This window comes from Pinus tabuliformis, chromosome Q (assembly GCF_031772625.1).
Source record: "Pinus tabuliformis cultivar Carrire ecotype Pingquan chromosome Q, CPIR1, whole genome shotgun sequence".
NCBI lineage: Eukaryota > Viridiplantae > Streptophyta > Pinopsida > Pinales > Pinaceae > Pinus > Pinus tabuliformis.
The window spans coordinates 42,093,936-42,166,024 of record NC_142296.1 but is presented as its reverse complement, the minus strand read 5'-3'; positions in this window follow the sequence as shown (position 1 = coordinate 42,166,024).

Sequence of the window (72,089 nt, the reverse complement as noted above, 5' to 3'; positions counted from 1 at the left end):
CCAGTAATATTCCCAACAATTGGTATCAGAGGAGGTCCTCTAGAAGAAGCTTGATTACTAGAAGGAAGATCTCTCAAAATGAGAAATCACGAAGGAATGGGATCTATTAGAACACCAATTTTCAACTGAGATAACTTAGTATATTGGAAGACAATAACTAGAGCCTATCTTTAGTCACTTAGAGCTAAGGTTTGGGCAATTATGGAAAGAGGATACCAATATCCAGCAACAGTCTCCATGGATCCAGCAGAAAGGAAATCATATGAAATCAATGCCAAAGCCGTCAATTCTCTATTGGGAAGTCTATCAGAATCAAAATTCATCAAAGTCATGCAGTTCAACACAGCCAAGGAAATATGGGACAAAATCATTCAGAACTATGAAGGAGACTCCCAGGTAAAATGTGCTAAACTCCAAACTCTTAGAATCCGGTATGAAACTCTCAAGATTCATAGTGACGAAAGTATTGCTAATTATTTCTTACGAGTAGATGAGATTGTAAATCATATGAGCAATATAGGTGAATAAATAAAGGAGGGCACATTAGTTGAGAAAATTTTGAGATCTTTGTCTTCTAAATTTGAGTCAAAAGTATCTGCCATTGAAGAAAAGCAAGATCTACAATCTGTTACTATTTTTCAACTTCATGGAATTTTAACTGCCTTTGAAATGAGGAAAGGAGGTCCATCAGAAATCAGAGAAGTCGCTTTCAAAGCCTCTACAAAAGGAAAAAAAAAAGGAAGATCTCAAAGAATTAGGATACATATTAGAAGAAGATGAGGTAAACTTTGTGAAGAAACTTCAGCGGGGTTCTGGAAGATTCAGAGGTAAGATTCCCTTCAAATGTTTTTCTTGTGGAAGAGTTGGTCATTATGTTGTTAAATTCCCTCATGACAAAGGAAAGATTTCTGCAGAAGGTAATATAAGAAGTTACTATACTCATGAAGATAGTGATGGCCTGTCTAATAGTGATGAAGATGATCAAGATGTTAAACTACTCATGGCATATGAAAATGATACCTTAGAAAAGGAAGATATCCTTAAAGAAATCACTCAACTCAAAATTTGTTTGGTAGAAAAGGATACAGTCATAGACACAGTGACACATCAACTCACTGAAAAATACAATCACAATGAAAAATTAGAGTGTGAAGTAGTAAGTCTAAGAAAAGAACTTGAGAAGACAAAAACTCTAAATCTTAGATTTGCTAAAGGATCGGAGGAAGGTGAATATATCTCACAAGATGAGGCAAGGAACTCTAATTCAAAATTTGAAATGCTCAACAAGGAGATAAGAGGTCAACCCCATCAACAACCAAGGAAAGAAAGACTTCAAAGAAAATCATTTCCTCCTAACTATGGAAGGGATAATTGGTTCTTTCCTCTGATGAATAATGTTGAATGTTTTATATGTCATAATTTTGGACATGTTGTAGCCAGATGCAGAAGTAGAATGGTTCAAGCTAATAACCGCCACACAAAAAGATCATCAGTTTCTAGGTACTTTAAGGGATATTATTTTTCTTGCAATATGTTTGGCCACAAATCTATTGATTGCAATAGAAGGAATATGAAACATATAAGATGTTATGCTTGTAACAAGTTTGGGCATATAGCAAAGGAATGCAGGAGCAAATTTCGGCCACCATACCAAAAGGAGCAAACATCATCACAATCCAAGGTATTGAAGAAGAAGGAATTGTTGTCAGAAAGATGTGGCATACCTCAGTATACAGACATAACATGCCCAAGAGAGCTAAAAGTGTGAAACTTCAGTATTCCAATTCTCATACGCAGTTATTATGAAGACAAGTCACGTGTATACACAAGTTAAAAGTTGCACAATCGCGTATATGTTGTTTTGATGAAGAAGTAGTGGGACAGACTCAGGAAAAGAGGTCTGATATGGTTCAATCAATTGTCAATTATCTTTTCTATTTTCTATTCTGATTGATTATGATTACAGTCTGTTGATAATATGTAGAAGTGCTTTTGGCCCTCATAAGTGGTTAATAACTTGATGAATAACTATCTGATGATGATGCCTTGATGATTCTTACTGACAAATGCAATGATTAGATCTGACAGTGAACAGTTGGCACAGGTTTAGGGGGAGAATGTGCTTCTAATAATGCATTGTTGGCATTATAATAGAAGACCTTGGTACGTGATGATACTTATACTTCTTGATTCACATAGCTGTTTTGATTCAGATAACTCTTTTGATGATGGACATATACAGGTTGTTGATCTTGATGCTGCTGACAGATGCTTATGGTACATATCATATATGGTGTATGATAGTTGTTGATGACTATCATGGTCTTTGTTATGAAACCAGCTCAAGAAAAGATAGAAAAGATAAATCCACGCCTTAGAATTCAGCCTCTTCGAGGGGGCAACCTCCTTTACATTACATAAATGAACAATTCTTGGATGATACAAATGACAAAACCTCCTTTCTATATATAGGAGTCTAAGGAGTCACAATATAATCCAGCCGACCTAACAATAATAATATAAAGCCACAAAAATAACAATAGAGGGATTCTAAGGGGCACAGAAATAACAATATGGGGGTAATAGGGGCACAACAATATAAATAAGGGGTATAACTACAATAGTAATGGGGTAATCACTAGTATTATATGGACCCAACATGCCCCTCTCCTTCAAAAAAGTGTTGTCCTCAACGCTTGAGCAGTTCTGGATACTTCTGCATAAAATTCTCATCCTCCCATGTGGAATCTTCAGCGGATAAGTTCTTCCACTTGATAAGATACTCTGAAATTGATCAATTTCGTAGCTATCGAGTTCTTGTTTCTGTGACTGCTTCCGGTTCCAATATAATTTTTCCTTCCTCGTCAAGTTCTGGCAATATTGTTTGAACTGGGAGCTTGTCGGCTATAACCTTCTTTAAACATGAAACATGGAAAACTGGGTGCAATCGAGAAGCTGCAGGAAGCTCCAATTTGTATGCCATAGTACCAATCTTTTCCAACACCTTGTACGGACCATAATACTTTGGTGATAATTTATTATCCTTCTTAGCTTGCTTTAGGGACATTTGCTTATATGGTTGTAGCCGTAGGAATACCCAATCACCTACATCAAAACTTCTTTCACTGCGATGTTGATCTGCCTGTTGTTTCATTCTATTTTGTGCCAACACGAGGTTATCCTTTAAGAGTTGGAGGACTTGTTGATGTTCGATGTGATGTTCCACTGCCTGAACCTTAGAATTTTCTCTTAAATATGATGTGATTGATGGTGGTTGGTACCCATAAAGTGCCATAAATGGGGTCATTTTTGTTGTTGTATGGAAGGAAGTGTTATACCACCATTCAGCCAGAGGCAACCATTTGACCCATTGTGTCTGTTTATCAGATACAAAGCAACGAAGATATCCTTCCAAACATTTGTTTACTATCTCAGTTTGCCCATCAGATTGAGGATGATAAGATGAGCTATGAGCTAACTGAGTACCAAGACAAGAAAATAATTATGTCCAAAAATTTCCAGTGAAAATGGGATCTCTGTCACTTACAATAATCTTTGGGTTTCCATGTAGCTTTTGAATTGTTTCCATAAATGCAGTAGAAACTGTACTGGCTTTAAATGGATGTGATAATGCACAAAAGTGTGCATACTTGGTAAGTCTGTCAACTACCACCATGATGACACTCTTTCCCTCAGACTTGGGTAAACCTGTGATAAAATCCATTGAAACCTCCTCCCAACGTTGGCTTGGAATGGATAAAGGTTGTAATAGACCCGGTGTCTTAATTGTTTCAACTTTATTTTGTTGGCAAACCAAACATTCCGCCACAAACTTTTGAATATCTGATTTAAGGCCATCCCAAAAAAATTCCTTCTTAACCCTGTGGTAAGTTTTTAAAAATCCTGAGTGCCCTCCTAAGGGAGAAGTGTGCAATTCCATAAGAATCTTTTGTTTTAGCTGGGAATTCTTACAGAGGTATAAGCGATCTTTGTACCATAACGAATCATTTTTCCAGCTAAATGTATCAGAAGTACTGGAATCTTGTTGTAGCTTTTGAATAAGTGCCCACACTTCTTCGTCATTCTTCCATTCCTCCTTTGCTTCGTTTATCCAATCTGGTTGGATAATAGAAATGGCACACAACAATGCTTCCATATCCTCATCCTTTCTTGAGAGTGCATCTGCCACCACATTTTGCTTCCCTTTTTTGTAGATGATTTCAAAGTCATAACCCAACATCTTTGTGACCCACTTTTGTTGCTCTTCAGAGGATAATCTTTGTTCTAAAAAGTATTTAAGGCTATCATGATCTGTTTTTACCTTGAAGTGTCTTCCCATTAGGTAGGGTCGCCATTTCTTAAGTGCATGGAGTATTGCCAACATTTCCTTCTCATAAATAGCTTTGCTTAAAAACTTTCCCTTGATTGGACGACTTTCAAAAGCAATGGGTCTTTCATCTTGCATTAAAACAGCACCAATTCCATTTCCTGAAGCATCACATTCCACAATAAAGGTTTTTGTGAAGTCTGGTGTAGCTAAGACCGGTGCTTGGCACATTGCCTCTTTAAGATGTTTAAAGGCCTTTGTTGCTTCCGGAGTCCATGAAAATGAATCTTTCTTCAATAATGTTGTTAGAGGTGCTGCTATTCTCCCATAATTCTTAACAAACTTGCGATAATACCCTGTCAACCCAAGAAATCCTCGCAGATGCTTTATGGATGTGGGAATTTTCCATTCCTTAATGGCTTTAATTTTGCTAGGGTCTACCTTAACTCCTTCATGAGATACAATATGACCCAAATATTCCACCTCCTGGACTCCAAAGAAACATTTGGATCTTTTTGCATATAATTGTTTCTCCTCCAATAGTTGTAGCACCTTGTCAACATGTTCAACATGATCCTTCCAAGACTTGCTGTAGATTAGTATATCATCAAAAAATACTAACACAAATTTTCTAAGGAATGGTTTGAAAATTGAATTCATCAAACCTTGAAATGTTGAAGGTGCATTGGTAAGGCCAAAAGGCATGACCAAAAATTCATAATGACCCTCATGAGTTCTAAATTCCTTTTTCGGAATGTCTTCAATCTTCATTCTGATTTGATGATATCCCGAACGAAGATCCAACTTGGTGAAGTAAATTGATCCATGCAATTCATCCAGTAATTCATCAATGACAGGAATGGGGAACTTATCTTTAATAGTGAGCTTGTTGAGCTCCCTATAATCTGGACACATGCGCCATGATCCATCCTTCTTGTGCACCAATACTACTGGAGCTGAGAAAGAACTTTGACTCGGTTGAATTATACCAGCCTCTAGCATTTCTGCAACCATACGTTCAATTTCACTTTTTTGGACATATGGATATCTGTACGGCCTGATGTTTGGAGGAACACTTCCTGGAATCAGATGAATAGCATGATCATGATCACGCATAGGTGGGAGACCTTTGGGAGTCTCAAATACCTTGGAATGATTGTCCAGGACTTTTTGGAGATCTGGAGAAATAGATGATTCCAATGTGGAAACATCTAGCGAACATAATTGTGCAATTACACCTCTTTGCTCCTTTTTTAGAAGCTTTGTCATGCCATTAGAGCTGATTATCTTTCCTGGTTTCCCTGCAATACCCCTTAATTCAACTTCCTTTCCTTCCACAGAAAATTTCATGAAAAGTTCTTGAAAATTAAAAGCTATTGTACCCAAGGATTGTAGCCATTGGACTCCTAGTACAACATCAGCACCTCCCATTGGAATGGAAAGCATTGGGCTAGTCAATACATATTCTCCCATGGATAGCTTGATATTATGGCACTTTCCAGAACAATTTATTGTTCCTCCATTTGCAATCATCACTTGACACTCTGGTGCTGGATATAGGAAGCAATTCAATTCTTTTGCTACCCTACAATGAATAAAATTGTGGGTGCTTCCTGAATCAATCAACACTATTACCTTTTTCTTCTTGATTTTTCCTTCTATCTTGATGGTTTGAGGAGTGGTAATTCCCGCCAATGCATTACAAGATATGGTTGGATTTATTTGTTCTTCATCTAGGCTTTGTTCCTGGAATATATCCTCTTCTTTTGACCTTTCTTGCTCCTTTTCTTCTTCCTCTTCACAATCTATGTAGAATAATTTCTTCTCAGCACACTTATGACCTTTTGTGTATTTGTTATCACAATTGTAACAAAGCCCTTTTGCTCTTTTTTCTTCCAATTGTTGTGGTGTCAACCTTGTAGGTTGTGGAAGACTATGGGCAACAACACTTCCGTCTTTATAGTTGTGAATGGTATGCTTCCTAGTTGCCATAATTTTGCTTTCCATTTTTCTTGCTAACCTGAATGCCTTCTCTAATGAATCAGGTTCCCAAAGGCGCACATCATGTTGGATATTATCCTTTAAAGACCCTATGAACACATCAATCCTATGCTCCTCTGGAATATCTTTTACCCTTATGTTCAATTTTTGGAACTCCTCAATGTGCTCCATTATTGAACCCTTTTGTTTGAGACTTATCAATTGGCTAAAAAAAGTGTTGCTTTTTGTATCCTCATAATGTGCTATCAATTCTTCCGTAAAAATTGCCCAAGTGATAAATTGTTTACGAGAACAAAGCCATTGATACCATACAAACTGATTTGGTTCCAAATATAAAGTTGCCATACGTACCTTTTGTGTGTTTTGCACATTATTGAGATCGAAGAATTGCTCCATCTGTAATATCCATGTGGCGGGATCCTTGCCATCAAACTTCCTCATATCGATTTTTGGAACATGGTGAGTCTTCGATCCAACATTAGCGTCTATGGTATCATGATTAACATTTCTTTTGTTCTCATCATGAGTTTCCTTTACTACCTTTTCACCATTAGTGACACTTTCTTGTAGCAACTTCTTCAATTCTTCCATATCTGTCTTCAAATCTATCTTCAAATCTGCCATGTCTCTCTTCAAATCTGTCTTCGAATCATCCATCTTAGCTTCCATGCCCTTTATCTTAGATTCCACGCCACTTATCTTAGCTTCTGTTAGCTTTTGTGAGCTTGACATTTGTTGCACTTGTTCTTGTAATTTTGATATATCATGTAGCATTTCTTCTTCTTCTTCATGAGTCATGCTAGATCTTTCAGGTTCCTTACTAGTTTTTTGCATTTTCTTTCCTCGGGGCATCAGTTACCGATAATAATGCTTTACTATGCCCTTTGAATTCCGTTAAACCAAGCTTACACAAAAATTTAAAAAAAAAACTACACACTTTTTTTCACTTTATAGAAGCTTGATATTGAATCTGATTTATCTCTGTAATTTCGAATCTTCCAGTTCTGAAATTGCTACCTGCAGTAGCCTTCTGTGTCCTCTTTCCAATGCCACAAGTCTGAGCCAAATTGGATTCTCCAAGGAAGAGTTATGTGAAATCTCCCACAGTGACTTGCTTTTAGACTGGTTCAGTAGAGCAAACTTGTACGACATGCCACGAGTCACTGTTTCAACCTTTGAATCTGAAACACACATACAAGAAACTACAGTCCGTCCTCTTTCTGTACCTTTTTACAAAATTTCAATCTGATCCTCAGAGAGAGAGTTATGACGATTTTCCCTAGGTCAACTGTTTTGAATGTAATTCAGGAGTCTGCAAAAAGGCCAACTTCCTCATATCATATCTCCGAAACTATCACGCGAAAAGCTCTGAAATTAGGACCCGAGGTTCAGCGCCAATTCTTCTCAAATGGGTTTTTTTTTCGACTTCTGAAACGTCACAGAAAAAAAGTTATAGCGAAAATTCCACGATGACCTGTTTGGAGAAGCGAAACCCTAGAAACCAAAGCTCTGATACCAAATGTTATGAAACCAGCTCAAGAAAAGATAAATCCACGCCTTAGAATTCAGCCTCTTCGAGGGGGCAACCTCCTTTACATTACATAAATGAACAATTCTTGGATGATACAAATGACAAAACCTCCTTTCTATATATAGGAGTCTAAGGAGTCACAATATAATCCAGCCGACCTAACAATAATAATATAAAGCCACAAAAATAACAATAGAGGGATTCTAAGGGGCACAGAAATAACAATATGGGGGTAATAGGGGCACAACAATATAAATAAGGGGTATAACTACAATAGTAATGGGGTAATCACTAGTATTATAGGGACCCAACAGTCTTTTTTAGATCTTTTGTCCTTGTTATAATTGTCATGTATATCATTTGATGTAAAGGTCATGTAAATACCTATGATGTAATTTGTAACCCCACTATGCATGGGAAGGATGATGTAATAATTGCAAATTTCCAGTCATGTATGAACATTTGGTATATCCCCACTTGGTTGGGTGATTGATGTATGTATGTTCCATTGGTGATAGGCAGGTCATACTCACATAGTTGAGTTATTGAGTCATGTTATTCTGCAAACTTTGCATGTGCTCAGGGGGACCATGGACAACATAGTGCATCTCTAAGGGGGAGAATATCTTGGTCTGCCCTTTTCCCTTGATGTCAAAGGGGGAGAGTATCTTGGTGTTATTTGATATATCTAACAGGTTCTACAGCTTGTCGTAATAAACACCAATATGGTTGCCATCAAGTCCAAAGGGGGAGATTGTTGGCATTATGATACAAGAGTTGTCCTTGATGTCAACTCACATATATGATGAATGATGGCAGTTCACGGTGCAACAGGTTAACAACAAAGGATTACAGATCAGACTCTAGAGATTGAAGAAAGAGAATGGTTTAATAAGTATACATTGGTTCACCTTGTCCAAATAGCATATACATGCGGGTTCACAGAACAAAAGGAGCGTATACATATGCATGCACTTTCATAGAAGTAAAAGTGCGTATAGGATGGAAAATTAAGGATAATGAGTACCAGGGGTTCCTACCATGGTATTGACCCATGGTAATGAGCGTGGCAAAGAATATTGATACCATCAAAGAATACCAGAAGCATAACTATGGTTTTGGTCTGAGATATTGACAAAGGATCTAAGTATATAAGGAGGAGAAGATCAAAGGGCTAAGTGTGCAAGTGAAGGGATTTTCCGTGAATACTTCTATCTGAAGTATATTTTATGTTGTAAGGGCTATGGTAATGACATGATCTGAAATGTCACGTGCACCTTTCGATACAATGTTGGATCAGGATCATGAAACCTGAAATGACTTATCATTGTATGATCTGATAATGGATGGGCTATATCTGAATGCTAACGCATGTTTTATTATGTAAATGCCATGATCTCAGTATGACTGAAGTCTGGAATAGATGTGAAGTTTTAAGTTAGTATTTGCATATATATACGCTGGTTCGCCTTGGTGAAGGTGCGTATACATGTTAGTTCGGCACTTCGAAGTAGCGTATACATTATGAAATATGATGTTTGAAGTTGCAGTTGGTTCTGGTTGTTGATGTGGAGTTATGGGTTTTGTTCTGTGTTCTGGTGACAGTGTTCTAAACGTTCAGATTGATTGATTGTGATTTGCTTCAGTGTTGATGGGTTTTCAGTGATTGGTTATATTGCAGTGGTGATTGATTTTGAGCTTCAATGTTGTTGATGGGTCCAATCTGCAAAATTTATGAAATGTGGTTCCTAGAGGAAGAGAGAAGGTCGTAGCCTTCTATAAGCCGATGCCTACATACTAGTAAACATATCAGCCAGTACAAGAGCTAGGGGGTTAGAGCTCCCTTCCAATAGCATCTAGAGAATGAGTGAAGGTTGGAGCCTTTTGTAGGTCGGCGCCTACGTACTAGTAAACATATCGGCTAGTACAAGAGCCAAGGGATTGTAGCTCCCTTCTAGTAGAAGCTAGAAAAAGAGAGAAGGTTGTAGCCTTCTGCAGGTGGGTGCCTACATACTGGTATGAGTCTGCGCCAGTACAATATTGTAAATAGGTTTTTCTTATATTAAAAGAAGACAGAGACGACATCAGTAGGTGGTTTTTCTCCCGCATTGGGTTTCCACCTTAAATCTTGGTGTTCATGTGTGTTGCTTACGTGTGATGGTTTATTCTGTTATTACTGCACAAGGTTACTGTTTAAATGGTTAATAAAGTATTAATGCACTGATTAAAGATCAACATATGAAGAATTAACTGAATCATAAGTTCACTAGATATACGTTGGTTTCCTTAAGAACAGTTGTGTGCACACGCAAGTTCCCTTCACTGAAGTAGCGTATATAAATCTTATTGTGAAATGAAAAATTTATTGATTTGATAATACTGATTCCCCCCCCCCTGAGTATTATTCCCAACAATGTATGCAAAGAAAAAACACATGGGAGAATGTTGGGTATGTGTTATGTTCTTTGTATGACTACCTCCATGTGTTGTATGTTGTGCTAGGTGCAAGTAGGGGGGATGCTTCAAGGGTAGTACGCTCGAAAAAAAAAATGGAAATTTTTTTGCATTTGTTTTTGGTGGTTTTATACACACTTTTTTTGGTTTATTGGTGTTATGTCACATGGTGGTTTAGCCCATGGTTTTGTAATTTCAATTAAGGAATTATGATTGTATTCTAATGTAAGGTAAATGGATTGGCGTTATATGGATTTCATGATAGGTATATATATGTATGTGTGTGCGTGTGTGTGTGTGGATGGTATTTTAATACCATAAAGAAGAACATTTAAAAAAAAATGTTTTCCTGGTTTGGGTTTTCATAGTAAAATATCTATGTTAATGTTTTTGTCCCATTGCATATTTTATCTCTTATTAAGAATTTATTTGCAACAATTAATTGTACAAGGATAAAACCTACACTGCAATAATTTGGTAATGTTCTACATGAGTTACTAGTTATTTTTTATCATTCATAGGCCTCAGTCTTCAAGTGCTTTCCTAGTTGTTAAGAACCTTAATATTTCCTTGAACTAATTTGGTACCACCTCAACTTGAAATAAATGTGCATTAGGTAGATCATTGTCTATGCTACCTCCATTTCTTTTGATTCTAGCGTAGCTAAGTGATTAGCTCCCACATTATGCTTATCAAGCTTAACCACCACTTCAAATTAATTATTGAAATAAGAGAAAACATCCACAAAATCATCAGGCATCTTTCCCCAACACCACAACATTTACTTTTTGCATTAACATTTTAGAATGGTCAATGAAGAATTTAGATGTATTACCTAAAATACAACGTATAAACGTTTATAACACATACAACATTGCAAGGTCCTCTCTTTATATATTTGTGTAGTTTTTAAATGCATTGGAAAATTTTATACTAGGAAAGGAAATAGGATGATTAATATTACCCAACTCTTGGTTACAAAAGAACCACACCAATTGTTATAACACCAAGTGCAATTATTGAAGCACATATGTGCACATGAAACAATTTTGTCCAATTAGGAAACACTAGAATAGGTGTAGTGACCAACTTCTCCTTTAGCAAATTGAATGCTCCTTGGAACTTTCAACTTCATATCAATTTCACATTGCATTTCAAGATTCTCTAATGGTGTTGTAATGGCACATAATTCTTGATAAACCTGTGATAGTAACCTATGTTTCCAAGTGTTGTGTGTGGGCCCTTTATGGATATAGTGGGAGGCATGTCCATGATGACAACTATATTTGTTTGATCTAGTAACAATGCATACTTGTCAACATGTCACAACAAAATTTAAAAGTGGGTGGAAAAAATACACTCATTGATATTCAAATAAATGTGCAATTGTTTGCAATTGTTAAACATGATCCTTGACACTTCTATGTGGTTCTTCAATAGGCTAAATACATTCCAGTAATATAAATGAGCCTCAAAGAGTTTATGTATGAATCCTTTAAATGCAATAATTTCAATTATTTATAATCTGGTGGGCCACTCATTTGAAAAAGTTGTTTCTATTTGTCCTCTTCTACAATCCTAACCTGATGGCATCCCAGAAATCCATCAATGAATGAGTATGCCTATCTTTCTCCTATACTCTCCAAGACTTCATCGATGAATGGTGTGGGGAAGGTATCATGTATGCACCTTTCATTAAAAGATATAATATTAACACAATCATAATCTCCCCCATCTTCTCATTTTGAATTACCATGGGATTGATTCATTTTGACTATTCTATTAGAAAAAATATACCTACACTCAACAATCTATCCAAATCGTGTTTTTTTTCTTATTATTTTGTATTCAATTACTATGGTCACTTCTTCATAATATTAGCATTGGGTTTGAATTGTACTTTAATTTCTCCTATGTATCTTGAAATCCCCTCCATCTCCTCAAAACCCTTATGGAACAAATCTTCATATTAACTCAACAAATTGGGTAATAATCTCTTGATACAAAGTCTAACGATTACCATATTTAGTTCATTGTCTATACTAATGTCCCATTTTTTGACCTTCATATGCCATTTGTAATAAGGAGTGTTGTTTTAGGCTATTTTCCATTAGCTTCTCTTTCTCCCAAATGTTTCTTAATTCACCTTCTTTTGTTGGTTCTTCTCCCACCATCTTCCAGTAGTACATGGTTCCCATCAAATTCTCAAGCTTCTTGTGACATGCACAAAAAAATAATAATCATTGACTTATTGTTTTGACTTATCATGTAAGATGGAATGATTAATTTCCCTTGAAATATCAAATACTATAGGGTGTTCTGAAGCGAATCTAAATTTCATGTTGAATTAATTCTACATTTATTCCTCGTATTTTTTTTATCTCTTTGTTTCCTTTTGCATATACTATCTTCTAGGCACCACATTTAATGTATAAATGAATAGATGGGTCCACTCATATGTTAGGGAAATATTTTTATTCCATCTAATTTAGGAAACTAGATGTGGTCCTGATCTGGAATTGATCCAAGACAATTAATTAAGGTATTACAGACTCATGTGCATGGATGTGCGTATGTTATTTTATGCAACGGATTGATAGGATTGCGAAATACACAGGCACTGAAGCAGTTAGAGAAAACATAATAGACAAATATGTAAACACAACAAGTTTAATAAGGAGTTCACCCAATACTCATGGGCTACGTCTCCCGGTCTAGCCTTCAGTGGTGGCCTCTCTATTATGTTTTCAAAGCAGACTTTTACAACAGTGAGCTCAATTTGAGTCTCACACAGCAAACATAAATCAACAAGACTGTACTTGGATTCCCCAAGTCTCTGGAGTACACAGACTCTCCTCACTAAAACTCGACCTCTATTGGTCACAGTAGTATGAGCCCAATCTGAGACTCATACATGACAGGCATATACAGAGGTGTTTGCTTGAACCTCTCAAGCCTTCGCTGGAGTACACAGACTCTCTGACTCTCTCTGGCTCTGTCTGGCTCGATGCTACCTTTGCTTCTACAGGTTAGCTCGGCTTCTTCTCTCTGCTCTTAGCTTTCCACTTCTAACTTACTTGCTTCTCCTCTGTCAGCTTCGTGGCTTTAAAGCCAATCTGTTCTCTGATTGTTCGTTTCCACTTCCCGGCTTTCCAGTTTCCCTGCCTCTGTCTTTCTAAATCCCTCTGTTCTGTGTAATCATCATTGTATAACGCCTCACAGGGAGGTGGCCACCTATTTCGTAACAAACTGAGTGTCAGTTCTCTTGGACGTCTTTGAAATGACAGTTTTTAATGTTAACTCCAAGAATGCCCGTGAAACATGATCTTCTGCCAATGCATCATCCATGTCGGACTTCAAATCTCATACAACTCTACTTGTTTACCTCGTCAAATCTGGTCATCCATCAGAACGCGTCTCCACCATTGATCTGGAGCCTCCAGATCCTATGGTCATCGTTCATATTGGGCGAGTAAGTAACATGACGTTCACTCGTCTGATGTGAGCGGTTTTCTCTCTCTTCCACCAGACGTGTGGCACCCATTGTGTGGCATCGGGCGGGACTCGGTTGAAACCGCTTACCACTCGAAGCCCTTCCGATATTCGGTCGGTTTTTTGGGACCTCGCTTCTGACAGAATCGGTGCGATATCCGTTGCATTTTATTACTTTTCGGGTCCGGGCGCTTGGGGATTTTCCTTCTTTGAGGGGTTTTCCCGGCGATATGTGATTAGTGACATGTTGCTAATTGCATATCAGAAACTGCCCCCGTTTCTTGTATTGACCTCCGGTTTTACCAATTTGCGCCAGCACGCATTACCATGGGCCGACGGTCTACGTGCTTGATCGAGGGTCCTCGTTCCTCCGCGCTGATCACAAATTGCAACCGACACTAGGATATCTCTGATAGCTTTTATCTTTATAAGACTTTGAAACTTTGGCATGATTTTTAAAGAGTTCATGAAAACTTAGAGAGTGTTCTAAGATCCAATTCGGATCAGGTCCTTAGTTTCTTATGTTCCATTATATATGTTTAATAATTCCAAGTTCTAAGATGGTTAACATCTTAATAACATACTTTTTACCACTTACACATGTTTATATATTGTTTATGTGCATATCCCACTTGTGTATAGGGGTTCCTTTCATGAATACATATATTGCTAACAATCATAGTTCTTCCAGTATGTATTCCTCCATCGTGTATAGAAGTCCAATGACTATCCCCATTCCCTAAAATCTTGAAGGCTCACACAACTTTGTCCCTATACGACATACATGATTCTTCACATAAGCACATCTCGTATTAAACATATCGTAGCCTCATGTCTACTACCTACCCAAAGCATCTTCTAAATATTTATCATTTGAAAATGTAGTGTACTTAACCCCAAAACTTCAATGGATTCACATAAAATGTAGTGAATAAACCAAGAATACAAGAGAAAAGAGAGATAAACCCTATGGAATATCTCTTTGATAATAGAAATAGAGAGTTACGTTCACTTTCCTCTTCAAGGGAAAACTCACAAGAGTAATACTCCAAATATAATAAAAATTATTGAAAAAACATTACATAATCTTCTACTTAATATATATAGCTATCCATGTTGATCTTAACTACCTATGGGCCCACTTATAATGAGAGTTGACCAACCAATTTGGGCCTCATTAATAAAGAGGACCCTTTTGAAATGATAGATTATTAACTAAATATTTAATGGGACTTATTCAATGAAGGTGGCCTCATATATTTATAAAGTATCTAAATAAAGGTGTTAGGGTAGGACCATAACATGCCCTCACCCTTTGAAAGTAGCAATGTCCTTAAGGTTTAAGGTGTAGAAATTGTTGTAGAATGATTGTCAATTTCCATGGGGCATATTATAGTTGCATATTTCCAACTAATTAATACTTTCTTAACCATGTTCTAGTACATTTGACACTCTTTGATACAGAATGTTGCTTCTAGCTGGAGCCAAATGGGGTTTCTTAATCAAGTCCTAGTATTTTGATCTACACTTCATAAATTGATCCCACAACCTTCTTCAAACAAGACACGTGAAAGACTAGATAAATATTGGAGTGGGTTAGAAAGGCCAACTTTGTGGTGATCTAACCAATGCATTGTATGATCTAATAGGGACCATAGAACTCAGGATCCAGCTTCTATGGAACTTTATATTTGTGTGATGTCTGATTAGAAGGCTACAAGTAAAGGAACACTTGATCCCCTTTAGTAAGAGAATGTTCAAATCTATGTTGATCAACTTATTCTTTGATTGAATTTTGTGTCATAACTAACTTGTCCATGAGGATTTGGATAATGGATTATTTACTGTGAAGTGTTGTATCTATTACATAAACCTTAGATGTGCTTGGTACAAAAAATTCCTCTTTCAGTGGTTTTTTTCCATAAATTACTTCATATGGTGTCATTTTGGTAACTCTATGATAAGTGGTATTGTATTACTATTTAGTGAGGGTAAGCCATTATACCCCTTGGTGTGGATTTTTAGAAGCAAAGATATCAAATAGGTTTCTAGATACTTGTTGACTGCTTCTAATTTTCCATCAATTTGAGGATGATATGTAGTGCTCATATTTAGGGGTGTATGTTATCTTAAATAACTCCTCCAAAAAATTCTTGGTGAATATATGGTCTTGATCTGAGACAATGGAAGTGGACATACCATGTAGCTTAAATATATTATTGTAAGTTTTAAACCTTTATAGTAAGAAATGAATGCATAGATTATTTATAAATAGAAGAGTAAACAATTCAAATCACACATAATACTCGAGGATTTACCTTGGAAACCCTTAACTAGGAAAACCAACAAAATGTTAAGAGTCACACTTCTAATCTTTATCATCAATACACTTCATCATTTACAATACAATGGATAGGATACTACAACATCCAAAACCATAATCAATTGACCTATATTAGATAAAAACCATAATTCCTTAATTAGAATTAGAAAATCATGGGCTAAATAATTTGTATGCTACAAAACCAAAAAAAAAAAGTAAAAACCGTGTGCCAAAAACCACTAAAAATATACACAAAAACCACCATTTTATTTTATCTTACTTTTTTTTTTAGGTTTGGGTGGGGCAAGAAGTGGACTCCCTATGCTGCACCCAACACATACAAATCATGTGTGGGACTAGTTGTGCAAAGAATATAATACATACCCAACGTTTATCCATGAAGGCCAGAGGAATTGAGGGAATTAAAGGATCAACTAGGGCACAAAAATGAGTGGATTTTCAAAAAGGTTTAACCACCACCATGATGATTGATTTGTTTCTCGCTTGTGTAAGTCCCACAATAAAATCCATTGAGATGTATATTGATATTTGTGTTGTGATTAGTAGAGGTTACAATTCCCATCTTCGCCAATTATCCCTTGTTTATTTAGAAAGCATCACATGATGCTATGAAATATTGATTATATGTTTTCATTCCTTCTAAAAGATTGAATACATTTATTTCATAGGTTTTATGAAATATAGAGGGACCTACTGCTAATGCTGAATGTATCTCCTCTAACACCCATCGTTTTAGGATTGAATATTTTTCCAAAACAATGCACCCTTTATACCACAATGTATCTTGTTGAAATTTATAACTTTTAGGTGGGTTGGAATTTATTTTAAGCCATTAGAAGAGATGCCTTCACCAACTATTTTATAACCATTCCCTAGGGCCTTCCCTGAGCCATGTTAGGCTTGTTAATGATATGAAAGGAATGGCCTATCCACCTCAAATCTTCTTAATAAAGCATCAACCACAATATTCTCTTTACCCTTCTTATATATAGTCTCATAATCATACCCCAACATCTTGGTGACCCATTTATGTTGGTCGATAACCATTGTTCGAGAAAGTATCTTGAAATATGATGGTCACTCTGGATCCAAAAAGGTATCCGTTCTAGATATTACTGCAAAGTCTCTATTGTATGAAGGATAGCCATCATTTTCTTCGCATATGTGGATTTTCCTAAATTTTGGTGACACAATTGCTTACTAGTGCATGCCAAGTGTGTTATTCTTACATCAATATTGTTGTTAAATGTCTTCCTAAATCATCACATTCCAAGACATAAGTATTATTGAAGTTACATATAGCTAATACTAGAGTAGTGCACATGGATTAAAGTAGTGAATGCTTGTCATGCTTCCTTACTTCATAAAAACACATTCTTTTTTAAGGATTGAAGTTAAGGGAGAAGCAAATTTTCCACAAATTTTCACAAATATTGTCTAGTAGCCTACAAGTCCCAAGAATCCCCTCAAACTCTTCAATTTTTTTGGGATAAGGCTAGTGTTGCATGGCCTCCACTTTATTAGGATCAACTTCTACTCCCTTTTTACCTACAATGTGATCCAAATAATCAACTTGAGGATCCCAAAAATCACATTTGGAGTGATTCATTAATAATTAGTTTCCTCTCAGGAGTTGTAAGGACTTATCATTATGATTTATGTGTGATTCCCATGTTTTGTTGTAGATCAAGATATCATTGAAGAAGAGTAGCACAAGATATCATTGAAGAAGAGTAGCACAAACTTGCATGGGGAGGGTTTGAAAATATTGTTCAAGAGGCTCTAGAAGGAGGGTGGAGAATTACGAAGAATAAAAGGCATCACTAGAAATTCAGAGTGACCTTTGTGTTTTCTAAAATTTGTCTTAGGGAACTATGCCTCTTTAATCTTGATTTCTTGGTATCCTGAACATAGATCAAGCTTAGTAAAAAAAAAATCTCCATGAAGTTCATCTATGATATAATCAATAACTAGGATGGTAAAATTCTCCTTGATCATCCACTTATTCAAAGCCATGAAATGAAGACCACATGCACTAAGTTCCTTCCTTCTTTAACAACATGACTACAGATGATGCATTGTATTGGGAAATATGACCTCCACCTCCAACATTTACTAAATGATTTTTTCTATTTCATTATTTTGTGCAAAAATTATGTTTATAAGGACATGCATTTAGTTTTTAGCTTCATAGAATCAAGAGAATGCAATGGTCACACTCTCCTTGAGTAGGGGGTAAAACCATTGGTGTTCAAAGACCTGATGATTTTGTCTAGGACTAGCTACAAATCTAGGTGGATTTCTTGCTTCAGACTATTTATAAATTATATGACATTAAATTGGGGACTAATGGTAGAGTGTTCTTTCTTTAATTACTTCTCCATATGATGAGAGTTGACTATTTCAAGGGAGCCTGCTTGAAGCCCTTAAAGGGAGTGTACATGGTTGTCTTTAGTGAAACTCGTGATTTGAGAGTTGTGCATTGGGTGTAGAAAACATTGGGTTTCTTTTGACACTTTCTTGTGAATGTAACTATAAATACCACTTCCATCAATTAGGCCTACAAGGTTTTGATGCTCAAGGTAGCTCATGAGTTTCAAGTTTTGTGGAGTTGAAATGCCTAATAATGCATGAAGAGAGATTAAGGGTTCTTTGTGAGGAAAATGAGGTTTAGTATCTTCTTAAGTTTTGGTATTGGTGTATTCAACCTATAACTTGGGTGTCTCTTTGGTAGGTATCGGGTATTAAGTCCTCATATCAATTTGGAACATTTTTAGCTCTTTACACGAATGATCTTGAGCATATTTTTCATCACAATTATAGTAAAGTCTAGATATTTGGCAGTATGTCATTTCTATATGATAAAACCTTTGTACTTTCAAGGGATGAGTAGGAGTTATGCTTGGAAAATTACCCTGCAAAGGATGAGCATAGGAAATGAATGTTAATTTCTTTTGTTTATGTATTGTTTACCATCTCTACTTTTAGGGCCCTCTCAATTGCTTCTAACCATGTAGTAGGATGTTTCATTCTAACTTGTACCCTAATCTCCTCATTAAGGCCATTAATGAAACATTATTTATATAATAATGTATTAAGTTTTTTGTATAGATTCATAATTTATCAAATGCTACCCTAGAGTTGGTGATTGAGTCTATTTGGTGCAACTTGGTAAGCTTATCCAAATATTGAGTCTCTCTCAAAACATGCATGGAGAGCTTAAAAAAATTGAATTGAGGCAATTCAGCCTAGATAGGTTTTATGTTGTTCCCACCATTGCTATCATCTTGAATCTAAATACAAATACCCCCACGATAAGGTACATCGTGTCATCAGTAATGACCAAAAGTAATGTTTCCTTTGGGTTGCCCAGCCTGATGGGTAAGAACCATCAAACTTGTTCAAGTCCACCTTAAGAGAACAATTATGTATGTTATTTTCTATTGCTTTGTAGACTTGAATAGTGTTGTGGGTGGCTACATGGTCCCAAGCTAGAAGTTTCCTCTTAACATAGCTTAATGTACCATGTAGTCTAGTGTTGTTCATTCAGTATGACTTGAGCTAGCATACTTGACAACTTATCAATCAACATTGTTTCAAAGCTAGTTAAGATTTGTTTATTTTATTATTACCACTTCTCATCCAAGTTTTATAATTTCTCATCTAGTTTGTTCATCAAATATGAAGTAGAGTAGGTGGCAATATTGTTTTGGGAGGTGGTATGAGGTGGCTTATAGGTATCCACCATGGGTGAGCTTACTAACAAAGGTTGTTGAGTCTTAAGGAAAAGGGGGTGTTAGGTGCTATAACTCTATAATATATGTATTGGGTCCAACAGTAGTACTTAACCCAATATCTTAGGGCACTAAATAAAGAGGCTTAATCATGCCCTTAAGTGTATTGCTTGACTACCTAGGTACTAGAGCGTGATCTCCCCAAGTGGTATTCTCAATGTACTATAGAAACTAAACAACCAATTATTTTATCTAAATTAAGTCTCAAGTATACCTAGGGTACTTCCCATAATTCCAAATGCACATGGAAGTGAGATTCCACTTACAAGTATTGTCCGATGTGGTACTACTCAAAGGGGTATCTATAGGGATTACAAGGGTTTTCAACAATGTGATTCCACTTGTATTTCCTACATTTTTTCTTCCTTGACTATACTTTTACCTACCAAGCAACATACCACTATGTTACTTAAAGAACATGTCTCTCAAAAAAATTAGGATCTTGCTAACCCAAGAAAAAATATCTTAAAACCATTGAAAAATAACTTACTTATTCAAGGTAGGGTTTGAGGTTGATAATGTAATATGATCACAACATTTATTATCCTTCTCAAATTGGCTATTATGATATCGATTATAAAATTGTAAAGCTTCTTTGAATTTAGCACTAGTTTAAATGAAACATGTACACTCTAATAAAAGATATACAATCTACAAAATCCACATCTATTGATGAGTTTAAATCAACAATATCTCCACTTCCATGACTCTATTTTGGATTTTATTTTTTTTAATTGGCTATATTTTGAAATAATTTCATATCTCGGGATGGATTTCCAAATTCTATACAAAAAGTTTCAAAAATAAATTTTAATGCTATAGATATGTTTTTTCTATAAAAAATCAGCAAAAAAAAAAAAAAAAACCTCTAATTTATGCCCAAAAGTTCTCCCACTTTGTGCTCAATAAAGGGTGATGATACCACATGTAGTGTATTTAATCCCAAAACTTCAAAGTACTCACATAAAGTATAGTGAAAAACCCAATAATACATGAGAAAATAGAGATAAACCCTAAGAAATATATCTTTGATAATAAAAATAGAGAGTTATGTTCACATGCCTCTTCAAGGGTGAAACCTCCAAGAAAAATGCTCCAAACCCAATAACAATTTTGAAAAAACATTGCAAACATTTTATTCAATATATATCTATGCAAATAAAATCTTAACTACCTATTGACCAACTTATAGTCAGAGTCGACCAACTAATTTGGGCCTTATTAATAAAGGCGATTTTTTTAATGAGTGATTATTAATTAAAAATTTAATGGGCCTTCTTAAATGAAGGCGACCTCATACATTAGTAAAATATATAAATAAGGGGGTCAAGGTAGCACCATAATAGAACAAATGCTCATTTAGCTCAATTCACCAATTGTAATTGGATTAATGTAGTCTTCCTTCCTTGTAGTGATGTTACAATTTTTTTCCAAGATTGAGCTTTGTACATCTTCATTCATGAGTTTTGTGTATTTTTCTCCTAATGTGGGGTATAGAAGAGAAATTATTGTGAGATTCCCTTACCGAAATGGCATCTTCTTATGCTTAAATTTAAAAAAAAAAAAACATCATTTTCAAATGCTTAGTCTATACCCAACAAGGATGGGTTGGGGTTCTTTTCATCCATAATCTTGATTACTTCAAAATAAACCATATTGTTCACCCCAACTATATCTACCTCCACATCTTCCACTCTTCCAATAAGGGGAATCTTATACTAATTAGCTAAACTCAACTATGTGGGTGACCAAACTAATATTGGCTTCCCCATTCATGTAACACCCTCCTCCCACATTTACCCAAGTTAACCGGCCTGCTAGGGTAAACATGTGAGAGGATACTATGATGTGATTAGACTCCCCATGTACAGTTAAGGAAGTGGAACCAACAAAACCAAACCAATCTCACCTTCCAAAAATGCTAAAGAACATGTATAGTTATGGAAGTGGAACCAACAAAACCAAACCAAACTCACCTTCCCCAAATGCTAAAGAACCTTCAGGAGAAAACCAATCATTCCAGGTGACCAACCCTTGAGACAACTTGACATTTCATTGATCTAGACCAAAAAACCACTCCCATGACTAGCCATGCATGTGACTGAGGCCTTCCATTCACTCCCATAGTAAGGCATGCCAGTGACTGTGGACTTTTTCAGCTAGTTCTGAGCCAACGACCCCAAATTTTGTGCCACTTTTTCAGGGCCAAGACTCATACCACTTTCCAAAACTTCATGAAACTTTTGGAAACGATAAATAACAATGGAATAAAGCTACTAATGCAAGAACTTGATCAATGACTTGACTGGACCCCTACTAGCCATCACAGACATTTCATCAAACATGTCACAAATATGCAATTTATAGGTCATAACAACAAATCTGAGCATATGGGTCTCATACTTATCTGTGATTCATAAAGAAGCATTCCTTCCTTATCAAAATAGTTGAATTATCATCTATTAGGTCATATATTCATTGTACATCCATTTACAAATCAAAACATGATGAGATCCATACATAAGTTTGTCATAAAACACACCCATAACCAACATATAACCAACAAAAATAAAAAGGTTATAACAACCACAAATTCCACATATAAGCCAATACATTTACACATCATATACCAAGGAGAAGAAGCTATTATTAATGAATGCAAAATACAACCAGTTATGGGACTTCCACAAACCACCCGACCATAGATTGGTTGAACCAAATATTTTTTCAGTCAATCACCCCCATGCCATATTCCAAGCATGAATGTGGGACTCACAACAAAACCAACCAGGGCTTCCTGGGGCAAACTACCTCAATCCTCATCAATAGAACTAGGATTTACCACAATCCCCACAGGATCATTAGGCCCTAAACAAGCATGGATGCCACTGGATTTCTCTACCTACACCATGAGGAATTTGTCTATCTCAACCTGTCGACTTTACCTTGTATCTCGCCATTACTGGTCAAGGGATTCCTAGGCCTACAAGGTCACCACCCTCTAAGCTTTACCGCATATCTCACCATTACCGATCAAGGGATTCCTAGGCCCAATCAAGGGTACTCACTATTGAGCTTTACTGTATATCCTGTCAATACCGGTCAACCGATTCCAAGGCTCAACCTAAGTTTTCACATTCATGCTTTACTGTGTATCCCATCCCGGGATTCCTAGGCCTTTTGAATCATCCTGAGACCACCCCACTCAGCTTTGAATCCATCTGGCAATACAATTCAACCAAATACAAGACAACCCATCACAACATGGTTATTCGAAAATGGCAAGGCAATGCTAAAGAACATTGTCACACTTGGAAACCCATGCCAATGACAACAACAAACCCAAGAACACACATGCATGTACTATGTCTGTTACATCTAGCAAGGAAATCACACATGAAAATCAATACCTACAAGTAATCTCGTTGTAGCTGCTTGATTTTGCTCTTCCTTGCATGATCTTTGCTTCCCTTTGCCTTCTTTTTCCTTCCTTTGCTTTCCTTGATCCAATGTTAGAGTACTCCATGAGTGTGAGAGAGAGATAATAGAGAGAGAGCTCCAAAACTGAACTGACAAAAAGCTCTCAACTGATCAGAGCTACAACCAACAAGACTGTTGAAAGCAAAACATACTACCCATGTAAATTTATAACTCAGCTCGATGCAATATTTACAATGATCAACCTATTGAAAAGCAAACCAACATGACAACATAACAACATGACAACCATAATTACATGACACCCGTACCACTTATTGGAGTTTTATAACACAACTCACGGAGGTATTTACATCCATGTACATATATACATATACAAAAACATCACACTAAATCATATACCAAAAACATTCGCTCAACCAATGAATAGAGAAGGATACATAACTCACATCTGATCCGCAATCTCCCATGTAGCTTCATCGGACCCAAAGTGCTTCCATTGCACTTTAACTTGCTCGATTGCTTAGTTCTGAAGCATGAGCGTATTATACATGGAGGCTCTGGCTAGAATTATCCATCTGGCTCCACCTGCAATACAGATCAGTTAATCACATGATCATCATCTTTAACATACTTCTTAAGCAATGACACATGGAAAACAACATGGACTTTCACTATCGAAAGCATTGCAAATTGATAGTCTACTAGTCCAATCCTTTGAAGGATCTTGAAAGGTCCACAAAATCGAGGTGTCATCTTGGCACATGATCCAATCCTCAACGAGCTCTTCTTCAGCTTGATGTACAAGTACACATGTTCCCCAACATGAAACTCCTTAAACAACTTCTTCTAATATGCATAATTTTTCTGCATGTCATGTATTGCCTTTAGATTCTTCTTGATTACCTACATTTCCTATTCCATCTCTACCAACATGTCTGGTCCTATCAACACCCTATTCACTGGATCACTCCAACTGATGGGAGTATTACAACTTCACCCATATAGTGCCTCAAACAAACTCATCCTTAGTGACTCATGATACCCATTGTTATAAGCAAACTCAACCAACGGAAGGTACTCCTCCCATCTCCTCCGTTGATGCATCACATACATCCTCAACATGTACTCCAATATCTTGTTGATCCTCTTTGTCTATCCATCTATCTGTAGATGATAAGTTGTGTTGAATACCAACTCAATCCCCAAACATGCAAACAACTCCTTCCAAAACTTGGAAGTGAACTTAACATCCCTAACTGACACAATCTTCCTTGGAACTCCATGCAGCCTCACTACATCTATAATGAATACCTATGCCACATCACTAGCTGAATACGTAGATTTCACTAGAATGAAGTGCACTACCTTTGTCAACCTGTCCATAAAACCATGATGGAATCATGTTGTCTAGATCTCCTCGAAAAACCTATGATGAAGTCCATGGAAATGACGTCCCACTTCCACTCTGGAATTGGAATCGACTGTAGTAGACCACCTGAGTGCTTACACCCCGCCTTCACCTACTGATAGTCCAAACATCTAGCCACAAACTATGCCACTTCCTTCTTCAGATTCGACCAATGATAAAATGTTTTCACTATTGTCAATGTCTTCTAGTCTTGGGTGACCCAAATACAGTTTTTCATGAAACTGTTGCAAGATGACCTTCTTGAGCTCACTGTCATTCGACACATATATCATGTCCCTAAATCTGATCAAACCATCTATTGTAAGATGATAGTCCACATCCTGACCACCTGTACCCTTTTGTCACCTGTGCATAAGCTCCATGTACTTGCCATCCTATTGTCCCGACTGTAAGATCTGATGTTATAAGTTTGTCTCCTAAGAACTCATAGCTGCTATGTGATTCACCTATACCCTCCTGCTAAGATAAAATGCAACCATGTTCTCCTTACCCTTGATGTACCTAATCTCAAAGTCGAACTCGCTAATCATGTCTAACCATCTAGCTTGTTTGGAATTCATATTCAGTTGGTGAAATAGATACGTCAATCCACTGTGATCACTCATAAATACAAACCTCCTGCCAAGAAGATAGTGTCTCCACATCTTCAATGCATGGATGATCGTTGCTAACTCAAGATCATGTGTCAAATAATTCTTCTCATGCTCATTGACTTTCCGTGACTCATAGCATACTACCTGTCCTTCTGCATAAGAAATCCACCACATCCTCTCTTGAAAGCATATGTACACACCACAAACTCTTTGTCTGGATCTACAATATTTAACACTAAAGCATTTGTCAACAACTGCTTCAATTGCTCAAAACTTGTTGCACATTCTTCTGTCCATTCAAATTTCTTACCTTGCCTCTACAATGACGTAATAGGATATGTAATGCGAGAGAAGTTCCTGATGAACCTCCTATAATAACCTGCTAGCCCCATAAATGATCTTACCTCATCCACATTTCTAGGAGCTTCCCACTCCATGATAACCCTTATCTTCTCTGGATCCACTAATATGCCTTCCTTGGAAACATGTCCCAAGTTATGTACCAATGTCTGAAATAAAATGCATTTATTGAGCTTAGAATACAAATGATGCTCTCTCAGTAATCTCAAAATTGTTGCTAAGTGCTCGACATTCTCTTCCTCACTTTTAGAATATATCAAGATGTCATCAATGAATACAATAACAAACTTGTCTAGATAAGGGTGCAATACATTATTCATAAAGCACATAAAAGTAGTTGGAGCATTTGTCAAACCAAATGGGACTACAAAAAACTCATAATTCCCATACCTGGTCTGGAAAGTTATCTTGTAAATTTCCTCTTCCTTGATGTGTACCTAATTATATCCATATCTCAGATCAATATTTGAGAACATTGTTGCTCCCTTCAACTAATTGAACAAATCATCTATCCTTGACAACGGATACATGTTCTTGATGGTCACTTTGTTAAATTGTATGTAATCAATGCATAGCCTGAGAGTACCATCCTTCTTCTCCAAAAACAACATTAGTGTACCCCATGTTGATACACTTGGCACAATGTATCTCTTGTCAAGCATTTCCTTCAACTATAACTTTAACTCTACTAACTCTATTGTGCTCATCCTATATGGTACGTTCAATGTTGGTGTTTCCCTTGGTACCAAATCAATTGAAAAGTCCATTTCTATGTGAGGTAAAAACTATGAAATCTCTACTGGAAACACATCCTGAAACTGCTGCAAGATCGAGTACCTGCTCAATACCTATGCATCCTCAACATCCTTGCCTTTATCACTAGAAATATGCACTGCAAATAACACGCACCCTTTTCTACGACTACACTTTTCCTTCATAGCTATCACCATTCTAACAGATGTTTCCTTCTTCTTACCCTACAAGACTCTCTATTCTCCATTGTCATCCAAACACTCAATGGCCATGTCATAACAGACCACTTTGGTCCTATGAAGATACAACCAGTCCATACATAAAATCATACTATATGATCCCAATGGAAATACATTCAAATGTGTTGAGGTAGGTATACCATTCAACTCGAATGCACAAGCTCTTACCTAGTGATGAACTCTTTTATTTGTACATGTAGCCAACCTGCACTAACCAGGATTATGCATGCACTTCTTTATTCAAACCACACTTATCCACCAGGTTAGGACTAACATAACTATAATTATATCCAAGGTCAATCAAAATAAAAACAACTCGACCACGAAGCTTACCTTCCATCTCAATAATGGATGCATGATGATCTGCTTTCTTGTTATCCAATGTTGCATGGATACGAGGAATGCTCTACCCAACATCCCCAATTGTATGTGCCTCCTATGCATTGTAGATGTAAGACCTACCACCCTGATATTGCAGACAATCTCTCTTGAGATGCTCCTTGCCACATATCCAACATTGCAATGTTCCTATACCATCACCTCTATTCTGTTGGGTTGTGTTATATTCTTCCAATGTAGTTAACAGGGGGTTTGAGGGGCACTCGTAACCCCACTTTATGGGGTCCAGGGTAGCGCCCCAGAAAATCTTGGTTTTGGACCCTATGTTAGGTTGGGCGGACCTACCTATGGTTTTGTGCATGATTTTCACACATGTTTTTTTGGACACGATGGTTTTTCGGTCCATCATATTAGACGCGATGGTTCTCGGTCCATGGTATTGGATGCTTCAGCATGTATAAATATGTATTGTAACATTGAAAGGAATATAATGAAAAATAAATCTGGTAGTCCCGGTTTTGGGATCCAGGAAAAATCTCTGTGTATATGTGTTTTATGTGTTATGCTCTCGCATTGTTTATTTTCTGTGTTTTTGAATTCGTATGCAGGTAATTTCTGTATGGGGTTAAAACCTACATTTGGTATCAGAGTTGTTTTGGCTTCAAGGGGACGCCTTTGTTGCTAAGGGGTTTCGCTCGGGCCTGTGGTAGACCACATTCAGTGGGAGATCTGTGAGATCGATTCTGGTGGTGAAAGAAGATGGCAAGCAGTGGAAAGATAGAGATCGAGAAATTTAATGGTCGGAGTTTTGAGTTGTGGAAACTCAATATGGAGGATCTGTTGGTGGATAAAGATCAATGGATCGCGATAGATCCGGGTACTAAACCAACGGGAGTGTCCGATGAAGAATGGAAGAAGTTGGATCGGAAGGCAAAGAGCACAATACGATTGTGTGTCTCAGATTGAATATTGCTGAATGTATCAGGGGAAGCTACAACAAAGGCTTTGTGGGACAAGTTAGGGACTTTGTACCAATCTAAGTCTCTGGTGAATAAATTGTTCCTGCAGAAAAAGCTGCATAACCTAAGGATGAAAGATGGAGACTCGGTGACAAAGCATCTGAATGCATTTAATATTGTGGGAAGTCAGTTAGCATCTGTTGATATTAAAATTTTAGATGAAGATAAGTGCATCAATTTGTTGTGTTCTCTACCAGATTCGTGGGATAGTCTGGTTATTGCAATAGGTAGCAATGCAACTGCCTTGCAGTTTGATGAAATAGTCTCAGCCTTGCTGATGGAGGAGATGAGACGGAAAAATATGGAGAGCCAAAATGGTGATGCCTTGTCTATACGAGGGCAGACCCAGAACAGAAAGAAAAATAAGTCATCAAGTGGGAGATCTAAATCTAAAGGGAGATCTAAATCTCCAGGAAAACCTGTAAAGGTGGTGCGCTGGAAATGTGTAAAGGAAGGGAACTACAAAAGGGACTATAAATCTAAAGCTCCTGACAAAGGAAAGGGATCTGATGAGGCTCCTTCTACAGAGGCGAAAACCACCTCAGATAAAGGTGGGGATGTGTACTTGGCTTCTTCAAGTACACATGTAGATCATGAGGCATGGTTGATTGACTCAGGTGCATCCTTTCACTTCACTCCCCATAGAGAGTGGTTTTGTGAGTATGAGAAATATGATGGTGGTGATGTCTTCTTGGGGGATGACAGGAAGGCTAGAATCATTGGTCGTAGAAAAGTAAAGTTGAAGCTGCAAGGTGGAAGGGTTAGAACACTTCCGAGTGCTCTACATATTCCTGCATTAGCCAAAAATCTGATTTCTGTTAGTAAGTTGGATGATGCAGGTGTAAAAACAGTGTTCGATAAGGATACTTGCAAGATGGTTCGGGGATCACTAGTATTGATGCGTGGTGTTTGGATTGGAACTCTGTACAAGCTGCAAGGTAGCATTGTTGTTGATGGGTGCAACAGTTCCGTGGTTCCTGAAAGTGGAGCAGAAAATCTAGTAGTCTCTGGAGAAAAGACCATATTGTGGCATCAAAGACTTGGACATATTGGAGAGAAGGGCCTTCAAATACTTCATGGTAAAGGTATGGTAGAAGGTATGAGTAATAGCTCTCTGGATTTTGATTTCTGTGAAAATTGTGTATACGGGAAGCAGAATCGGGTGAGTTCCCCTCTAGTGGTAAGAGGGTGAAACATATATTAGAGCTTGTGCACAGTGATGTGTTTGGACCTGTGAAGGTTCCATCACTGGGTAAGTATGTGTACTATGTATCATTTATAGATGACTTCTCAAGGAATACATGGATATATTTCCTTAAGAAGAAACCTAAAGTCTTTGATAGGTTTAAAGAATTTAAGGCTCTAGTGGAAAACCAGACAAAGAAGAAGATAAAGGTGCTGAGGACAGATAATGTGGAGAGTTTTTCAGTAAGGAATTTGAAGAATTCTGTAAGAAGTGTGGTATAGCACGGTAAAAGACTATTCCATATACACCTCAGCAAAATGGAGTTGTAGAAAGAATGAACAAGACGTTGATGGAAAGGCCAAGAAGCATGCTCAGTGGTGCCGAGTTAGGACAGGAATTCTGGGCAGAGGCGGTGGATACTGCATGTTACCTGGTCAATAGGTCACCTTCATCACCGTTGGAGGATAAGACTCCACAAGAGGTATGGACTGGTAAAAAACCCTCTCTTTCACATCTGAGGGTATTTGGATGTGATGCATATGTACATGTTCCAAAGGAAAAACGAACCAAGTTGGATAGTAAATCTAAAAAGTGCATCTTTATTGGGTATAAGGATGGTTTAAAGGGTTATAAGCTTTGGAACCCGGTTACACGGAAGGTTGTGTACAACTGAGATGTGGTGTTCAAAGAAGTAAAAGATGTTATTAAAAATGAAGTCCAACCAAAGGAACCTGAGAAGACAGAGTTTGAGCTTAAGGAGAAAGAATCGGACTCTACAGCAGAGGAGGAATTAGAAGATGAAGAGCCACAAACTCCGAGTGTGAGAAGATCAGTTCTAGAAAGAAGGCAGCTTGAAAGGTATATTCCATCTACTTTCTGTTCAAATTTTGCTTTGTCTATTACTGATGATGATCCCAGAACTGTGAAGGAAGAAGTAGATTCAGAGGATGGAAAACTCTGGAAAGAGGCCATGGTTGATGAAATGGCATCTTTGTACAAAAATGAGGCTTGGGATCTGGTGGAGTTGCCGGCTGGAAGGAAACCCATTGGCAGCAAATGGGTGTTCAAAAAGAAGACAAATGCACAAGGAAAAGTGGAGAAATACAAAGCTCGGTTGGTAGCAAAAGGTTATTCCCAAGTGCCGGGAATTGATTTTGGTGATATTTTTTCTCTTGTTGCCAAGGTAACTTCTATTAGATTACTTTTATCTGTTGTCGCCGCATTTGATTTTGAGGTAGAACAGATGGATGTGAAGACAGCATTTCTTCACGGGGATCTGGAAGAGGAAATCTACATGAAGCAACCTGAAGGCTTTGCAGTGAAGGGTAAGAAAGAACTGGTATGCAAGTTAAAGAAGTCTCTGTATGGGTTAAAACAGTCACCAAGGATGTGGTATCAGAAATTTGATACGTTTATACAGGGACTTGGCTTCACTAGAAGAAAAGCAGATCACTGTGTGTATTTTAAATTAATTGGTGACCGTGTTACTTATCTGGTCTTGTATGTGGATGATATGTTGCTGGTTGGAAATGACAAAGAAATTATCCGAGATTTGAAGACCCAATTGATGAGCCCCAAAAATGGACAAATATTTGGGCTCATTCAACCTCCTAATTTGGCTTAGTCCACCATTCTCATTTTTTTATTGCATGTTTTGATTATTTTTATGTTAATAGAGTGAATTTGGTTAGTCATTATGCCAACAAGTCTAATGGGTGCTTTGTGTAGCCTTTTTGGTCAACTTGGAGACAAATTTGAAGGTCTTAATGAGCACTTGGCAGCCAAATTCGTGGGATAACAAGCTAGAGGATTTGTAGGAAGGTGTCCCCCTCATTTATGGGCCCTTACCTCGAATTCTCCACCATCAGCTCGGAGTTCAAGGGCCACCGAATCAATCAGCTCAAGGGCAGCCAAGCAAGTCAAGTTGGACTGCTGTTAACTACAAGTCTTGGGCAGCCAAGTCCCTAACTTTTAGGAGGACTGTTGGGTCCTCAAATTGTATAAATAAGAAGGCTTGGGGCCTCATTTGGGTTAGCTAGTTAGTAGTCATTTTGTAGCTAGTAGTTAGTCATTCTTGGGATTAGCTAGTTAGTCATTTCGGTTAGCCAATTAGTCTTTTCTTTGTAAGCCAGTTTTGGCATGATATCAGACTTTTGATTATGAATAAAGGCAGCGGATTTTGATCTAATTCTGAGTTTCTAAGATAGCAATAGATCTCCTCGGTGTTGTAATGTTGTGTGCATTTCGTTTCAGCCCTTTGAGTTTTTACTTTCACATGCAATTTGAATTACAGGTTGTTACTTTAGTCTTTTTCATGAGTTTAGATAGGATTTGCTTATGGTGAATTGGTTTCCAGTTGCTTAGGTTAGCAGAGGATAGATATAATCTATTGGAGCTCCAGCAAAAAGGTTGTTAAGGCTCACTGCCATCTCATTTGGGATTAGGGTGCAGTCCATAACTAACCACCAAAAATACGCATTTCTCCACTTGATGATTGCTGCAACACAGTCACGGTTATGTTAGATGCTTCCATGTAATTCACACTTGCACCACACTCCTTTACCACAGCTTCATGCACATTCTTCTTCACGTTTTGGATTGTTGTTCATTTAATTCATAAGCACAGGTAGTCTAGGTTAATGCATTTTCGGTTTGGTGACAGTCACAAGCATTTGTTTCATTTACACTGCTTTCCCTCGTTCCATTACCTTCTCCTCCATCTTGATCACGCATGCAAACACATCTTTGACCTCTACTCCGCTCTGTCATCTCCCAAAGTCCTCCACTCCTCACGTAACTTCATTCTCTAGCCCTTTCTTTGACATAGCCCTCTATCTTCCAACCTACTTCCTACACTCATTCCCCATCCTATTCCTCCACTTCTGAGCCATCACCAGACTTATTCCTACCTTACACATCTCCCCCTACCATTCCATCACTCCTCCATCACTTCAAACACTCACGGTAGGTCATCCTGTAGCAGTTTGTAGACATCCTGTAGAAACCTCTGCGTATCCTGTAGGATCCCCTGCAGACATCCTGTAGGAGGCCACTCACTCGGTTGCTGAGCTTCTGAATGTGAGGAACCTCTGTGGATGGATGCTAAGGATCCCTAGGGACCTCTCCTAGCCTCCCCAACCTGTCCCACGCTTTCCTTCCTTCTCCATCCCATCTGCACAACCAAACCCTAGTTAGCACAAAATCACAATCATTCCATACACTTAAAGGAAAAATACAAAAACATGTCTTTTATGATGCAAGTAGCTTAGATCCATGCATTTTCACTTATTAGAGGTAATGACAACATTGGTAGAAGTTGCATTCACATTCTTTGCATTATAGAGGTTAGAGTAGTCAAATTAGGGTTTCCTAGGTTTACATGCTTTGATTTGCTTTCAGTTCATTTTGTCAAGTAGAGTAGCTTTCCTTTGAGAATAGCTTTCGTCCATCAATTAGCAAGCTTCTTCTGAGAGCCTATAGAAGTTGGCTTGAGCCCTAGCGGACTTGTGCCAGCTGACCAAGTGACAGCTGCGACAAGAGCTAGTACTTGTGCATATAGCACCGTCGCTTCCAAGTTTGTACGAACTACCGGGTTGATAAAATTAAGAGACAGGAAGCCCCAGGAGTTGTAGCATTATTGCTACAATACTGGAGCTCACCACCAATTATTCTCCAAATTCAACATGAAAGATCTTGGTGCTGCAAACTATATTTTGGGCATGGAAATTAAAAGAGATCAGGCAAAGAGGAAGCTTTGGTTAAACCAGAGGAAGTATGTCAAGACAATAATGCAGAGGTTTAATATGCAGGATAGTAAACCGGTGAAGGTTCCTATTCTTGTAGGTGTGAGGTTATCTGCTGAACAGTGTCCCAAGACACAAGAAGAGGAAGAGGACATGTTTCGTGTTCCATATGCAAGTGCAGTCGGTAGCCTGATGTATGCAATGGTCTGTACTAGACCAGACATTTCACATGCAGTGGGAGTATTGAGCAGGTTTATGTCAAAACTAGGAAAGGAGCATTGGACAGCAGTGAAGCAGGTTTTCAGGTATTTGCATGGCGCTAGTGATTATGGTTTGTGCTACCAACGAAAACCAGGATTGGACAAAGTGTTGGATATTCGTGGCTTTGTTGATGCAGACTGGGCTGGAGATCTGGATCAGAGAATATCTACAAGTGGGTATGTGTTTAACCTATTTGGAGGTGTAGTTAGTTGGATGAATAAGAAACAATCTGTAGTGGCACTATCAACTACAGAGGCAGAATACATGGCAGCCACTCATGCAAGCAAGGAAGCAGTTTGGTTGCAGAGATTTTGTTCAAGTATGGGGTTAGTACAGGAAGCTATAAGGATAGATTGTGACAGCCAAAGTGAAATTTTCTTGGCAAAGAACCCGCATATCATTCAAAGACAAAGCACATTGATGTTCAGTATCACTTTGTGAGGGATATGATAGAAGACAAAAAGGTGTTGCTGGTAAAGGTGGACACTTTGAAGAATACAGCAAATGCATTGACAAAATATGTGAGCTCTGAGAAGTTCTCTTGGTTTAGAGAGACAATGGGTATTTCAAGGCTGGGAAAATGACTAAGCTCTCTTGTGGCCCCTTGTGGAAAGAAAACAACAAGTGGGAGAATGTTGGGTTGTGTTATATTCTTTCCATGTAGTTAACAGGGGGTTTGAGGGGCACCTGTAACCCCACTTTATGGGGTCTGGGGTAGCACCCAGGAAAATTTTGGTTTTGGACCCTATGTTAGGTTGGGTGGACCCACCTATGGTTTTGTGCATGATTTTGGCACATGTTTTTTTGGACGTGATGGTTTTTCGGTCCATGGTATTGGACACGATGGTTCTCGGTCCATGGTATTGGATTCTTCGGCATGTATAAATATGTATTATAACATTGAAAGGAATATAATAAAAAATAAATCTGGTAGTCTCGGTTTTGGGATCCAGGGGAAAATCTCTGTGTATATGTGTTTTATGTGTTATGCTCTCGCATTGTTTATTTTCTGTTTTTTTGAATTCGTATGCAGGTAATTTATGTACAGGGTTAAAACCTACATATTCTGCTTCCCTCCAGGCTGTGACCCATGTACCCGTCTAACTACGTTAAAATTCTTATTAGGTGCAACCTTTTCTTTCTCACCTGCATCCTAAGGCCTTTTTCTTTTCAACTTCCATTTACCTTTAGCTTTGTCTTTCCCTTTCCAACCTTCCTAAGATTATGTCTTACACTTTGACTGCTCATAACAATGCTTCAATTTCCCAATGACTTCTTCAAGTGACCAAGGCTCATCATACTCAATCCGATCTCTAAATGCTAATGGAAATCCACTGAAAAATATCTGAACTTTGGCCTTCTCATCCTTAAGATATGGTACATACCTCAATAACTCCATAAACTAGGTCGTATACTCCTCATTTTTCTTCGATCCCATATTTAGCTCATTAAACTCCTTGGATTTTTTGGCGTAGTACCTCTCTGACAAGTACTTCTTCCTGAAAAGTCTCTTGAATTGATGCCAAATCAACTCTTTTGTCCTGATGTCTCTAACTCACTTTACATCTTTCCACCAGATGTTTGCTTTCCCTTTGAGGCTAAAGATAAATATTCTAGCCTTCATATTCTTTGTGTATTCATGCAACTCAAATAATTTCTTCATTCAAAGTAGCCATGCCTCGACATCCTCTACCTTATTCAAATCCACATCAAAGGTAGGTGGCTTTGCTTTCTTGAAATCATCTGGGAAATATCCCTTGTCACTCCTCCTGTAAGGATGATAATGATGACGATCATAGTGTTTGTCATAACCAGGACTAGAATAGAACATGTGTCCATCACCTCCCTTATCTAGAGTATCCAAGATCCTACCATATTTGATCATGTCATCTCTATCTAACCTATGCCCACCATGAGATCTACTACCATATGCCCCATTAGTTTTGTCCTCCTACCCATGGTTGATCTGAAGCGGTCCCTATCTCTGCAATTCTGACAAACTTTGAAGAATTACTACATTGAATTTTGTTTGTTTCTCATGTGCCGACATGATTTTTTCATTATCTTCCTTGCAACTCCTTATTTATGCCTTCAAACTTCTCAATGTGTCTGCTAAGTCAGAATAATGCCCACCACCATGTTGTTCATCTGAACCATAGGCAGAATCTCGTGAACTGTAGTCTACCATCTTGAGTAATCTTTGATCTCTTTCCTGCAAGTATACCATGTCATAATCAACATACCTTAGTATATTTCATGGGAGGATATATCATCTTCAAGATCAACCAGATTAGCACAATACATGTATAATCATGATCACATCAATACATAAACATCATTTCAACCATCAGCCAGTTACCATGCATGACCATACCAATCACATACCATGATCTCATGCACGACAATTATAACCATGTCAATGTATGTATAACAACATATAAGCACTAACATGAATAAACAATGCATAACCAACATATACTCATGACAAACACATTCAGTAACAACACCATCAACTTTCACATGGTGACACAAAATGCAACCATGACCACCACCATGCATACACAACAAGGACATAAACCACAAGCATAAGGAACACATACCCAACTGACATGTAGGCATGACCAACACACATTGCCCATCCAGTCTAAGGGGTGAACCATGCTCTAATACCACTCTGTAATGCCTTCCTCCAACATTTGCCCAAGTTAGTCGACTGGGGTAAACATGTGATGAGAGGCTACTATGATGTGATTCAACTCCCCATGTACAATTAAGGAAGTGGAACTCATAAAAGCAAACCAATTTGACCTTCCACACATGCTAAATAAACTTCAAGAGCCAACCAACCCTTCCAGGTGACCAACCCTTGAGACAACTTGACATTTCATTGATCTGGACCCCTAACCTCTCCCATGAAAATCCATGCATGCGACTGAAACCTTCTAGTTTCTCCCACAACAAGGCATGCAAACAACTGTGGAATTTTTCAGCTAGTTATGACCCAGTGACCCTGGATTTTGTGCCACTTTTTCAGGGCCAAGACTTAGACCACTCCCCATAACTTCATGAAAATTTCATAAATAATAAATAACAATAGAATAAGGCTACTAACACAAGCACTTGATCAATGACTTGACTGGACCCCTACTAGCTGTTAGGTTCCAATAATAATAGGGATCATAATTTTGAATTGACTATGTTAAGTCTTGTAATATTGTACATACCTTTAATTTCTGCAAAATATTTTCCCACATTAAAATTAAAAAATGTAAAGAGGGTATGTCCTAAAAGAATAATCAAAGGACAAAAGGAAAGAAAAGATCAAAAACGTAAATGAACCCCAAAAAAAGAGATAAAAATGGATCATGAAAGTGTGAAAATTCAAATGCCACTACCTTTTACTTTACTTTACAAAATAAGATTGTGTGCAGCTTGTCAAAAATACCACAATCCATGATGGTCAAATAGTTTAATCTTAACTCATTCATGCTTTAAATTTCATGTTGATAGATAGATAATAAAGATCTAGCCAAACTAATTAATCTTGGCAGATCATTAATCAGGTAGAGAATAATAAGGAGCTCATCAGTTTAATCTAAGCCCTTGGAAGTTATAAGGTTAGAATTAGATAGTTTACTTATCAAAAGAAAAAGGAATAAAGGGTTAGCAAGCTCAAATGCACCCAATAAATGAAGAGAAAATGCTAGGATAAATAAAGGGTAGGTAGAAGATGTTTTGGAATGCACAAGATTGCTAGCTCAAATGCACATTCATCATGCTTAAATATTATGTTTCATTGTGCAGGAGGAACTATCAAAGGAAAGAGGACATTCACAAAAATTGTGTATTACTTTGGGTATTTACCCTAAAAGGTTCTATATGATTTTAGGCCTAAATACTACAACTTATTTACTAATTTCCCCTCATTATCCCTTCATTACTCATAAAAACCCTTTCTCTTCATTTTGGCTTTTTATCCCTTTGTTTCACACATTTCCCTACACCTTACCCTTCAAAAAATCATTCCCCCTTCCCAAAACCCCTTTCCCTAGTGTGAAACACATTTCCATCACAAATAATACTTTCCCCCCATATTAATTTCCCTTTTCCCCTTAAAAACCCACAAAAAACCCTTTATCCTAAGTTTTTCCTAAAGTCCCGCTTTATAAATCCCCCACGTTATAATTTCCCGACACCCTTTTTTAACCCACCAAGCCTTGGTGCAGTTAAAAAAACCCCGCCATATAACCCATGGTCCCACTTTTATTAAACCCACTGCTTATATTTAAATCCCGTCATTATTTTGTTAATTAATTACAATTTTTTGTAATTAAACCCAGGGCCCGCCAACCACTTTCCCAACTCCGTCCATGCAACTCCACTGCGCGATATCCCTCTGATCTCCCACCCCCAGATCCAACGGTGCACAGCTATATCGTGCGGATTCATTGTCCGACAGTTAACGGCCCGAGAGCACACAAGATTCGCAGTTTTGGCCGAGCACTGCTTGGGTACGTGGTGAAACAAGGTTATATCGCGTGCTCGTGAAAAATACCGCCCGCCATCCAAAAGCGATGCGATATTGCATAAAACCACCGCCCCGCGTAAAATTAAACCACCAACTGTTCATTTATTAATCTCGCGCCCAAATTTAACCACTATTGGTTAAAAACCAAAAAAATCCCCCTCAAAAGACCGACCTCCAACTATCTCCTCCTGCTCGAAAGCCTCCTCCAACTACTTCATTGTGTATCCCCGGAAGCCCTATCATCCATTGTTGTGTGGTAAACCATCTAACTAGACCTGCACAATGTGAAAAATCACAGGGTTTTTACAATATGAAATTTTGCCATTCCCTTACCTCTGTTTAAAATGAATAAATGAAAAGCCTTTTCCAAACAGAATTGACCCATCCATAGTCCGGACTCCGTCCACAGACATCTCGGTTCAATAAAGCCATTGATTTTCTTCCCTGCAGACCTATGCTTTATTAATGATTGTTTTATTTTGCAGGTGATTAGCAAAACCCGAGCTTGGACAAACAGTTTTGATACTAGTTCCAAAACCTATGCTTTATTAATGATTGTTTTATTTTGCAGGTGATTATCAAAACGGGAGCTTGGACAAATAGTTTTGATACTAGTTCCAAAACCTGTTTAGAGAAGGAAAAGACAATTATCACAAAGCAAGAAGAAATCATTTACACGGAGGCAGTAATGGTTAAAACAAAGATAAATCCCATAAAAAGTCAACCAATGGCCCACCCCGCACTAAGAATTAAACTCCCTTCATTTTTATTTTCCTCGAGATTAGTAAAAACAAATGAATGGTTAAAATTTCATATCGTGCACTCAGCTCATCCAACAGTTAACACTCAAAAAGCATGCGAGATTAGTGGTTTTCCCAAACCATCTTTTTACTGTGTGGCAGCTCCACATTATCGCGTCCTCTAAAAAAATACCACCTACGATAAACCATTAACTGTTTTGGTTTTAAATCTTACAAATGTTATGGGAATATAGAGTGGATTAATTCCAAGTGAAATACAAAGATATGAGAATGCGGTAATATTTCAGAGCTACGGGTGAAACCATACTTGAGGTAAAATTAAAGCTACAGGAAATATGAGACTAAGGTTGTGGAATGAGATTCAAAGGTAAAATGGTTTTATAGTGACACATGAAATAAAATTCACCGATTCCATGAATTTATCAGAGAAAATAAAAGGGAAAAATTCACATGAAATTAACATACAGGTGAGCAAAGATAGCATTCATGTAAATGGGTGAAATCCATTTACATGCAAGGTGAAATCAATTTGGAGGTGTAAAAACATTCTGCAGGGAAAAGCAAAAGAGTAAAGTGAGAATACTCTTCCAACCATACAAATCAACACATGGTTTTGCAGAACCATCGAGGTATTCTACAAGGGTAAAAGGAATTTACATAAAGATAAAATGAATTTACAGAGGAAGGAGTAATAGGAACAAAACTACACATGGTTTTGTGAACTCATGGAAAGATAAAACAAAACCACACATTGGAAACAACACATGGTTTTGTAGAAATTTAATTATAAATTTCATTTAAAATATTTTGGAAATGTTATTCAAATATATATAGTATTATATATTTTCCAAAATATTTTGTGACACTAATGGATGATAAAACAGTAGAGCATTCACACGATCAGCCATCAATGAGTGAAGTCTCAGATTATCAAGTCATAGGATCAACAAGCAGTTGAGTGAATTACTAAGAAAAAGAGAGATACATCTGCATCTGCTAGTTCATCAGCCACCACAGCCACAAATTTTGGTCCACATCCTACCTGCTCCCACTTCCACAGCAACAACACATTCCACCAGAACTATTAATCTACAGCAGTTAGAGATTTTTAGTTCATCTATAGTCTAAAAATTTCATGTCTGTTAGAGACAACATTTATTGTAAACAGTTTGTAAATTTTGTATAAATACTTCTGTTTTTGAAGTATTAAAAGGGGCATTGCTAGACATTTCTATAGTTGTATTAATATGTAACCTGAGGTTCATTGTACCAAGTTTTCAAGTCAGCAAACTGGACTGAGTAATAAAGAGATTGCATTACAGGATTCATGTGTTGAGCTACTTCAGTGGAGTATTTTCTTTGTCAAATTTGTTATTTTCTTAAGTGTTTCACAAACTTGCATGTTATCTAAATTGAATGAATTAACTGGAATTATATTACAGAATTTGTTTAAGTACACTCTGTCTTGAACAATTAATCATTTTAATGTTTTCTTCTAATATCCATATTAGGGAACCCTTCATTTCTCCTTAGTTTCGATTGACCCCTACCATTTCCTTCATTATCTGGTTTAAGGAACCCTTAATTTCTCCTTGGATCCGATTGAAAACCACTTCACCATCCTACCTTAAGATCTGAAATTTACTCAACTACCTTGCCCTGTAAACACTATTTGTAGAACTTGATCCAGTCCTGTTTTCTTGACACTTGACCCCATAGCCCAATGGTAAAATACATCCCTCTATCCGTCTAAGTCAGTAATCCCACAACCAAATCAAAATCAAAACCCAAGTACAATAATAACTAGCCTAAAATCAATTAACTAAACAAGGTTAAATCATAAAGAGAGAGCCCTCTCTGAGCATTAGGAAGGCTAGATCCTAATCTCCAAAGTAGGTTTGTGGTTACCTCTATCATTTCTTTCACATCAACTCTAAAGAAATTTTGGAGTGATAACACTACACATGACAAGAATTTCATCAAATATGCAATCGACAGGTCATAACAACATATTTGAGCATAGGGGTCTCATATTTATCTAAGATTTGTAAAGAAGAATTGTTGTCTTATCACAATAGTTGTATTATCATCGATTAGGTAATATATTCATTGTACATTCATTTACAAATCAAAACATGACGAGATCCATATACCAAGTCTGTCATAAAACATACCCATAACTAACATATAACCAACATAAATAACAAGGATATAACAACCATAAATTCCACATATAAGCCAGTACATTTACACATGAGATACCAAGGAGAAGAAGTTCTTATTAATGAATGCAAAAGCCAACCAGGTATGTGACTTCCACGAACCACCCGACCATAGATTGGTTGAAACAAATCTTTCTTTCAACCAATGACCCCTGTGCCATATTCCAAGCATGATTGTGGGACTCACAAAAAAACCAACCATGGATTCCTGAGGCCAAACCGCCTCAACCCTCATCAATAGACCTAGCCTTTACCTCAATCTCCATCGGATCACTAGGACCTAAACAAGCATGGATGCCACTGAATTTCTCCACCTACACCGTGAGGAATTTTTCCATCTCAACCTCACAACTTTACAGCGTATCCCGCCATTACCGGTCAAGGGATTCCTAGGCCTATGAGGTCACCACCCTCTGGCCTTTACTGTGTATCCCATCATTACCAGTCAAGGGATTCCTAGGCCCAATCAAGGGTACTCACTACTAATATTTACTGTGTATCTTGCCATTACCGATCAAGGGATTCCTAGGCTCAATTGAAGTGTTCACATCTAGGATTTACCGTGTATCCTATCCCAAGATTCCTAATCCTTGTGAAAAATCCTGAGACCACCCCACTTAGCTTCGAATCCATCCAACAATCCAACTCAACGAAATACAAGAGAACCCACCACACAATGGCTATCCGGAAATGGAAAGGCAGGGCTGAAGAACACTATCATACCTAGAAAAACCCATGCCAATGATAGCAAGAGAACTAAGAACACACATGCATGTACCATGCATGCCACATCTAGCAAGGAAATTGTTGGGTACCAAATCAGGCCATCTTTCTGCCTATTTCCATTACCCTTTTTACTATATTTGCACTTATTTACCCATGTTGTTATGTTAAATTTATAAGGTAAATTCCCCCCCTTACTGTCCTATTGGTATATTTTAATTAATGAAGTAAAACGCATGGAGTTTGTCTATTTGCGGCACTAAACGATGTGTTTGACCACAACATGAGAAAATGAACCCTCAACTCGGCATATTGCAACGATGATGAGTAGATCTGGTAACAGTCGATCAACAAGAGGTCGCACATCTCGGAGAACAGATGCCCTGAACTATTCTTGGGACCGTCTTGCTATTCCAAGCATCTGATGTTGATACCGTTCCAACCAATGTATATCTTTGTATCAGTAGTGGCTATGTTTTTGGGAGAACTGTTAATCTCCCTCGCTGTGTATAAAACGCAGGTTGATCCTGTAATTTGGGGTTCACCCATCAACATTGTAAACTTTTGTTATTGATTAATAAAAGATCATCCATTTTGTTGTTCTAATTCTTTTCATGGCTAACGCAGCCCTGATCAGAGAGTTGGGCCCGCTCTTCTGGTCAGGTTCTGTGTCTGTGTGTGTGTGTGATTTTTTAGTTTGTATTGTTGTTACAGTTCTTTACTGCTTATGATTATTTCTGCAATTCTGTAATTGGTTAATCTTGCATTTATGTTTGAATCTTAAACCATGAACCCTTGGTTGGGAAGGATCACGCGTCTACCCCTGCATATACCTTGTGCGTTGCCTTGAAAGGATACGCACCCAGATTGATAAGATTAATGTCGGAATCAGGTAGATAATCACCCCTACTTGGACACCAACATTTTGGTGCCATTGCCGGTGAGGCTAACAAGGTGGAAACAACAATCTGGACTGACCAGAGGGTCAATCTCTCGTCCTGGGGAGAGAACGAGTTTTCTCACTCTGCTTCAGGTCTTGAGTGTAGGTACTCTTTCTGTTTGTTCATTTTTGTTTTTTTTATTATTTTGGGCCATTCTCTTGTCCTGGGGAGGGAGGAGTCCTTTGACACCCTGCTCTAAGCCTTGAGCTAGAATTATTTTTCTTTCTTAACCTGAGTGTGTTTTCTTTTTGGGGGAAAACCCTAGTCTTTCCCTGGGAAGGGACAGTTTTTTACCCCTGCTTCAGATCTGGAATATTAGGGTTTCTCGTGGTGCTTGTTTGTTTTCGGTTCTTGTTCTTGGGGAGGGAGGAGTCTTTTGACGCCCTACTCCAGGCTTGAAACCCTAGGTTTTGTTATAGCTGCCTTTCTTTTTGTGAGTTCTTTCATCCTGGGGAAGGAACGGTCTTTTGACACCTTACTCCAGGGTTGAAGCATTGTAGGTTCATACAGAAACCCCCCATCAATCCAACTTTTGTATGAACAAAGAACCCAATAAAAGGGGCAGAGGGAGAGCCCCAAGAAGGGGAAGACCAGACCTGGGAAGAAAAACCTATATACAAGAGATCATAGCAAAGGCTGAATCCGAAGCATCCTCTCGCGTAGCTGTGAGACCAGGAGCAAGAAGGGTGAAGTCAGAAGGACAATCAGTGGAACAGCCAATATCGGTTACGACATTCTGTGGTGACTCAACACAGTAGGTTCCTCTGACTGTGGAGGAAGCATCTAGTAGTAGACCTGATTCAGAGAATCTTCAGCTGGTGTTAACAGAGGAGGAAGTTGCAAGTAGAGCATCGGTAGAATCGGACCATTCTGGTAAAGGAAAGGGAGTTGCAACCGAAGGATCAAACCATCAGGCCACAAGAGAAAGAGCCGAGGAGATATTTACATCACCAAGAGACCGGGGAAGTGCCACCAAAGCGGCTTGAATCCCGATAATAAAGAATCCTCAGCCACCCTCTGCAGAGCCTATTGAGATCCCTAGTGATTATTTCAAGATATTCATGGCTCCTACCAACTCCACCATCAATTTCCCTATTGGAGATCTGGGAACCGATGCGCCTACAAAGCCTATTCCATTGGCAGCTTTACCAACTTTCCACGGCTTATCTCTGAAGACCCCGACACATTTCTATTTGAGTTTGATATAGTATGTTGGGGGTATGACTACACAACGAATGCCCAGAAGCTGAAGATTTTTCCTTCCACTCTAAAAGGGACGACTCTACGCTGGTTCATGGACCTTGGAGGGAAGTCTATTTCTACATGGGAAGATATGCAGATGGCTTTCTTGGAGAAATACCAGGATTATTGTAAATCTCGAAATATTAAGGAGGAGCTCTTCAAGTTCGCATAGAAAGAAGATGAAAGCTTGGAAGATTGTGTGGAGAGGTTCAACTACACCTTACAGAGGTCAAGACATCCTGACCTGGATAAGGAAATATTAATATTATCCTCCTTCGATCCCTTCGATAAGACTCGATGGAACTATTGAACATTGCGGGGAAGGGAGATATCTCCAAGGAGAAGTTCGAAGACATCTGCAAATTATGTATTCAGTGCTCAAGGGGGCTTACGAGAAACAAACAGGGGGTCCGTTCATTAAAGGGATCTGTTGGGGGTGTTACAAAAGCATAAATTGGAAATTTTTTAGACAATCTGAGGACAGATATCCTCACCACCCTGTCAGCCCAGATGGACACTCTGCAAGTAAAACAAAAGCAGCTAGAGTTGGACAGGACTATGGCAGTGTTTTGTCTGAAATGCAGGAAGAAGCATCTGGAGAGGGAATTTCCACTGAATTCCATAGAGGAATGTGCGATCTGCAAGCTCAATCATGCAACAAGCTCATGCCCTTCCTTACAAGGCTTGAAAGTAGTATTTCAAGGAATGGGAGAGGACACGGAGCAGTTGTACCTCATGGGATCTCGGAAGCCATGGCCACCTCGACCACCGATGGGAAATCAAGGTATGTACTTGGATCCATCTCAGTATTTTAACAATTGTAATATGAATCCTCAGACCATGCCTTATCCTCCCATGTGGCCGCAGTATCAGTACCCACCTTGGTAGCAGTGGAACCCCCAAGCCAGTACAAGCTCCTCGTGGGCTCCAACCTGGCGAGGATCCACTCCTGGTCAGTTTCCTCCGTAGATGCCACAACAGATGCCCCAGTAGCAGCTTCAACTACCATCCAATGTGCCTCCTAGTAACTAGCCTACCCGTCCTCAGCTCCCAATGCAGCCTAACCCTAACCCTAACAATAAGGGAGCTCATCAAGCTGATGTTATTAACCTGCCGTCATATAGTATCTCCACTGCAGAGCTGTATGAAATAAACCTACGATCAGGTCGGACAGTTAACGTCCAACCTCCTCCAGTTATCATTTAACAACTTGACAGTGAAGGTAGGGACGCTGAACCGGTCAGTGAAGAGCCAAAGCAATCCAATAGAACCCAGACGCCTCCTGTCAAACAACATCATTCTGAACCACCTTACCCAAAGAGATTAATCATGAGTAAACCAGGTCCTCAATCTGAATTTGATTTATTAGGAGAGTTGCAAAACTTATTTGTTAAAATTCCCTTATTGCAAGCTATGAAGGATGTGCCAATCTATGCAAAGACACTTAGGGAATATTGTTCCAAGAAACCTGCTAAGAAAATTAAAGATCCCCTCACTCTACATGTTATGGGAAAGTTGTCGGATTTTATGATGGGAAAATAAATGCCAATGAAATATGGAGATCCGGGGAACCCAATCTTGACAGTACAGATTAATGGAGTAGAGATTCCAAATGTGTTAGTAGACCTGGGAGCCACCATCAATGTCATCACCACCGAAACCATGCACGTCCTAGGACTTCATAATCTAAAGCATACACCTACAGTCCTGGAATTAGCAGACAGATCTACAGTTAAACCTGTAGGAAAGCTGGAGGATGTGACAATTTCAGTAGACTCATGGCATTACCCTATAGACTTCCTAGTATTACATACACAGTCTTCAGTGGGCGGTCATCCCCTAATTCTGGGAAGGCCATGGCTGGCCACTGCAGACACTTACATTGGGTGCCGCTCAGGGAATATGGTCATTTCTAACAGGCATAACACTAAGAATTTAGTGTTGTATCCACCTGCAGAACCAAATTCGCCTACAAAACCAGCAGGCAATAAGAAGGTTGTATCTGCAGTAGAGGATGGAACGGAGGATGAAGAAGTACGACCTATCCTTACTATTGGACAGGCCCTATAGTTAAAAGCAGGGTCAGAAGATGATGTGATCACTTCCTTCATGGATGATCCCCATTCCATTTTAGAATCAAACCGGTAGATCTTGGAATCCATCCTGAGCTGTGAGGTTCAGGGAGGTATGGGAACAACGGAAGGATTAGAGGAAACACCTGCTGATGCACCTCATGAAAGTATACAAGTAGAATTGGAACCTGGGAAAACCTTGAACATTAATCTGAACCTGTCAGAATCTCAGAAGGAGCAGCTTATAGAATTTCTACGGAAACATAAGGAGGCCTTTGCCTGGGATTATGCAGATATGAAGGGAATCCCGGCTAACTTGTGCACCCATCACATATGCATTAAGGAGGATTGTCGTCCTATAAGGCAGCCTCAGAGGAGGATGAACCCGGCATTGAAGAATGTGGTAAAAGAAGAACTTCAGAAGTTACTGGATGTGGGTTTCATCTACCCAATCTCAGACAGCCAATGGGTTTCACCACTGGTAATTATCCCCAAAAATAATGGAAAATGGCAGATCTGTGTAGATTATCAAGAATTGAACAAGGCAACGTAGAAAGACCACTTCCCCTTGCCGTTTATTAATCAAGTGTTGGACACATTGGCTGGTAAGAAGTATTTCTCTTTTGTGGATGGGTTTAGTGGATATAACCAGATCCAGATTGCTCCTAAGGATCGGGACAAGACCACATTCACATGCCCCTGGGGGACATTTGCATACTGGGTCCTTCCCTTTGGCCTGTGTAATGCTCCCGCAACATTCCAAAGGGCAATATTGGGAATCTTCTCTGACCTTATAAATGACAGTGTTGAGATCTATATGGACGACTTTACTCCATATGGGGACTCATTTAGAGTGGGACTGGAAAATTTGGAAAAATTTCTTGCAAGGTGTATACAAGCACGTGTCTCTCTGAGTACAGTGAAATGTGACATGATGATGGAAGAGGGAATCGTTCTGGAGCATTTACTCTCAGCTGAAGGAATCAGAATGGATCCAGCAAAGATACAGGTAATTATGCACTTTCCAACACCTAAGACGGTCACACAGGTATGTAGTTTCATTGGTTGTGCTGGTTATTATAGATGTTTCATAGAAAATTTTGCAAAAGTAGCACACCCACTGTTTCAATTACTAACGAAAGATTCAGAATTTGTGTGGACTAAAGACTGTGATGCAACGTTTACAAGAATTAAAGAGTTAGTTTGTAGTGCTCCGATCCTGAGAGGACCTAACTAGGAATTACCATTCCACATTCATACGGATGCTTCTCAGACAGCAATTGGTGCAGTACTGGGACAACAAGAGGACAAAGTACCTTATGCAGTTTACTATGTTAGTAAAAATTTAGCTCCTGCTGAATTAAACTACATAGTGACTGAGAAGGAATTTCTCGATGTCGTTTATGCCATCAACAAGTTCCGGCACTACATTACCGGGTATCCTACTTTTGTGCACACTGATCATGCAGCCATCAGGTATTTAATGAATAAACCTGTTACCCCTGGTCGAATTACAAGGTGGTTGTTACTGCTACAAGAATTTGATATCACCATAGCAGATAAACCAGGTAAAGATAATGTGGTCACAGACTTTTCATCTAGGACAGAATGTGATGGTAAGGAAACACCAATTGAAGATGATTTTCCGGATGAGCATCTTTTTGCAGTTTCTGCTAACGCTCCGTGGTATGCAGATATTACTAACTATTTGGCTATAGGTAAAGTGCCTCGTCACCTATCATATAAGAAGCAAAGGAAGATCATTCACCACAGTACCAGATATTCATGGATCGCGGGGTATCTCTTCCACATGGGAGTGGATCAGTAGATTCAGCGTTGTGTAGTAGGAGATGATATTTTTGAGATATTAAAAGCTGCACACGGCAGACCCTGTGGGGGACACTTTACAAACAAAATAACAGACCATAAAGTACTACAAATGGGGTATTACTGGCCCTCCATCTTCCGTGACGCTCGGGATTATGTGCGAAGGTGTGATAGCTGTCAATGGATGGGACAACCTGGGAAAGCAGATGAGATGCCCCTGCAGCCCCAGATAGTCCTCGAACCATTCGAGAAATGGGCCATCGATTTCATTGGTCCCTTCAACCCACCTTTGCATCAAAAGGCTTACATCCTGGTCTGCACCGATTATGTAACTAAATGGGTGGAAGCCAGGGCGGTCACAAGAGCAACAGAGCAAGTGGTGGCAGACTTCCTTTTTGAAGAAATTTTTGCCAGGTATGAGACTCCAAGAGAGATTGTATCAGATGGTGGATCATAGTTTACTTCCCATATGATAGAAAATTTAATGCAGAAATAGGGGGTCAAACATAGAGTGACAATCCCCTATCATCCCCAAGCGAATGGACAGGTGGAAAGTACAAATAAGGTATTGGAAAATATCTTGACAAAGACAGTAGCAAGCCATTGTCGGGATTGGGCAAATAAACTCCCAGAAGCTCTATGGGCATACAGAACGACATGGAAAAATACAACAGGATTTTCTCCATATGAATTAGTCTATGGAAAATCCCCTTTGTTTCTGGTAGAATTTGAAATTAGCACACTCAGAACAGCTCTGGAAGTAGGCCTGGATGTATCAGAAGCCCAAAAACACTGACTGGAATAGCTAAACAAATTGGATGAGATTCGAGCAGTGGCTGTCCAAAGAACTACTACTGTTCAACAGTAGAGAATGAAATGGAACGATAAATTCATCAAAACCAATGTGTTTCGAGTGGGGGACTGGGCGTTATTGTATGACTCCAAATTTAAAGATTTCAAAGGCAAGCTCTGCACTCGCTGGATGGGCCCATATCAAGTGGACGCGGTGTTCGACAATGGAATGGTTAGACTAAGCACAATAGATGAAAACCATACTTCATTCCTGGTGAACGGACACCGTCTTAAATTATATCACCATCCAGCCTCTAAAGACGCTTTTGTTAAAAATCTTTCTGCTTCATCTGATTTAATGGTCATTGGAAAACAAGACACCCTCACTCTGTTCTTAATATATATATATATATATATATATATATATATATATATATATATAAAATATATAATTAATATATGTGTGTGTGTGTGTGTGTTATTTGTTTATCTTTTGCAGGAACAACAAAAAAATATGGCGAGGAAAAATGTAACACTGGCGCTATCATTTTATCAGCTGTTACACCATAGCTGCTGTTATTCCATAACTGCTATTACACTGTAGTTGTTGTTACTCCATAACTGTTGTTACGTCGCAGCTGTTGTTACTCCATAACTTTTGTTACACCGTAGCTGTTGTTACTCCATAACTATTGTTACACCGTAGCTGTTGTTACTCCATAACTGTTGTTACACCGTAGCTGCTGTTACTCCACAACTGCTGTTACACCGTAGCTGCCATTACTCCGCAACTGTCGTTACATCATAGCTGTTGTTACTCCACCAGGGCCGTTACACTGTAGTTGTCGTTACTCCGCAACTGTCGTTACACTGTAGTTGTCGTTACTCTGCAACTGCTGTTACACCGTAGCTGCCGTTACTCCACAACTGCCGCTACACCGTAGCTGTTGTTACTCTGCAACTGCCATTACTCTGTAGCTGCCATTACTCCGCAACTGTCATTACACAATAGCTGTCGTTACTCCGCAACTCCTGCTACACCGTAGCTGTCGTTACTCCGCAACTGTTGTTACACTGTAACTCCTGTTACTCCACAGCAGTCGTTACTCATTGTTGCTGCTACTCAGTGTTCCGCTACTTCAGAGCAGTTGCTACTCACTGTGCTGCCACTCAAATGCTGCTACACACTGTGCTGTCACTCCGCCAGGTAAGTCCGCAGGTATGTCTCTGTCATTTTATGGATTTAATTAAATATTCCAAGAAAGGACAAATAAATGTGCTGAGGACGGCCGTCATTAAAGTTGGGGTGGAAACCGTCATAAGAAATGACGGCGTACCATGAAAAGCATTTACTGCACATAATCCCGCTCAACCGATATGATGATGACGATACACCATAATCGTATTTAAAAAAAAAACTTTGGGATGTGAACTCGTACCACTAGGTCATATCGGTCACCTCCCCACACGCTGCATTTAATTCTTAAAACACACCTCTGTACCACCCTAACTTGCCATGATATCTGAACGTACCAGTACTGGATTCGCCATTACTTCCGAGTGTACCAATACTAGATTTTCCATCACTCCCATACGTACCAATACTGATTGTCCCATCTTTCCAAAACTAGCCATGACATTATTCCAACCTCTGACGGTTTGGAGACCTGTCATTTTCCCCTACCAGCCAACTGCAATCGATGTGTTGTTTCCGCTTCGCAACTATGGGTGGCCGATCAATCCGCCATGAACTTGAGAGCACAAGGGCAGTTCGGAGTAATCAGGAGGTATGGCAGGTCTTTCAGAATGCAGGATGGGATGTATATTTTGACAGGTTAAGGGAATTTGATGAAGAATTGACGCTAGAATTCGCACGGAACTTGGGGGAGGAAGGCTCGCGGGTTCACAGAGTGGCGATTCCTGTGACAGAAGAAAGCATTTTGAAAGTCATCAGGCTTCTGCAAGTTGGAGAACGATGGTTTGTAAGGAGAACTCCCCTTCCGAAATTCCCCGAGGCTTTCCTTCAAGCCGGAGAAAGCATATCTCAGAAAGGTAGAGGGTACGACAAGAATTTGCTACCATATCCATGGGGAGAAGTAGCAGAATTTTTCATCAAATATATGACATGCGAGGGCAGATACTCCACAATTTTCAGATATCACCTCCGCATATTATCCCATCTGCGATTTCCATAGGCAGAGGCATTCTCCATGAATGTGCCCTACTTCCTGCTGAGGAGCCTTCATCTAATGGCACATTCGGCTCAAGGGGCTCGACAGGTACTAGCGATCATTATGCATCATGGGCTAGTGTGGTTGCTGATAATACATGCCATTGGATAGATTCCGATTCCATGGGAGGTGTTTCAGGACTCCACGAAGGAACAGATATCAGCTGTTATGGCTGCTAGGGCAGAAGAACCCGAAACCATGGAGGAGGATCCTATGGAAGATGACTATGTCGATCAGAAAGAACCAGAGGAGATGGAAATGGAGACAGAGGAATTGGGGGATGAGGTAGCTCCCCAGGACCAAGAAGAAGGTATGGAGACAGTGGCAGACACAGGGGCTGATACAGAAAGGCCCGCTAGTACCACGGATGAGGCTATACCACAAGAACTAGCTTCACCCGTGGAACTAGCAGAGAAAGAGGACGCTACAGAAGTCACGAGAGCAAACCCACAGTAGGCCAGTGTGGGCGAAATAGTTGATATGGTGATCAACGGAACACCACAAGGATCCCCTGTCGATATGGGACTCAGAGAAGAGGAAGGACAAAGGCAAGAAGGGCCCGGAGTTGAGGAAACTGTGGGACCTGTCGAGGAAGTAGCAGAAGAGCCAGGGCGCGAGGTTGACACTGTACCACAAGAACCAGTGTCAACTTCGGGGCCAATTGTAGAAGATGCACCACAGTCCCCTTTCTCTGCCTCGATTCCAAGAGGAGCGAGGGTGACTCGTTCCCCTTGACGGGGAGAAAAAGAATACCTTGTAATCCTGGTGGCTCTGAATTTGTTACAGAGGCCACAAACTTACAGATTGGAAGCCACTCAGGTGGCGGGTGCCTTGGAGCAGGAAATGAGAAGAGAAAGTTTGGAAGCTGGAGAACCAGGAGGAATTCCAGCAGAAACAGCAGCGGGAGAAGGTCTTGCCAGCACATCGCCAGTTGCAGTGCATGTGCATGAAGAGGAGATCGTTGTTGGCGAAAAGGAGGGACCAAGTGAAACGGTCTCAATGACTGAACCAACAATGCAACCAAGTGAGGGGGCTGCTGAGCACGAGGAGCAAGCTGGGAAGGAAAATCCCCCAGTCGAAACAACAGAAGATGTTTCGAGGGATTTTCCTCTGACTGAGGAAATATTGGTTAAACAAGAGTGGATAGAACTGTGCAAACAACGAAGATTTCCGATGAAACAAAAGTACCAGCTGCAGTTCAAGGAAACGATGCGCTCAAAATGGAAGTGAGGAAGCTGAGGAAGAAGGTGAATAAAATGCAAAAACAATTAAGGAAGCATAAACGATAAGCCAGAAAGGCCAAAACATTTCGGGTTAACGCAGAAGTCCAAATAGACCCGATAGTCATGACCTTTGCCAACACCCAGACAGACCTGATCAATCAATTATTTGAAGATCGGGAGTATGCCCTAACAACTGAAATTCAGTGCTAGAAGTCTACTGCGGCCTAGTATAAAAATGAAATTAGAAGGATTGAGGAAAGGGCCTCCACAAATTTTTTTGGATAGGTGGAGCATATGGATGTGATGAGGTTACGACAGGCAAAACAGCAACTCAAGATAGAATAGCTGGAGAAGAAAGTGGCAGAGCTGAAGGCCGATAAGGAGAAAATGTTCAAGCTGGTGCAAGAGGTTATGGCATGTCATCCCCCTGCTTCTTGGTATTCCTTATTTTTGCATTAATGTTTCCTTTTATTCTGCATGGAAAGTATTAAGAATGAGGTCAGCTATGAGATGGAGGACGGTGTGCAATTCCTCTAGATTTTGAGGAGTCATGATGTACCCACACAACATTTGATGTGTGAATTGTACTTGCACGGGTACTTACTACGGCTGGACAGAGATTTCAACCTAGTCCCATATGTGGGGGACATTCAATTGAGGGCCCTTACCTCTTATGCTTTTAACCAGATTCATTGGCAGAAGGCTAGTAACACTTTTGAGTCCAATCAAGTTACCAAGCCATTTATAGTAAGAGGAGAGCATGAGAGGTCAAACAAAATGTTTAATAAGCATAGGACCTTTCTAGGGATTGGGGAAAACAAAGATAGAATGGTGAGGACACAAAGATGGTGCCTTGATCTTTGTGTCAATCAACTCACCACATTTCAGAAAGAGGCCCTTAGTTGCTGTCAGAGGAGATGGATGATGTCACCAACAGCCGTCCGAGAAAGAGAACCTTTTGGGGCACCAAATTTTGCACATGTACTTAATAGGGTGCCCAGGTATGTGGCTTGTGTTCAGACATGTGCGTCCCGATGGATGGGGCTCCAGTTTTAGTTCCTTGTTCTCTGGTTGCCCACTGATGAATATACTCTAGCCTATGACGTCCTGATGGATTGGTGGAAGGAAGTTGTCCTCTCGGACGGATTCAAAGTTCCAGGGACAGAAATGGCCGTGGAATATGATCTTTCCCAGCTTCATCTAACATACAGTCTACGGAACCCAGATTTGCGAAAGCGGAGGACTGCATGAGGACATGCAGTAGGCTAGTTGGGGGGAGATGTTGGGTACCAAATCAGGCCATCTTTCTGCCTATTTCCATTACCCTTTTTGCTATATTTTCACTTATTTACCCATGTTGTTATGTTAAATTTATAAGGTAAATTCCCCCCTTATTGTCCTATTGGTATATTTTAATTAATGAAGTAAAATGCATGGAGTTTGCCTATTTGTGGTACTAAACAATGTGTTTGACCACAGCATGAGAACAGGAACCCTCAACTCGGCATATTGCAACAGATCTGGTAATGGCCGATCAGCAGGAGGTCGCACAGCTCGGAGAACAGATGCCCTAAACTATTCTTGGGACTGTCCTGCTATTCCAGGCATCTGATGTTGATACCGTTCCAACCAATGTATATCTCTGTATCAGCAGTTGCTATGTTTTCGGGAGAACTGTTAATCTCCCTCGCTGTGTATAAAACGTAGGTTGATCCTGTAATTGGGGGTTCACCCATCAACATTGTAAACTTTTGTTATCGATTAATAAAAGATCATCCATTTTGTTGTTGTAATTCTTTTCGTGGCTAATGTAGCCCTGATCAGAGAGCTGGGCCCGCTCTTCTGATAAGGGGTTGCATCTTTGTGTGTGTGATTTGTTAGTTTGTATTGATGTTACAGTTCTTTACTGCTTATGATTATTTCTGCAGTTCTGTAATTGGTTAATCTTGCATTTATGTTTGAATCTTAAACCACGAACCCTTGGTTGGGAAGGATCACGGGTCTGCCCCTGCATATACCTTGCGCGTTGCCTTGAAAGGATACGCACTCGGATTGATAAGATTAATGTCGGAATAAGGTAGATAATCACCCCTACTTGGACACCAATAGAAATCACACATGCAAATCAATACCTACAAGTAATCGTGTTGTAGGTTCTTGATACTGCTCTTCCTTGCATGATCTTTTTTTCCCTTTTCCTTCTTTTTCCTTCCTTTCCTTTCCTTGACTCAATTCTAGAGTGCTCAAAGAGTGAGAGAGAGAGAGAGAATGCTCCAAAATTGAACTAACAAAAAACTATCAATTGATCCTCATAAACCCTTTTATTAATGAGGCCTCTAATTTCTTCAATTTTCCATTATTTTCCTCCATTTTCCTCCTCACATGCTACCTGTGACCTTCCAACTTCCTTTTCTCCTAGTTTCCATTATTTTCCTAAATAAAATGCCAATTAATGCCACATGCCTTTCCAAAGCCTTTGTCATTGCCTTTGCCAATTTCCTTTATCCATAATAACCAAAATGAACACCCACTAGGATGTTTTTCCCAACATTCAACATGGAACACATGTCCCATGACCTTGGTTATTATTTTTCCTTTATTAACTTTATTTACATGGAATTTTGACCATTGTTGTTACAATTCACTCCTAAGCTTTCTTTGGAAGAATATTTATAACAAAACCAAGATATAACATGATATCCTTCATTTCATAACTTCCCAACACCATAAGTCATCCTAGAGTCCCTTTGTGTCTTTCTTCTCTTATTTTTGACTCTCTTATGGTTTGTTCAATAAGAGGATTCTGGATGGGCACATCATCCTCCAAAATAAATATCCATCCTGATAAAATATTTTTTAGCCTCCTATATAAAATTTCTAATCACTCAATAACTTGATGTAACAATTTAAAAAGTCACTTATCTGACTAGAAAACATATCATCTAGGATCTCATTGGTTTGCACCTCCTTCTTATACTTAGGTGCATGTTGGAATCTCTCCATCGTATCGTGCAATAACTATTTCCACCTGCTTGAATCAAACTGTCATACCAAGACTAACTCCACGAATGTGATTGTTGCATTTTCATTAAGATAGAATATGACTCTATACAAGGAGAGGGAGACTACTGGGTTTCATCTCCCAATGTCTCGTCGTCTTCCAACTTCTCTTATTTTTCTATTTACATATGATTCCTAATCCCAAATATTAGGTGTTTAACATTCCCCCCCTTAATTTAAAGGGATGTTGAAGAGTCCAAACATCATTCTGAATCTTTTAAACTTTTCCCTTCCAAGTGCTTTGGTGAAGATGTTTGCAGTGTGCTCATTTGTGGAACAATGTCATAGGTGGATTGTTTTGGCCTCAACATGATGTCGAATCAGATGGTATTTGTATTGATGTGCTTTTTTCGATCATGGAACTTTGGGTTCTTGGCCAAATTTATTACATAAGTGTTATCAATCAAAAGTGGAGTTGAATGCACTTGTTTCTCCTGTAAATCTTCCAGAATTTTCCTAAGCCACACAATTTCCTTCGTTGCTTCTGTTGCTGCCACATATTTTTCCTTAGTTGTGGAATTTGCAAGAACTGATTGTTTGTGTGACCTCCAGGAGACAACTCCTAATCCAAGACTCATAACATAACCTGAAGTAGATACTCCAGTTTCTTTATCTCCATCAAAATTTGAATTAGAGTATCCAATCAAGCTGAAGTCATCCGCCTATGTATACTTGAGTCCAAAGTCTTGAGTTTCCTTCAAGTATTTTAGAAATATTTTTGTAGCAGACCAGTGACCCTCACAAGGCTTTTGCATAAACCTGGAGAGGATTCCAACAACAATGAAATGTCTTGTCTAGTAGTAGTCAGGTAGTTGAGACTTCCTATGAGTTGTGTATACTTCGTTGAATCCTCAAATTCTTTTCCTTCAGTGTATGTGAGCTTTAAGTTATGTTCCATTGGTGTAGTCAAAGGATTGCACTTAGCCATGCTAAAAAAATTCAACAGATCTCCAGTGTACTTCTTCTGAGAAAGGAATATGAACTTTAGATGTTGAGTTACTTAAATACTAAGATAATAGTGAACATAACCCAAATCTATAATTTCGAAACCTTTCCTCAACTCTTTATTTATGGATGCAATGTAGCTCTCATTGTTCCCTATCATCAAAGATCATCTACATACACCACAAGATATATAATTGTTTTTCCAACTTTCTTGACAAACAAAGTTACATCATCAAGATCATAATGTTTGAAATTGAGTTTCAGAAGATGCTCAGTTAATTTCTCGTACCAGATCATGGTGCTTGCTTGAGGTCGTACAATGGTTTTACAAGCTTGCATACTTTGTGTTCATAACCATTCACAAAAAATCCTTCTGGTTGGGACATAAAAACATTCTTTTTCATATCTCCATTCAAGAAAGAAGTTTTTACATCCATTTGATGGATTTTCCTACCATTCTGAGCTACCAAGACAAAGAGTGTCCGGATGATAACCCATTTTGTTGTGGGGACAAAAGTCTCCTCATAGTCAACCCCTTCCTTTTTTGCAAAACCTTTTTCCACAAGCCTTGCATTGTGCTTGTCAAGTGAGCCATCTTCTTTATACTTGTTTTTGAAGACCCACTTGTAGCCTATTGGGTTTGGTTACCAATGGAGGATCAACCAGCTTCCAAGTGCCATTCTTTATCAAAGCATCATATTCATTTTGCATCACTTCTTTCCATTCATCATGAGAAGCAACTTCTTTGAAGGAAGTTAGCACAAAATATGTAGACAAATTTAGCTCACAATCATAAGAGACATCCATATCAACTAGTGAACTAGGATTGTCTACATCACCTCCATTCTATCTGGTTGAGCTTCTTGTTCATGTCTTTCCAACCTCATCAGGAATAACACTTTCAAGTGTCTTTGTCAGCGATTTTGGAGGAGCTTTCTAAGATGGTCCAGGCTAGTCAGTTGACTGAAATGGGGTTGATTCAAGATTTAGTCTCCTAATTTTGTCAATCACATTACTCAAAGTGTCATCAGTGGTTAGATCTTCATGTGGGGGAGAGGGTGCTTCAAAAGGAGGCTCCATAAATTTATCCAGTATAGGGATCCCCCCTTCAAGATGTGGAATCTCATTATCAAACTCTTGAAAAGAATTTGCATGTTCGAATCTATCTAAGTGATCAAGCTACCTCTCAACAATATTATCAGTCTTGGAAGATTCAAGAAAGATCACATCTCTAGATATTATAAAAATTTTATTAACTTCATCATAGAGGTAATATGCTTTGGAGGTATTTGAGTATCCCACAAAGATACATTTGTGACTCCTTGCACCAAGTTTGTTTATATGTTCCTTAGGTATCGAGATATAGCAGGTGGAACCAAAAACCCTGAGATGTCTCGTCGAAGGAATGTGGCCATACCACATTTCATAGGGAGTTTTTTTTATATAGAATTAGATGGACACCTATTCTTTATATACACAACACATAGAACCACATCAGCCCAAAACATCAACTTAACATTCTTGAAAAACATCATCGAATGTACCATATTTAAGATTATCCTATTCATTATTTCAGCTACATCGTTCTATTTGGGATTATAAGGCACCATTGTTTGATGTTTGATACCATGTTGGCGAAGATATTTTTCAAATTCATTTGATGTATATTCTTTTCCATTATCAGTACGAATAGAGCCAATATGAGATTGTGCATCATTTTCAATCCATGCATGAAAATTCTTGAATGTTTCAAAAGCTTCAGATTTGTATTTCAACAAATAAACCCAATACATTCTAATGTAGTCATCAATAAATGTTATCATATATTTATTACCATTTACAGAAGGAACATGCATTGGGCCACATAAATCAGAATGAATGAGTTCAAGTTTTCTATGTGCTCTGGAATGAGAATCATGAAAAGGTTGTTTTCTATGCTTTCTTAAGATACAAGCATCACATTTCTTAAGTTTCCTACAAATCATAGGCAAACCAGTAACACCATTTTTCTTCAAAAAACGGAGGTTTTCATAGTTCAAGTGTCCAAATATAGCATGCCATAAAATACTTGATGGAAATGTACCTTCATCATAGTGAGATCTATATGAAAAGTTATGTTCACGAGCAGAGGTTCCTTGCAGCTTCAAAAATCTTTCTTATTCTATCCTAGTCATGACAAGTGAGTGATATGATGCTTTTCTGACCTCAACCTTGCCATCAAATATGTGAATGGAGTATCCTTGCTAGCGGATGTGAACCAAAGACAACAAGTTTCTCCTCAACTCAGGGATGTACATAACATAATGTAGAAGAAATTCTAGAAGACTAGGCAGTTTGAGCCTGATGGTGCCAAGCCCTTATGGGTTGAGTTTTTACTTGTCTACAAAGTAGACTGCTCCATCAACATTGTCAGTGAATTATTCAAATAAATATCTCCTAAAATTCATGTGGAAAGTTTCTCCTGAATCAAGAAACCAAGCATCTTTCCATGAAGCAAGTGAATCATTGAATAAGTCTTCAGTTACTCCAACGTTGCAATGTACTACAACATAATGAGCAGAATTAGGTGCTTTACCTTTCCCTTTGTCAAGTGTTTTACATTTTCCTTCATTTCTTTCCTACTTGATTCTGTCCCAAGGAAGCTTACATGTGGAATCATCATGTCCATCTCTATTGCATCATATGCAATGAAGATAAAACCTTTCTCCTTGGAAATGTTTGCCCCCCTGCCTCTAAAATTTGTCCTTCCTCTTCCTCTTCAACCACCTCTTCCTCTAGAAGAATCATGTGCATGATTCTTCTCTTTTTGTGTAAGGCACACAACTTCTATAGAAGATTAAGGAGTTGTCTTCTTCCCAAAATCCTTCTCTCTTTCAACAAACTTCTTCTCAAGGGAGTCAAAGGTAATATCCTTAAGTTTTCCACTTGCTTGCAATGGTTATAGATAATGTGAATAGGTGGGATATAGTGCCTTGACATAAACTACGAGAGGAACATCTATTTCAACAATGATGGCCTTTATTTCATGCATAATGAATCTTATTTATGATGCTAAGGAAAGAGGGTCATCATTTTCTAGCTCAAGATTGAACAACTTAATCATCAATTGAACAAATTCAAATTCAGAGTGTGATTCATACAATTCCTTCAACTTATTTAAGGCTTCAAAGGAATTTGAAAATGGTGAAATATGACGACTCACCTCTTCATTTACTGACGTTGCAATCAAGGCACCACTCATGATAGTTCTCTTTGCCAGAAAGAACTACTTGCACATGGGAGAAGGGAATGCATCATAAAAATTAACTTATGCCCAAAATATTTACAATAATTGCAAGCCTTTGTAATAAAAATAATTGATGGTCTTCAAAAATATCTTCAACTAAAAGTATAGCCTCTCAATATTCCTCCATACAATTTTATTACAATATAATATATGGCTATGTAAAAAAAATACCACATACCATACTCACTCCTTAAGGCCTTCATAAAAACTCCATTCATAAACAACTCAACACACATACCATCTATATTTTAAAAGGATACACTGTATACCTCACTTTATCCCATATGTCACTTTATATGAACTCAACTCATAAACAACTCAACGCACATACCATATGTATTTTATATGTGTACACTTTATATCATGATTTCATATGAAAAATAAAAAAACCAACGCTCTTCATGGGTTTAAAAGCAAGGAACCAACCCACAACCTTTTAAAAAGGCCATTCAACACATGCCATCCAAAACCCAATAAATTTCAATGCAAGTATGAACTACAAGCATTGAAAACTTCAACACATTATGAAAGGGGTGCATATATGAATCCATACTCACCGAGACAACCATAAGCAATTCGGTCTTGAACGTAGAGATGTCTGAAATTCAGAGAAACAATATTGCTACCACGTCACAAAATTCTTAATCAGAAAATCCATCTTCCAAATAATTTACTCTAGTCGATTGAGCTCCGCGGGCTGTGAATTTATGCTTTGTTGTTCATTATTGGAAACATGTGACCCTGCCGCCACCACTGATTGTTTCACAAATTCTCTTCTCACTGAAATTTCACGAATATGACGCAGCAAAAATTTGATCCCGATTATCGAAACCATCGCCTTTCTTCCTCATCCGCTTCAAATCTTCAAGCAGCTGCAACTCGTTACATAAATCACGATTCACCACCGTTTTTGTCGGCAATATTCCATGGCCTTCATACAGGGAATGGATAGCTGAGGAGTATTGGAAATGACAATCTTCCACAATCACGCTCTTCTAAATTTAAAATCCTCATTCAAAGTGGCAAAGACTCAATGCACAGAGATGCTCACAATCAACTCCATGGGATTTGAATTATGGCAGAGGGACATAGAATAATGGCAAGGAAAAAAATGAGGACAATGGTAGGAGTTACTTGCATAAAAAATTAATTTGGGAGTTGGCCCTGATTCCATGTTAGACCAGGAGTAACTCTACAAATGTAATTGTTGTATTTTCATTAAGATAGAATATGACTATATACAAGGAGAAGGAAACTATTGGGTTTAATCTCCCAATGTCTCTTCGTCTTCCAACTTCTCTTATTTTTCTATTTACAATATTTACATAGGATTCTTAATCCCAAAGATTAGGTGTTCAACACAAACTTTGGTGGGATAAGCACAACTTTCTTAACTTTCCCTATTACCATTGCTTATGCATCCATCCTAGTCCTTTCTCCATGTCATGTTACCACACATATTTGTGTAGTGCATCTTTCTTCTCTATTTGGTTTTGTTGTCTTAACATGTACCTTCTTGTCTTACCATTTCTTTATCAAATCTATGTGCTCTTCGATCTTATGGTTTGTACTGTGATAGCAGGCACATAGTATGTAGTATTTTGTATAGTGCCACACTATGTAACCAAATTCTCCATAGTTAGAACAAGTTGGTATTCTCACACCTCATATCTACCTTGTCCTTTTCTTATGAAAGTTCCCTATCCTCTTCCTTCATTATCTTCCATATCCTATACTTATATGGTGTTTGTCGCGTTTTCTTTCATCAATAACAAGGAACTACAATTGTTCATGTCATGTTTCATGGACTTGTGAAATTTTCATAATGATGTATTTGTTGGCATGTGATACTTTTATAGTGTAGGATAACGAGGCAACTCATATGCCATTGTCTATAGATTTATAGGAAACATATTCAACACACATGTATCAATATAATTACCCATCACTAAGCATTTATTTATGTGGTGCCCCAAATAATAGAGTGCACCAAACAATGTTACACACCACTTATCCATTAGATAGTTCCTACAACTTGTCACTCAATGCAGTGAGCCAACTGAATATGCACCATCCCCAATGATGATTTATCACCTTCAGGTGTGGATTCTAGATGTATAGCCATATCCAATTATGCCTCCTGAGATGTGATCTTCTATTGCACAAGGAGGAAGTAGATGCTTGGAAATAATATGACAAAATCGACCATTCCCTATATTGGACATCATGTATATAGACCATTAGATTTCCTAGAAAGTCCTTGAACCTTTGATCATGGTCTAAGGCATATTAACCAAATCCATGTTTGATCTCCTTAACCTCTACTATACAACACATGAAGTCTTAGTAGGATATCACTTTATGTCCTACCATCAAAAAGTTCAAACTCCTTACCACTATACTTTCTTTGTTTCATGCTTCTCCTTCTATTCTCTATTGAATTATATTTTTCCCTGGGTTTTCAATATTTTCCTCTGGTTGTTCAGTGAGGAGGGAATATTTGGTTCTATTGGTTGAGCTGAATTTCCGAATGGATTTGACGCTGAGTGAGGTGGATCTCCGAATGATGGAACACATGGCCTAGTTGTCCCTGAACTGGATTGTGGATCACGGTAAAGCACTGGCCTAGTAACCCCTGAGCCAAACTGTGGGTTGCGGTAAAGATAGGATTGTGTGCTTCAGTGGGCCTAGGAATCCTTGTCGGTGAATGGCAAGATATACATTAAAGCTAAGACGTGGATTTCTCTCCGTTAGACCTAGTAATCCTGGGATGGGATATGCGGTAAAGCCTGGAGAGTGGGTCTCAGTTTAGGCCCTAGTGATACAGTGTGGATTGCGATAAATCCTGAGAGACTAGCAGATAGGAGAATTCCTCACGATATAGGTGGATATATCCGGTGGCATCCATGCTTGTTTGACCTAGTATTATGGTGGAGATCATGATAAAGCCTGTTATTACATATTCATTGCGTTGGCCTAATGATCCGGGATGGATTACAATAAAGCTTGGTTTCTATTGATGAGGGTGAGGTGGTTTAGCCTTGGGATGCCCTGGTTGGTTCTTTTGGTTTGAGTCCCACATTCATGCTTGGAATATGGCACAAGGGTGAATGACTAAAGAGAGATTTGGTTCAACCATTTTATGGTCGAGTGGAACGTTGTAGTCCCATCTCAGGTTTGGATTTTGCATCATCAATATGAAGTTATTTCTCCTTGTATTTTTATGAGTATGATACTGGTTTATATGTGGATCATATGGTTGTGATTTCATTGGCATTTATGTTGTTATTATGCTAGTTATGTATGTATTTTTTACAGTGGCTATGTATGACTCTCATCATGTTTTTACTTGTAAATGAATGGACAATGTGTCTATGACCTAATAGATGATAATGCAACAAATGATATGAGAGAACAATGGTTCTTAGCGATTCTTAGATAAGTATGAGATCCCTATGCTTAAATCTGTTGTTTACATGTGTATATTACATATTTGTGATATGTTTGATGAAATTCTTGTCATGGCTAGTAGGGGTCTAGTTAAGGGCTTGTTCAAGTATTTACTTTTGCATCATTGTTTCCCTGTTATCTTACTGATCTAAAAGTGTCATTCAATTTTGGGCAGTGCCCTGGGCTCTAGGCTGGAAAAGTGGTTCAAATCCTGGGGACATTGGCACAAAACTGGGCAAAATAGTCTCTAGACGCTGGCATGCCTTGTCATTGTTAGAAAAATTATATATTACAGAGCAATGGAACACATAAAATATATTGCAGAAATATAAACATAGAAAATGCTTAAAACAAGAGAGACATAGATATATGTGGTTCATCTAATTTGGGCTACGTCCACGGAGAAACAACCAGTCTTTCCTTCTATAATATCCAGCAAAATGAAGAGATACAACCTACAACAGATCTGCTGTAATTCCCTCTTTCCTCTCACACAATCTCCTCTCTCTTTCTCACTTAGAATACAGATCTACATAGACGCATTACAATTCCTTCATATATAGCGAGGAGTTGCCTTCTAGGGCAAAAAAACCTAAATTAAACATAACTTCTACCGTCAGATCTCCGCCTAATGAATGACCCAGATTGACTACGAAATTACAACATTTTACAAGGAAATTTTACATCTATTTTTAGTTTTGGGGGCGCTGCCCCCGATCCCCCGCCAGGGGGGGCTCCCAAAGATCGCAGCCCTTCCCCCCCAGACCCCCCTTGCAATGTACATTTTACGGGCGGTGTTGCCACCACATTACGAACTAGGGTTCAATGTGGCGATACCTCAAAGAAAGAAGATAATCAGGCCCCACACCCAACAATCTCCCACTTGGAGGCTGATTATAGCAACTCCACCGCTGCTTCATTTGTTGGAGAATGAATCCACTTTGGACCTGGTTGTTTCTCATCTTCTTCATCATACTTGAAGAACAATTGAAACTTAGCAGAATCTCAGTTTCTCCCTGGTTACAACTTTTTTTAACATATCTGTAGGATTCTGGCTAGTGTGTATCTTTTCCAGCTTCAACTATCCATCTTCCAATGCTGACCGTATGAAATGGTACTTGAGCTGTATATGTTTAGTCTTGGAATGAAATGCAAGGTTCTTTGCAAGATGTATGGCACTCTGGTTGTCACTGTATAACCTACCCAACTCCTGCTTCTTACCCAAATCATCCAAAAACCTTTGTAACCAAATCATTTCTTTACTAGCCTCTGTGGCAGCAACATTCTCTGCGTATGTTGTTGAGAGTGCAACAACACTTTGCAGTTTTGAGACCCAACTGACAGTTGTTCCACCTACAATGGACACATACCCTGTGGTGTTCCTCCTGTTATCTCTATCACTCACCATATCTGCATCAACATATCCCTGTAGAGTAATGTTTGAACCACCAAAGCATAATGCTTGATTTGTGGTACCTCTCAAATACCTGAGAATCCACTTCACTACCATCCAATGTTCTTTTTCTGGATTGTTCATGTACCTGGTTACAACTCCCACTTGCATGTGCAATATCAGGCCTTGTGTAGACCATTGCATACATTAAGCTTCCAACTATTGATGCATATGGAACTTTAGACATATAATCCATTTCTTCCTGAGTCTTGGGACACATTTCCTTACTTAGTTTGAAATGACTAGCCAAAGGTATACTAACTAGTTTTGCATTCTTCATATTAAACCTTTTCAACACCTTTTATATGTACTCACTTTGAGACAATTTTAATTTGTGATTCTTCCTATCTCTAGTTATTCTCATACCAAGGATTTGTTTTGTAGCACCCACATCCTTCATTGCAAATGAGTTTACCAATTTTCTTTTGAGCACATTTATTTCCTTCATGTTAGAATCCGCAACAAGCATGTCATCTACATACAATAACAATATAATATAGCTGCCATCATTTTTCCTTTTGAGATAAACACAATGATCAGAGTGACATCTAGTATAACCTTGTTCAGACATAAACCTGTCAAATTTTAGATACCACTGCCTTGGAGCCTGTTTTAAGCCATACAAGCTCTTCTTCAACCTACACACTAGTTTCTCCTTTCCTTTTACCTCATATCCTTGTGGCTGCTGCATATATATCTCTTCCTCCAAATCCCCATGGAGAAAGGTTGTCTTTACATCTAGACTTAAAATAGTTCTGATTGAAGTCATTTTAACAACAGGAGAAAATATCTCGCCAAAGTCTAAACCCTTTTTCTGTGCAAACCCCTTCACCATTAGTCTAACTTTATACATTTTTCTACCTCTATCTTCTTCCTTCAACCTGTAAACCCATTTATTCTGCAATGTTGTTTTACCTGCAGGAAACCTGACTAAGTCCCAAGTGTGGTTATGTGATAAGGAGTCCATCTCTTCTCTCATTGCTTGCTCCCACTTCTTCTTAGTTTCTACTTGCACTGCTTCTTCATAACATTTTGGTTCACCAAAATCAGTCAATAATACATAATATAATGAAGGAGAGAATCGTTCAGGGGTTCTACTTATCCTGGTAGATCTTCTAACACCACTTTCAGGGGTTTGAGGTGCTTGTTGCTGTTGTGGTTGTTGTTGTTGTTTTGACTATTGATCATTATGATTTTTAGGCACCTTCACTTTTTCTGTGATTTCATCAAGCACTGTCTATTCTCTGTTTTCTTTTTCCTACATTTGATCCTTATACAAAACCTTTTCATTGAATATGACATCTCTGCGCCTAATGATTTTGTGTTTTTCATAATCATAAAAGCAATAACCAAAATCATTAACACCATATCCAATAAAGGTACATTTCTTTGATTTTGCCTCAAGCTTTGTTTTATTTTCTTTATTAATGTGGACAAAGGCTTCACAAACAAAAGTCTTTAAAAATGAATAGTTTACCTTTTTACCTATCCATGCCTCCTTTGGAATACCACCATTCAAGGAACTTGAAGGCCCTCTGCTTATTAGATAAACAACAGTATCTACAACATCTGCCCAAAATTTTAAAGGCAATCTTGCATGCAATCTCATGCACCTTGCATGCTCCATGATTGTCTTATTCATCCTTTTTGACACACCATTTTCTTGTATTGTTCTTGGAACTGTCTTCTCTTTGTGAATTCCATTCTCTAAACAGTACCTATCGAACTCTTTGCTGCAATATTCACCTCCATTGTCTGATCTGAGACACTTCAACTTTTTCCCGTCTCATTTTCAACCAAATCTTTCCATTTCTTGAAAGTATCAAATACATCAGATTTATTTCGAATACAATAAATCCAGGTTTTTTTGGTTACATCATCAATAAAAGTAACATAATAACGAGAGCCACTGAGAGATGATACCTGAGCAGGTCCCCATACATATGTATGCACAAGCCCTAATTTTTCACTCTTCTTTTCTTTCCCAACTCTGAGGAATCTGACTCTCTTTTGTTTTCCATAAACACAATTCTCACATAATTTTAAATCAACATGCTTTAAACTTGGCAACAAATTTCTTGAGTGAAGAATTTGCATCCCCTTCTCACTCATGTGCCTAACCCTGTGATGCCACAATGTCGTATCTTCTCCTGTAGAGGTTAAAGAATTAACATAATTAGAAATATCATTGCATAAATACAATGTACCAACCTTTTCTCCTTTTGCTATTACCAGGGCTCCTTTAGTGACCTTCCAGGTTTTATCTGTAAAAGTAGTCACACAGCTTTCACCTCCCAACTGCCCCGTTGAAATCAGATTTTTTTTTCAGATTTGGAACATGCCTTACCTCCTTTAATAGCCATTGATTTCCATTCTGTTGTTTTATGAAAACTGTACACATTCCAATGATTTTACAGGGTTTATCATCAACCAATCGAACCTGTCCAAAATCTCCTTGAACATAATCGTGAAAATGTTTCCTATCAGGTGTGGCATGGAATGAGGCCCCTGAATGTACCACCTAGGCATCAATAAAATTTTCTAATGAAAGAATCAAAGCATCTTGCAACACATCACCTGTCACATTCGCTTCATGATTGTTTTCTTGCTGTGCATCTCCTTCTTTTCCCTTCCGAGACTTGCAGTCTTTCTTCAAGTGTCCTTTCTTCCCGCATTTCCAGCACACTATCCCCGATCTGGACTTGGATCTGACTTTCTTTGACTTACTGCGATATCATGAGCTATTTCCTCTTTCCATTTTTCTTTCCCTAGTCTCTGTAGTCAAAGCATTACATGATGTCTCACTGGAGCTTTTCCATTGCATTTCCTCTCTAATGATTGCACTGACAACATCATCAAACTTTAAAGTACTAGATCCAAAGACAGAGTTACTAATGGCCATAACTAAACCATTCCAACTTTTTGGCAATGAGCACAGAAATAACAAAGCCCTAACTCCATTATCAAAAGTTACCCCTACAGAACTTAACTGATTGGTAACTGTATTAAATTCATTTAAATGATCAGCCACAGTTCCACCTTCTGACATTTTCATATTAAATAAACGCTTCATAAGAAATATCTTATTTGAGGCCGAGGGTTTCATATAGTTTGGCCAATGTCGACATTAAACCCTCCATTGTCATTTCCTGTAAAATATTAAAGGCTATCGACATCGCTAGACACAACTGTATTGTTCCAAGTGCCTTTCTGTCGAGAATATCCCATTCTGTGTCTGTCATACTTGTCGGCTTCTTTGTCTTTCCGCTTAATGGTAGGTAAAGATCTTTTGATACAAATAATCTTCCATCTACATCTTCCATAGCTGGTAGTTTTAGCCATTAAATTTTTCGACCCTAAACCTACCATCTTCCGCCATTGCTCCCACTCGAACCAAGAACCTTTCTCTCCTGCGAGTTTATCAGCCAAATAGACCTTCGGATTTGATACCAGTTGTTACAAAAATTATATATTACAGAGCAATGGAACACATAAAATATATTGCAGAAATATAAACACAAAAAACACATAAAACAAGAGAGACACAGATATACGTGGTTCACCCAATTTGGGCTACGTCCACGGAGAAACAACCAGTCCTTCCTTTCATATTATCCAGTGAAATGAAGAGATACAACCTACAGCAGATCCGCTGTAATTCCCTTTTCACTCTCACACAATCTCCTCTCTCTTTCTCACTCAAAATAAAGATCTACATAGACGCAATACAATTCCCTCATATATAGCGAGAGGTTGCCTTCTAGGGCAAAAAACCCTAAAAAAAACATAACTTCTACCATCAGATCTCTGCCTAATGTACGGCCCAAATTGACTACGAAATTACAACATTTTACAAGGCAAATTTACATCTATTTTTAGCTTCGGGGGCCTTGCCCCGATCCCCCGTGGGGGGGGGGGGGGGCTCCAAAAAATCGCAACCCCCCTTCCCCCCCTGGACCCCCCTTGCAGCATATATTTTACAGGCGGCAAACTAGGTTCCAATGTGGCGATACCTCTAAATAAACAAGATAATCATGCTCCACACCAAACATTCATGAGAGCTTCTAGAGCCCCCTGGACGCTGGCAGACCTATAACATGAGAGTGCCCAGAGGTCAAGTGGTAAAAAACTTTAGTGAGACCTAGGGGCTAGCTACTTGAGTGGTTGGAAAGGTTTCTAGGAGTCTTGTAGGTGATGTGGAAGGCTTGTATGTTGTGTTTATGTTGATTCCACTTCCTTAAGGTCACATGGGAGGTTGAATCCAATTATAGTAGCCTCTCATCACATATTTACCCCGGTTGGCCAATTACATGGGTAGATGTGTGAGGAGGGTGTTACACTTTTCATTCCATTCATGCAATAAATTAAGAAACTTAATGAAAATATTTCATACTTGTCAAAGCAAAGAGACATGTCCTTCCACACTTTAGGGTTGACATATAGCATGCTTTTAGGTACCTTTCTTTGCAAGCTCAATTTCATTTCTAGTGATCTAATGTTGTATCTCACCCCTTGATAGCCTCCATGTCATATCCCTACTTTCTTCAATAGTTTCATCCTATACTCACAATAGAATTAATTGTTGGCAATAAGTTTAGACCCTACATTCTAACTTATGTCAACAACGAATTTCATTAGTATCAACAATTTATTATTGTAATAAGGATAACATCTCACCTATAACACTAATGAACATTTAAAGAATATATTTGAATGATAAGGAAACACAATATACACATGTAACATATTCATCATACATTCATTAGACATTTAAATAAAAGCAAATAACATACAAAATTTAAAGGGTATCCATCACACAATATTTTATGTTCAATACATAAGATTGTTATATATAAATTCCTCATGACTCTATATAATAATAGAGTTTCAAATCATTATTCTCTTTCCTCCATACAACCTATAATATAGAAATTCGATATAAAATCACAATAACCCAATGTCTAACTCTAATCTTGTTATTTACATTCAAATATATAGATTATAAATTAGTAATACATAATTATAACTTATCACAATGTATCTTTCCAACACAAAAATAAGTAAACATTTACCTTCTCATTATAATCATAATTTATAATGTAAATAAATAAATAGTTAAACCATTAACACAAAATTAAATACCAACTCAACTTAATTTAAGATGCAAATCAAAACTAAATGCATATGGCCTAACTATGTATGAATCTCCAAGCCCACACAAAAAAGCATCACAAAATACATTATACACCTATCCACAAAGTGATATCATGAACAATAACATAATCACAAATATGGTAACCCAAAAAAACCATGTTGGAATGATGTTCAATATATTTCCCAAATCTCCTTGCAGTTGCCTTTAATTATTTAAAGTCATAATACCCTTCACTTTTTCCTTTTTTAAACCACCTATTTAGAACATGAAAAACCTTAGTGGAAGAGATTTCACTTCACCATCTCGTCCCTATGTGGGAATTTTTTAAATTGAATTTCAGTCAAGATTATGACCTCTCATAAAAAAGTATTCATCCCAGTCATGATTCCTTCATTTGTTTTTATTGGTTAATATTTGTTTATTAGTATTTGAGAAGATTTAAAGCCTAACTTTATGCGATTGTATGTCAATATTAGTTAAAATTTAATTCTTAATTCAAATTACTATTAGGTGATGTTACATTTTAACCACTAGACCACATCCCAATAAACCTAACACTCCATTATTATTATTTCTATATTACTTTGCTTGTAGGAGGAAAACTCCATATTTCAAATGAAGATTCTATAAGAGATGTCCCACATTTCCAACAAAGAGATCTGAACATTAGATCATGCAGGTGCCCAAAATATCACATGAAGGAAAGGCAACCACCAGCTAAAAGGTCATCATGCAGAAAAGGTAATCCATGAGATTTTATGTGAATCCAGGTAATGAGGCACAGCTAAAGATGGAAGTGGGGGATTTTGACTATGATGTCCAATCATCATGGAAAAGGCATGAGGGGAATAAATGAGGAGGTACAGGCATCCATCCAGTCATGGCTAATTCCTTTTGCAGTCACTCCACCTTTATTTTTTTAAAAGTGGATCACCACACAGAAATGTCAGTGGCAAGGTCTTTTTTCAAAAAGTGGATAACCACAGAGAAATTTCAGTGGCCAGGCTTGCATGATACAAGGTGAGTAATTTAAAATTTTTGGTAACAAAATAATTTGTTAATAGGTATTAAATGAGTGAAACTATATAAAACGAAATTATATATATATAAAGCGAAATTATATATATTTATAGTTGAATTACTGACCTATCAAAATTTAATGATAAATATATACAACCCTGCTCTTTTAATACCCATTAACAAACTAATTATTTTCAACTATTTTTTTATCAATTGCTTAATCCAAACGCATGTGTACCCGTACACAGGATTCTTCTCAGTCATGACGTGACTCACTTTCTCATCTCACAACTCAGAGGCGTGCAACCATTTTTTTCTGCTCTAACATGCTGCGACAAGGGAACATATTTGTCAAACTTACACGGGCTGCTCATTACATATTCATGCATTTGGCTGCTATTATGTCCAAATCACTCTAGAATTTCAATAATTCTCCATTACTTGTGCATGTCTCTATAATCAAAGGATTACTCCTTTTATTAAAATTATCAATTATATATCTGGTTTTAATAATTTGTTTATGTTTTTATATTGGATTAGGTTTTTTGGTTAACTTTATCAAAACTTCTATTTTATCCTAATCTCCCGTCGTTTATTTATGTTTATAAGAAAGGTAAGTATTATTTTAATATAGGTATTTTTGTTATATGTTTATAAGAAATGTAAATATTATTGAATTTAGAGATTTATTTTACAGTTCATATGATGGGTAATGGTGTCTTTTAGTCATTAAAGTTGAATTTTGTTCATGTTGTTAAAACAAAAAATTTAAAAAATCTAAAAAAAATTAAATAATTATACGGAATATTTAAATAATGTTTATTGATAAAAGAAATTGCACATGAAGAAATTGGATCCCTATAGATTCATGTTAGATCCTATTTAAGATGGATATATATTGGTTTTAATCTTGCACGTGAAGAAATTGGATCCCTATTGGCTCATGTTAGGTCCTACTTAAGATGGATCTATGCTGATTTTAATTTAAGGCTCTTGGGCTTAGCATAATCTCTATTGTATAATGGTATTTTTCTCTATTGTATGATGATATTTTTGTAGTTGCAAATGTTTACAGGTATTTTTCTCTATTGTATGATTGTATTTTTGTAGTTGCAAATGTTTACAGGTATTTTCCTTACAAAGGATAGTTGCAAATTTGAATGGTTGGGACGTATGTTTCATATTTTATTTATGCAGGTTCAATTCTAGAAGGAGAGGTCAAGTTCAATTCTAGAAGAAAAGATTGGCTTGTGGTGTTGGTTTGTGGGTGGAAGGCAATGAGTCTAGGGTTTACAGTAGTAGCTAGTTGGATTTGAACATGGATTCTCTATATTTAAAAAAAAAAATCTCTTGACACACCTCATTGCCCTGAAGTTATTATTTTCCTCAATATTATTAAGGACTTGTAACTAAACTCAATTGCATATTTGTGTTTTCCTTGTTAGATGTGTGTTGTGTTATATGGGGTTCGAGGCCCCCACTGGGGCAAAAAATATTTTATGCAGACTCAATAATAGTTGGGTGGACTCTGCGCGGACCTACCCATGGTTTTGCGCATGGTTTTCGTGCAAGGTTTTTGGGCACAATGTTTTTTGCCCATGGTATTTGTAGACCTGGTTAAAGGAATAGAATATAATGAAGAAAAATCAATCTGGTATTCCCAATTTTGGGATATAGAGAAAAATCTTTGTCGATATTTGTTTTATGTCCTAGCCATTATATATTTTTATGTTTTAATAATTTAATTGCACAGATATATTTTTTATGTTTTAATAATTTAATTGCACATAATTTCTGTGCAGAGTTAAAACCTTCGTTCCCAATATAAATACTGCTTCATTAAAACACTCAA